The sequence below is a fragment of the Nicotiana sylvestris genome, chromosome 6 (genome assembly GCF_000393655.2).
Source record: "Nicotiana sylvestris chromosome 6, ASM39365v2, whole genome shotgun sequence".
Classification (NCBI taxonomy): Eukaryota; Viridiplantae; Streptophyta; class Magnoliopsida; order Solanales; family Solanaceae; genus Nicotiana; species Nicotiana sylvestris.
Genome location: NC_091062.1, coordinates 113,457,091 through 113,529,179, shown reverse-complemented (window position 1 = coordinate 113,529,179; position 72,089 = coordinate 113,457,091). Strand labels below are relative to the sequence as shown.

The following is a 72,089-nucleotide window of genomic DNA, read 5'->3' as shown; positions in this document are numbered from 1 at the left end:
CCAAGTCCGTACTCATAAAGTAAGGTCCTTACATAAGACTAAAACCTATTTAAAAGGTTTCCCTAGGTAAAACACCATCGTGTACAATTGTAAGATTCAAGTATTTGAGGTCTTAGTTTTCTATCAAGTATTTCGAAGCCTAAGAAACTTAGAGTTGTTATAAAGACACAATAAAACGACCTCAAAATAAACAAAAAGAAATGTGCTAAAGAAAACGAAGAATAAGCTAAGGCATCTTTGCCTAGTCTTCACCAGAGCCTGATTCAGTACCAGAACCCTCGTGCTCATATAACTCTTTAGACTTGGCCTCGAGTCTCTTGTCCTCTTCAATCTCCATCGACAGATCGAACCCCCAGGTGTGAATCTCCTCGAGGGTCTCCCTTTGGTATAACCACTTTATGTACTCGACCTTTGTTATTAAGCAATCCTCAATTATTTCCACATTATTTTTATATTGGGCCAGCATCTCCTCGACCTCAGAGGAATCGGTTGAAGTTGCCTCTAACTTGGACTTCAACGCGGTATACTCCCTGCCGAGGTCGTCCCGCTCCAAAACTATCAAACCTATTTGTGCTCAAAGCATATCTTTTTGCCGAGACCACTTATCGGCCTTATCCTTCATCACCCGGAGTTGGTCCTTGACTGATGCCAGCTCCTCTTTGGTAGCCTCATTTACCGAGGCCAGAAGGTCCATCCTACTTCTCAACATCTCGGCTGAAGCTTTGAGTTCGTTCATCTTGGCACAGAGCTGGTCAATCAGGTCTATCTTCTCTTAGACCTGCGAGGTTGCATTTTTAGCTACTACTCTTAATCTCTCATTTTTAATCACAAATATTCTTACCTTCTCGACTAGTTCGGCATGCTCCCATTTCATGGACGAAGCCTCCTTTTTATCTTTTTCCAGCTCAGCTTGGAGAATAGGGAGATCCTTGTGGGCCTCATCTTATTGCTCGCTGAGAGCCTTGTACATGTCCTTTTGCCGGACTTGCTCCTTGATCTCGAACTCGAGTTGCCTGACTTCTATCCAAGACCGATGGAAGCTTTCATGATGGAGCATCAAAGCCTGAAAAACAAATACATGAGATCGTGAAGATACAATGAAGTTAAATGAGCTACACGAAGGACAAAAAAAAAAGGAAACTTACCTAGTTTAGTGCCTGTTTTGCCTCGTTGAAGAGGCTCAGAGTGCTAACCTCATTCATCTTTGCCTGATCCTCTTAAGTCACCAAGAAGAAAAGATAATTGGACACACTAACCGGTTCAGAAAGCACCCGGGTATCCCTTGGGATCATATACACGATCGCTCTTTTTCGGCCGGGATCCACGCTCGAAACCGAAAACCGCTTCACTAGTATCGGGCTCAAGCTTGGCCCGTCTACTTTCGCGACACATATTTTTTTGGGATCTCCATGTGACCGAACCCGGAGTAATCATCCAAAACGCCAATGTCCAATTCCCCTCAAAGAACAAGTTAAGGGTCTCTTCTACGACCCGTGCCTTCTCGTTTGGTTTCTCCTTTGCAGCGTGAGCCTTGTCGAATACGGACTCTATATGAGATGACAATTCTATGATGTCAATGTCACTGATGGCTTCCATCGGAGCGGGGGTAGCTTCTCGGGAGGCCGTAGCCACTGGTTTTCCTTCTGGCTCCCGAGCCAAAGAGGTGTCGACCTCTCGGCCACTTCCCCCCGATTGACGCCCGCTCTTCTTCATCAATGGCCTCCCCGCAGGTGTCAAACTCCAGGTCATCATCTTCAGGATAGTCTTTGAGCCGGTAGAGAGTGTTGATGACCAATTTTAACCCTCCCTTTTAAAATTAATTTATTTATAATTAATAATTTACAGTAAATATTTTGAAATTATTTTGTATCAATAATTATCTAATTTTTACAAAAATTAGTTAAATATTAGTATTGAAATTCAAACCTAGTATTAGTACTACGTAATTACAAATATACTCATTATACTATTGAAATGATTTTAAAATACATTATAGACGTTTTAAATTAATTTAACAAATTATTTCTCAAATTTTGATTAATTAGATTACTATGTTGATAGTTCAAAACTAGTGTTATAATTTAGAAATAAAATAAAATATTTTACAACTAATTAATTATAATAATTAGAAGTAAATTTGATATTTATAACTTTTATTATATTTTATTGAAAATAATTAAGTTTAATTAAATTAATTTTAAAGGGGTTAGAAAACTAAAAGGCTTCAATTGTAGTTCTTCAATTAAACACAAAGTGACTATTCTTTAAATCAACAACATCCCAATACCCAGACCTAATGCCATCTGACCCTGTCCAAACCTGCCCCTCTCTTTCCACTATGGCAATCCATGACAATCCCTGTGAGCTAATAGCAGTGCGCCACGTCATCCATCTCACTCACTCACAAAAGAATTACACTCAATCCTACCCATCGACCCATACCATCAAAGGACTGGATTTTTTTTTCTCGCTTTTTCCCTTATTTTTAAAACCCCTATCAAATTTTATTTCAGCCGTTTGATTACAAGAATCCAATGACCACCATTTTTTCTCATTAAACCCTTTTATTAATTATAAATCTTCAAATAATCGGAGCCATAGATCAAAAGATCTAACATATCCCCTTCCATCTCTCACTCTTAACCCTAGGAGACCCACCCCAAAGCCACTAACTATAATTCATTTACCACCTTCCCTGCCGCCTCTCTCTCTCTCTCTCTCTTTCCTCTCCCTTTTCTCTCAGACCCATCACACAAATCAATCAAGAGAACCTTGCACAAATTTGTGCAAGGTCTTAGATCACCTAGAATTAAACATGAAACATCAAATCCTCAGATTTCTCTCGTGTTATATAAAATCAAAGCATATGTCGCGCCTCCTTTTTTTCCCTCCGTGGAGAGAGGTCCGGGTTCCGACATTCATGGGGGTAATAACTCATTTCCTTTTGGGAATTGGGTATTTGAAGAGTCGCCACCTAACGGATTATGGTGCGTTAGGGCACCTAGAGCAATTAACTCTTAGACTAGTTTGCATTACCAAAGATTAGGGTAAGGGCTCGAAATGACCTCGAGGGGAAGGTGTTAGGCACCTCTCTCAATCCACAACTGTGGGTCCCGACCAAACTTATACTCATGAATTAGTCCATTAAATAGTTGAATCAAACAATTTACAAGTAAAGCACGTTGGATGTTGTATAACTCAAATAGTAAGACAAAGGTTTTGAACAAGTTGTATACATAAAGGAAAATTTAAAACACAAGGAATTTGGGAAAGGAGGGGTCCTAGGTTGGTTAGCCTACAGGATCACCCCATACAATGTCCGATAAATACTCCTCAATGAGGAGCTATACGTCACATTAGCACATAGTCATCATATCTCATATATACCCTCCCCACCCCCTTAGTGGTTATTAAAGCGAGTGTTGGTCAGCGATCTCTATTGCGTGTTGTTACCCGTCCCTTCTTAATGGTCCTGGAGGAAATTTAGGACCTCTACTTATAGGTAGTTCTAGACAGACCCCTAAGGTTTAAAGGAAAAATACTAAGGCGACAAGCAATAACACATAGGACTCTTAGCAAATAAGAACAGGAAGGAGCAAACAAAAGGCTCAGTTTACCTCTACAAATAAGGCATGGAAACATCACGACTCAAACATATATAAGGGCAACAATATCATAAGACATGATGTCTAGGTGAGTATCAGAACACAGTAGATATGCAGGTTCATTTTGTAACTCAGAAGCAAAGGCCCTAATCAGTTTGCCTACTGATTCTAAGCTTGTTAATCATTAAGAAGTACACACAAAGGGTAAGGGGCAGTTTCCAATTTTATAAGAAATTGGGATTTCATAAGGCTTGCCTAGGTGTAGGATAATGCATAATTATTACCAGAACCATTAGAACAATGAAAGAGTTATTTACTTAAAAGCATATCCTTGACCTTCCGGCACTAGGCAGGCGTCAGCCCCCATACATGGTCTTACGACTTTGCGGAGACCTGTGTTTTTGGTAAACAGTCGCCCGGGCTTGGTCACTGCGACCCCCTTTGTGAGGAGGCACCCCTTCTCCCGAAGTTACGGGGCTATTTTGCCAAGTTCCTTAAAGAGAGTTGTGTCGCGCCCCTAGGTATTCTCTACCTACCCATCTGTGTCGGTTTCGGGTACAGGTACCCTCTTGCTCAAAGTCGTTCGAGCTTTTCCTGGGAGTATGGCATGGGTTACTTCAGCGCCGTAGCGCCTGGTATTCGAACATTGGCTCGAGGCATTTTCTCTACCCCTTCTTACCCTGACAAAGCAGGGACACCTTACGTTCTTGAACCGATAACCATCTTTTAGCCGTCCTAAGTGTTATAAAATGCAGGGATTATTACCAGTTTATTTTAAACAGGATAATCAAATGTGAAGCTATTTTTACATCTTCCATGATCAGTGGTTTACACTAGGTGTGATTGAGCAAGTATGAATGAGATCCTAAAGCATAGTATCTAAGATGCATGTATAAAGTTTATGATGGTTTATATGCAGAATTCCTAAATCAAGATTTCTAAATGCAGAAAAAGGTTACAACATTATAGAGCATGCTGTCAAGTGTGCAAGAGTAGCAATCTTTATTTTAATGCCCCTTTATCCTAAAGCAGGATTTCTGAGTGATAAGAATGTCAAAAATGAGATGCTGAAATAGTATATATGAGACCTAAGAGCATGGTTTCTATTTCACAAACAGGGAATATAGACCTAAATCATGGTTTCTACCCTTTTGATATCTATAACATGCATAGCTACCCACCCATTTTCACTATCCAAACCTCAATGTTCGTTTACAAATTATTACAGGCCAATATCGAATGAATTACATAAGTAGATAAGAAAAATAAGAAGTTACTCTATAGAGAGCCTACAAATAGGCCCAGATTTCCAAATTTCCAATGCCAGATTGCCTCATAGCCTCTCATATAATCCGAGTGTGTCAGAGTTCCTTAAGGACCTCAAGGGATCCCGGGCAGTGCTCACACCTAGATTTCATAGTCATAGTTGAGTAAGTATAGTGTGAAAGGGCCAACTCTAATGTATCAAAGTTCAGAGGGATCTCATTGGGATCCCTAAGCAGTCACACATTAGAGAGGCAGAACTTAAATCCTAAGAGTAGATGTGAGAGTGCTTAAAAAGATTTAAGCAGGGAAACAATTTGAAAAAAGGGACTTATTTGAAATAGTTTTTTAAAAGACATCAGAGACAGTTTGAAAAGAGAGTGGAGTAGTAAACAACAGTCCAAACACAGCACCCCCAAAACAGGTTCATACACAGCCAGAGATCATAGAACCAAAGCAGGTTCAGCAGTCACAAGCAGGGGGTCAAGTGATTAGGGGACATATAAGTCACATAGGTAAACACATAATTATAGGAGCACTTAAGTACAGAATCAACAACATGCTAGAGGATTAAGGAACCTCAGAATTAATACAGAATCAGGTCACTTAAAGATAGACAACTACTTTGCATAGAACATTAGTAAGGGAGAGTCATATTGGGGTAAACTAGAAGGAGGATAACACTTCATAAACATGCTAAGTCTAAGGGAGGGGACACATTTAGGAGCATACTAATGAAGCAATGAAGTAAATATATTAGTTGCAAGTTGAACAATTGAACCATAAGTAAAAACAGACTAGAAACATGAGGAATTGAAGTAATAAAAGAAACATATTGGTTTTGGAACATGAATTTAAATCAGGACATACCAGTAAAGTGACAACAAACAAAAAGTGAAGAATAGGATAACACAATAGTTAGACTTGGCTTGCAGCCGGCTAACTTAGAACAGTAGTAAGTAATCACAAAAGAGGGTAGGGAGCTTTTAGTGTGAGACAGAGAGTTTTGAACCAAATGTGTATATGTCTCTGCTAATGAAAGACCAAGGTATTTATAGTTTGAAAGCAAGTAGCAAATAAGGTAAAAATCAAAGTTCATTAGTAATTATGCGGACTCAGAATCAATCAGCCTAAAATCAAAGGTAAGTACTCCCTTCAATTGAGGAGTTAACTTCAAATGGTAATAAACATGTGACAAATAAGGAAGGAAATCATACAAGGCTGAGCATAACAAATAAGGAAATATTTTCAGCATAGTACAAGTACACAACATGTAATAAAATCTAAGTTCAACATATTTCAATCAAGGAAAATACTTAAGGAATCAATTAATAGCATAATTGACCATAAAATAAGGTCAAAAAATATTTTACAAGGTTTAAAAAATCGATAGAGAGTATCGTGCGAAATTAGTGAAGGATCAATCACAAAGACTCAAGGATTCAAAAGTAGGAAATAACACTGATTTAGCACAACTTTATGAGAACAAGCACATAGTAAGCAAAGTCAGAACTCTAAGAAGCCGAGTAGGGCAAAAATCATATAAAAATTAGGGATTCATGTAGAGCATAGTCTGAATTAAACATGATACAGGTAGAAGAAGTTAAGAATTAGAAACATTGATGAACAAAATAGGGTAAAATCGCATAATAGGTAGGAATAATCATAATCAGGATCACTAACAAGCAAACATAGGGTTAAAATCACAGAATCACAGGAACATACAAATTAGTTGAACACATTATCAAAACGAACTCAGAATCACAGGCCAAACCCAAAAAACTTAAGGCTTTAACATAATAACTCAGTTAAAAGGGGAAAACTAAAATAAACGTTTAAACATGGTGAAAATCATAGAAAAAGTCTAAAAGCAGAAGGAAAAGCCGTTTTGAAAAGGGGTGAAGAAACCCTAGCTTGAAGACGAAGAGTCATTTTAGAAGAAATCAGAGTAATCCTTAAGAAAACAGTAAAGATAACTCGAATAGACTCAGATCTTGTTACAGATCTTAGAAATCAAGAGTCAAAATCAAGGTTTCAGAGAGAGAACCCAGAGATGGAGAGATTCCAGCTTAGAAGCCATAGATCTAGCTGGAAAATAGAAAGATCTTACTCGGACTGGCCAAATGTAGCCTGAGAACGGTGAGCACAGACCCTAGGTATGAGTTGAACAACCACCGGTCCATTAAGGGCCTTCGAGATGACAAGAATCCGGCGTGTGGGGGGACCATGGAGGCTAGGGGTGGTGGTGGAACCACCATTGTTACCAGCGATCCAACAGCCGGTGAGAGGAGCTAGGTTTAGCAGAGAGGATTTTGAGAGAGGTGAGAGATGTAACGGCGGAGAGAATGAGAGCAAATAAGAGGATGGGAATAAGGGTTTGGGGGTAGTCAGTTTAGGTTAATTATGGTAAGGACGGATCTGGTCCGTTGATCAAAATTGATCAACGGTCCAGATTAAACGGAAATTGGGTCGGGTAGAATAGTGGTTTGGGCTTTGGGGTATTGGGCTGATTTAATTAGGTTAGAATTGAAATGCAATAGGCTATTAGTTAAATACCCAATTAAATTAATTAAAATAATTTTTAAAATAGCTAATAATTACAAAAAATGAATTGCATGCATAAAAAATAATTTTAAAAGATTATTTAGTATTTTAAAAATACAAATGACTAAGTTTTTGGTAAGAATAGTACAAAATTATATGCCTGGGCTATAATTGCAATGTTATTGCAATTATAGCCAAAAGATGCCAATTTGGCTAATTATGAAATTATTTGGTCTTATTTGGACCATAAACAACAAACTAATTCAAGAAATACTTTCGAAATCATTTGTAATACCATTTTGTAATTATTTATTAGAAATACAATACTGGATAAATTAATAAAAATACAGGAAAATTGTGGAAAAATACCAATTGCTATTAATGCATGATTTTGAATGTATATATGCAATCTTAAAATATTTTGGGGAAAAATTGGGTATCAACAGCATGCATGTAGCTTCTTCAGAATCTCATGATGAATATTCTATACCCAGAGGTCAAACATAGTGACCTCTGGGTCTCCGAGCTTCACCCACTAATTTTGCTTCCAACGGCCAACTTGCCTTGCTTGCATTACCATTCCGCCGTCATCTTCCACTATCTACGCTTGAATCTGAAACCCTATGCCATTAAATAGCACTATAAATAGGGGCTTTAATATTCTCACCTCACAAGACCGAACATCTAGAATATATAACTAATACATCTAACTTTTTCTTCTGAAAATTGAAGATACAGTAGATTTTTGCTTAAGCTTTTCGAGTTTTCACTCAATCGCCGTTTCTCTCTTTTTTTGGTTCTGAGTTCGTCACCGCTAAAAAGTTGAAGCTTTGTTTCCTAAACGGCTAATACGAACACTCGTTTGATTTGCTGCTCATAAGGTGGTCAGTATACCTCCATTTCTTCTCCTCTGACTATTATATTTATCATGAATCTAGTGTTTTTTCCTATTGACTGCCTTCGCTTGTGAGGTTTGTCATTAGCTCTAAATTATTTGTTCCTAATCATAATGATTTATTACTAATTTGTGGTCGACTGTTATGATCTTATGTGTCTCGAGTCAGATTGATTGAGTTATTATATGACTTCGATTACTAATATCTTGAATCAAATGCCTGCATAATTAAGTGCCTTAATATGTCTTTATAGCTTCCTATACTTGTTCGGATTTCGGTTTTTCTCTAATGTCTTGTTATAATCTTCAGCTGCATTTTGAGTCCTGTTAATGTCCTGTTACAAATTTCATGCTCATCATATTACATTTTAAGTTATGTTAATGTCTTGTTGCAACTTTCATAATCTTCATGTTGCATTTTGAGTTTCATTCCACTTAATGCTCTGTTATAACCTTCATGCTCATCATGCTGTATTCTGAATTCTATTCCACTTGATGTTCTATTATAAGTCCTCATGACTCATCATGTTATCTTCTTCCGAGTTCTGTACTTAGTTCTGTTATGGTAATCATGCTTAACATGCAACAACCTTCTAGGTTCTGCTATCCTACTTAGGCTTTTCTGTTCATCATGCCATATTTTTTAGTTCTATCATGCTATAATCAGGGTTGTTACTGTAGTCTTCATGCTTGACATGCCATGTTCTTTTAGGTTCTATCATGTTAAATGTAGGTTGTTGAATAACTTTAGCTAGGGTACATATGAAATACATAGGATAAACTTGCCTCACTAGGTTAAGGTTTATGAAAACTGAGTGTATAGAAAAAATGCTTTTTCATAAATATTTATTAGTCCTTAAGTATCTTTATAATCCTCACTATGAATACTTTACATATATGTCTAACTGTTAGTTTGTGAGTAGTTCTACTGGGATGGATTCCCCTTTAAATATTAGTAGCATCTATCATGATCAGTCTATCTCCTAGGAGTTACACTATAGTTGTGTCTTGTTGATTATTTCTGTAATTTGAATATGACTCCATCATGATTGACTATTCAACTAATCCTGTGTAGCTGATTTGAGTATGTTAAGTGTGATGTCTCCCCTATCCTTAACCCTCTAATGATACTGACAACCTGATTCTTCAATGTTTGTGACTCATCTTGTCTTGTGAAGTAATAATTTTAATTGAAATCGCAGTATGTGTGGGAGTTTGGTATGGACTTTGCTTACGTCACATTTTGAACATTATTTTAAACTTATACCCAGTCTTTTCTTTATTTTTTTGTTAGTCTGGATTGAATCTAATGTAAGGGAACTGTTATTTGGTTGAATGCAATAGCATGCTTGTGTCACTAGTTGAATCTGTATTTATGACCTTAAGGGATTCAAGTAATGTCATTAGCCTAAGTGCATGTTCATCTGTGATCAATTTTAAGACATTAGTTTATGTATCCTAAAACAGTTATAATTCCAAACTATGTGCCTTATTTGTCTATGATATGTGTGATATTTGTTGTCTAATTTTCAGCAATAAGCAAAATAACTATTCTTGTTGTCATATGTGCCTAGATGTCTGTTTTTCAAAACCTGTTCATAAGTGTGCTTCACTTATTTAATGCAGAAGTATATAGACTATTCTATGTGTCTATTTCGATGTTGTTCTATTAAGGAAAGTAGTCTCCCGTGGTAGGAAATGTCATAGTGGTTGATTTGCATTGAGAAGGCCTCATTGGTATTCAAACCTATAGGGAAGATTTAGTCGTTAGTGGTTAAAGGTATTTGGGAATAAAGTTTAACTCTAGGTTGTGCTGCTTGATCGGGTCCAAGCCTGCACTACTATTGAGTAGAGAGGATGATCGATGCAGTTTTAACCCAATTAGGTCGGGATCGAATCCACAGGGAATTAATAATTGGAATTAGGTTTATATCCAAGTCTAGATGCGGTTTCGCTTTTAATTACACTTTCACACATGTTTGGTTTGATTTCTACTTCTAACTCTATTCTATTGATTTCAATAATTGAATCTAAGTACAATATTTTTGTTGTTGATTTTTAAGGGTTTAAAGAGACTAGGGTAGTGACTTTCACATAGGTCGATATCTAACAGGTAACAAAAATATAGGGCAATCGTTGTGATTAATTGGGGTTGTAATATAGCTATCACACCCGGGTACTCACTCTATACCTCTCGGTAGTTTGAGTGATTTTGCCCAATTTGGTTTTCTCAATTCCAAATGGGTATTCATTCAATTCACGTGATTTTAGCTCAAGTCGGGTATTACTATCTCTAGGTTTAACCCTTTAACTTGGGCTATCAATTTCTTGAGTTCATTCCAATTCCTTATTACCTAGCTTTCCTAGACTTAGTACCTCTTTCTCAAGTAGAGACTAAGTCATAAAGGCATGAATCAGTGTTTGCAACCACCAATTCCATAGTTTTAGCAAGTACTAGGCTAAATATCACTAACCCATACACATTCAAGCCCTAAAATTTAAGACCCATCAAATACCCACACTAGGGTTGGGTCACAACCCTAGCTATGAGTTTAGCTACTCATGAAAATAATTGAAATCAAAGATGAAATAAAGATAAAATTCATAATACTAGATTAAAAGATGAAAATCTAATATTGAGAGATAATTCTAGTACAAAATTGCCCAAAATGGAATTTACAGTCGTCTCACGTGCTCAGATAAAACATAACTTAACCTAAAAATGTCAAAAAGATCTATTTATACTAAGCTGAAATTTTCGAACAAAAGTACCCCTGCAGAGGTTTCACGACCGCGTAATTCTTATCGCGGCCACACTCTTGGTTGTGCGACCGCGTAATACTGATTGTGGTCCACATTTTTAACTTCTGGATCTGGGTTGAGGTTTGTTTCACGGGCCGCATAATTTCCATCGCGGCCGCATAATTCTACCGCGGACCGCACTTCTTGTTTTTGCTTGAAATGTGAACTCTTTGAACCTCAGCAACCGCGGTTTGCATAATTCCAATCGTGGCCGCGAGGAGACTTTCGCAGCCGTACATTTCTGGCGTGGACCTTGCTTAACATTTGGACTGAAAATACACTCTCTGAATCTCCCTTTTGCGGACCGCATATTTGTGATCGCGGCTGCATTGTGACTTCTGCGGCCGCACAATATTTGTGCGGTCCACGTTTCAGGTCTCTTGGCTCAGTTTTTGTTTTTGTTCCAGTTTTGACTCCTTAATGAGTTTATTATGCCTCCTTTGGCTCATTTTGATCAGTTCCTACAAGCAAGCGTATTACATTAGTTTTCGGGAATGCCTTTACGCATTTTTGGCCTAAAACGCAAGTAAAAGAGAGCAAATCATAGGTTAAAATCCCTACTTATCAACTCCCCCAAACTTAAGCGTTTGCTTGTCCTCAAGAAAATAAGTTAATTCCTACCTCCACTAAAACAAAATAGAAGGACATTTCAGCTGCCCTAATGTGAATCAATCATGCATCAGTTGGGACTAACAATTACCCTCAATACAAATAAATTATCAACAATACAAAACCTTTTTGTACCATAGTTCTAATGCGACGCTAGAGCATCAAGAGATGACTTAATTCATCAAGGAAGCTCGCTCTATTACGTAGGTCATTGTGGAACCCAAACTCTTCTTCCTCTACTCTCCATAAGCAAATCTCACTTTAGATTGTAGCACTCAAAACAAGGATTGTGGAGAAGTACGCTCATATCTCTCAAGGGAATGTCACAAGTCCGGCTCTAAGTACTATAAGCTTGCCCCTTAGGTAAATCACCACTAATGTAAGCTCACTCAACTCGAAATCATATAGGGCTTTTGCAGGAATGTAATGAAAGCTTTTGGATCAAGGTAGGATTTATCGGCATATGAAGCTTTCATCTTTCCTTAAGCACTCCGTTTTCTCATTTTGGATCATACTTTCTTGACTCTTTGAGTCATTTTCTTCTTTCTTAGGGGAACTAGAGAGACACACTGTCACTCTTTCTTACTCATGATAATTATTTTTCTCCTTTTCTAATCATTCCATGCCTTTCATCATTGCTTTGTTTGAATCCCTTCACTTTTCTATCTTATTCACTTTCTTTTTGACACATTTTTTTTGGCTATTCTTTATTTTATTTTGCCTTCTCTTTTATTCATTTTTTTTGTTCTTTGTACCTTTTATCACTTTCACATTCCTCATCTCTCCCCCAAACTTATGCTTTTGCTACTTGTCTATCAAGAATGCCAAGGAAAGATCGGGTGTCAAGAAAGGGTCATCATAGAACGGCTAAAGGCTTGTAACGTGGTTATTGAACTAAAAAGGGCTTTGGCTCAAAGGGATTGACTAGGGATATCATATTAGTAGGCTACGGAAGCTTTCAAGTTTCAAATTGGATTAAGGAGAGCCTACAATCATTTCTCAAGTCGAGCTACACTTAGAATTTCGCCTAGACAAACATTCAAGGCAAGTTCTAGACTTGTTAGCACGGAACTTGGACTTGTAATTCAATACCTCACCTCACAAGCTATTGGATCTTTAAAGAGAACAGAGTCGAGGGCCCACAACAACCTTATCTAAGATTGAACATCACAAATGGCTCAAAGAAACCACTCGATGATTGTTTTAGTCAACATAAGAGTCTAAAGGTCACAACTACAACTATTCTTTGCCAATCAACTTGTTTCTAACAATAAGGTCAAAGGTAAATGTGTTAGACCCAAGTGAAGCCTGCCTGACACACTTTTATTCATTACTACTACATATCAAAGCAAAAAGAAAACGGACTCAATCCCTTAAGAAGGTTGTCACGCCATCCATCGTTGGAAAGAGCCACCCGGTTCACACAACATCCACCTTTGGAAAGAACCATGACATTAAGAAAATCAAGGCTTATTGTTCACATAAAACGTAAAAAGAAGCTAACAACTTAAAAAAACTACTAAAGGAAATAAGAAGCTATGAAGTAAAATTACGAAAGAAGTTATGAAGTAAACTACAAAAATCAAACTGAATATATACAAACTTGAAGTAAAGCAAATATATACATAAATGAAAATGAATATATATATCAAATGGTAAAAATATATACATACAAAATGTAAAAGTAACGCATACCAAAAGTAAAAATAACGAATATATACATACCAAAAGTGAAAACAAAAAGAAATAAAGATAAGGAAAAATAGTATCATAGTGATTACCTACCAATGTCATCAAATCATCACCAAATCAAAATGGACCACCCTACAAATAAAAGATAGCATTGTCCTCAATGCTAATATCAAAATAAGATCAGGAAATGGATTAGAGAGTAAAGAAAAATCTCTATGTGGTCTCTATCTGCATCAGGTCAGGCATATGAGTGGAGTCCTCGGACAACATAGCATCTTCATCTCCCTTCGGGTCCTCTACCTGGATCTCCAAATCCTCTGACTAGGGGACCACAGGGTTGCAGAGCATCTGGATCATCTCCTCATCAATATGCGTAGTGGCAGCCGGATCCTCAAACAAGCCAACTGCTGGTGATGGTGCCGCATGCTCTGCTTCTTGTGCTGCTGTGGCTTGCTCCTCCATGAGCAAGTTTAGTGGGATGTCTCCAGCAGATGTATACTTCTCTACCTCCATCTTCAGCAGCTCTACTGACTCCTTTGAGGACTGAATCTTCTTCATCTTCTTCACTTGCTTACCCAGATCCTTGATAACCTTTCCATGTGTATCCAAAGTCTGTAGGATCTTCATCTTCTTCTTGTTCTTGCAAGCAAGCATATTACATTAGTTTCCGGGAATACCTTAACGCATTTTTGGCCTAAAACGCAAGTAAAGGAGAGAAAATCATAAGTTAAAATCTCTACTTATCATTTCTCTCCTCGACACATGCATTTCCCTAGGCCTTGAGGCCCTTGGGAACTTTGAAGTGTCGGGGGATTCAAAGGGGGCATCGGCCTTGAGTAGAACTCTCTCCTTAGCCATTAATTCATTGACACTAATTACTCTATTTGGATTTTATGTTAAATGGAAATGAAAGGTATTCAATGTGAATCATTCACTATACACAATCTTCATATTAGTTGACCAATAAAGAATACAACCTTCCCCATAGAAGAACAAGAACCCTTACCCATGATCTCACCGGTTAGTTGACCAATAAATAATACAACCTTTAGTAATTAAATAGGTACCCTAGTATACTTTTTAATATTAGGTGGCATGTCACAACCCAAACCGATGGGCCGCGACGGGCAACCGGTACCTTACTCAATCGGGTACCAACATAATGTATCTTTTCATGTCATACTATCATAGATAACTGAGCCGGAAGGCTTCTATGAGATAAGTAGAATACAGCATGTGATACCAATTTATACATAAGACGACAGGCTTTATAAGACCAAAATAACCACTCGTATACTAAACATAGGACGACAAGGCCATACAATCTTTTACATACATGACATCTGTCTACAAGCCTCTAAGAATACATAATTTTCATAAAGGTCGGGACAGAGTCCCAACATATGAAACAATACACGTCTAAATCATACTAACCAAACAAGCAACTCCAAAGCAAATGGAGCACACCAACATCTTCCGCTGAGCTGATCGCCTACTTGGAGGACTCTCGACCTGTCTATCGAGACCTATAGGCATGAAACGTAGCATCCCCAAGAAAAAGGGATGTCAGTATGAATAATGTACTGAGTATGTAAGGCACATAAATAAATACATAACAGATATGGAAGAAATATAGAGTAAATGACTCAACCTATAAGTCTAGATAACTCTGCAAATCATGAAATAATTATAGTGTCATGCATATGCATATTAATGTCATGTCGTGCATATGTACATGTTTCATAACATCATCAGGCCTCTGAGGGCATCTCATCATATCATCTCGGCCACTATGGGCAAAATCATCAACGTATACCAGTTGATCAGGTGGTGGTGTGTATATAATGCCATAACCTTTCCCATATCCCATATACATACATATATATATATATATATATATATGTGTGTGTGTGTGTGTGTGTGTATGTGTATATAATGCCATCTGGTCATGGGTTAATGTGCATGTATAAATGCATGAAATGCATATGAAATACGTTAACAAGATTTTCTCGGAATGCCATAAAACTCAATATGCCTTTTGGATAAACTTTATCAAGTACGTACTTTTCTGAGACCCATGAACCGACGATAGAATAATAAGACTTATGGAAGAATAAGAATATACACATCTCTAGTATTTTTACGAATAGAGTAATTTATACGAATAGAGTAATTTATAAAAGTTGCCCATTGCTCGTTTCGCTTGCGTCGTATAGATCTTGCCAAAAAGAAAGAAGGGATAGCCTTAACATACCTGGAGTAGGGAAAACTCTGTATAATATTCTTGGAAAAGATTGCACCGTATTCCTTTAGAACCGCAAAATTTTACGTAGCTACGGTTCTAAGAATTCTCGTTGGAATTGTTTGGTTGCAAGAATTTCGTTTAAAGCTTTTTTTTTGGATTGCATTTAGCTTCTGTTCGTGAAGGATTTTGAAGAACGTTTGGTTGCAAGAATTTAGTTCTTTTCATAAGAACATTTTTTATTTTCTGTGATGACCCGGCCGGTCGTTTTAAGAATCTACGCCCCGATCCCCCATTAACTGCTTTTCCCAAGTTTATTTCTGCTATTTTGATTTGCCGGGATGTTCGATTTTGAGTTTCGGAGAGTTTTGGGACACTTATTCCCTAAATGAGAGCTTAAGTGTTGGAAAGTTGACCGTAGTTTGAACAGTATGAAGATGGTCTCGGAATGGAAATCTGATGATTTCGTTAGCTCCGTTGGGTGATTTCAGGCTTAGGGCGTGTTCAGATTGTGTTTTGGAGGTCCATATCAAATTTAGGCTTGAAATGCTTAAAGTTGAATTTTTGAAGTTTCCGGTCCGATAGTGAGATTTTGATCCGAGGGATGGAATGGAATTCTAGAAGTTGGAGTAGCTCCGTAGTGTTGAATGTGACGTGTGTGCAAAATTTCAGGTCATTCGGACGAGGTTTGATAGACTTTTTGATCAAAAGCGTATTTTTAGAGTTTTTGGAATTCTTAGTCTTGAATCCGATGAAAAATAGGTGTTTTGATGTTGGTTTGAGAGTTCCGAAGGTTGGAACAAGTTTGAATGATGTTTCAGGATTGGTTGTCAGGGTTTGTTGAGGTCCCGGTGGCCTCGGGTATGTTTCGGATGCTCAGCGGGTCATTTTGGAACTTAGAGAAATTGCAGATTTTTGTTTCAGCTGTTGCAGGTATTTTACTCTTCGCGTTCGCGAAGAGTCAGTTGAGGAAGGTGGAATTTAAGCCTTCGCGTTTGCGAAAAAGGCTCCACATTCGTGAAGGGGTAAGTGTTTGTGCATAACGTTTGCATGGGTGGTGTCGCGTTCGCATAGAAGAAAACGAGCGGCTGAGCTTCAGTGGATTTAATTCATCACGTTCGCGTTAGGTGGAACGCGATCGTGAAGTTCTGTCTGAGTAAAACATCGCGTTCGTGAGGGGTTGGTCGTGATCGCGTAAGAGGAAAAATGGTCAAAGTTATTTTGTGCTTCGCGAACGCGAGGCTTTGAACGCGTTCGCGAAGAAGGAATTACCTGGGCAGATATAAGATTTCAAAATCGAGGGTTATGCCATCTTTATCAAAACTTAAGCTTGGGAGCTCGGATTTGAGAGAGATTTTGAGGGATTTTCATATCGATTGGGTAACGATTCTTAACTCTTCTTTGCTTGTAGCCCATTAATCTAAACATGTTCATCCTTTAATTTCGGAATTTATATAAAAATTGGGGGAAAGTTCTTAGACCAAGAATTTTAGTTTTTATTGGGGATTTGACATTGGTTTGAGATAATTTTTATATGGATAGACTCGTGAGGGTGTGAGAATTCTGGAAATGTAAATTTTACCTGATTCCGAGACGTGGGCCCGAGGGGCATTTTGGTCATTTTACCTAATTTCGCATATTAGCTTAGAATTTAATTGTAGAATCAATTACTTGAAGTGTTATTTACATTATGAAATTGAATTGAATTGATTTGGGCCATTTGGAGTCGAGTACTCGTGGCAAGAACGTGGTCTCGGGTTGATTTTGAGCTGGTTCGAGGTAAGTGGCTTGTCTAACCTTGTGTGGGGGACCTTCCCCTTAGGATTTGGTATATTTGGTAATTGAAATGCCTTGTACATGAGGTGACGAGTGCGTACTTGTGCTAATTGTTGTAAATCCGGTTTTCTTTAAGTAATTACTAGTATGTTTCCTTTCCTGTTTTTATTACTTGCACTATTAAGCTTGTTGTTAGCTTAGGAAAGCATGTCTAAGTGACTTAATTGCTTTACTTGCTCAAACTGTTTTTACCTGAATTTTGTGCAGAATGCTAGACTAGAATTACCTGTTTGCCTTAATATGAAACTGACGTTTGCTAAATATATTTCTATGTTGCTGCTGTGTATTTACATTTGGGACTACGGATGTTGGATTCCGGTAGATCCCCCTTGCCTGTTTATTTGGGACTACGGATGTGGGATTCCGGTAGATCCCCCTTGCCTATTTATTTGGGACTACGGATGTGGGATTCCGGTAGATCCCCCTTGTTTGTTTATTTGGGACTGCAGATGTGGGATTCCGATAGATCCCCCTGCACAGTTATATGGAACTATGGGTTTGCACCCGGTAGATTCCCCCAGTACTAGGTATTTACATTTGGGGACTACAGAACAGGATTCCAGTAGATCCCCAGCGCATTATGAGTTGGACTACGGGACGACACCCGGGAGATCCACTGGACATTTACATTTGAGGGCTACAGGATGGTATCCTGGTAGATCCCCGGTTGATATCTCTGTGTTGAGCTGTGTTCCTTTGGTGAGTATTTTGCCTTTGTTCTAGTTGTTGTTGCTCTTTCTATTCTATGTTATTTCTTACTGTTGCACTTAATTATATTGTCTTGTTCTACACTGTTATATTTTGTATTTTATTTAACCTTAGTAGGGCCCTGACCTTCCTCGTCACTAGCTGACCAAGGTTAGGCTTGGAACTTACTGAGTACCACTCTGGTGTACTCATGCCCCTTTCTGCGCATGTTTTTCATGTGCAGATCCAGGTACTTTTACTTGGTCTTATTATTCTTGAGGCGAGGCGCTTCTGTAGAGACTTTGAGGTATATTTGCCGCGTCCGCAGACCGAGGAGTCCCTTTCTATCTTTCTGTAATAGTATAGCCCTTCAGTACTTCCCTTTTGTTAGACATTTCTGGAGTTAGAGCTTCTTATGTATCTCTTAGCTTGTGATTCATGGGTTTCCGGGTCTTGGAAGTATGTATTGGTTTGAGAGTTAAATATTGTATATGCCGAACGACACTTTTAAACACTATTTTAGCATTCTTTATTCCGTTTTAATTTGTCTTTATTCCACACTTGGTTTATCTTCCGCAATTTAGGCTTACCTAGTCGTAGAGGACTAGGTGCCGTCACAATGGTTCACGGAGTGCGAACCGGGGTCGTGACATTTTCTTTGTCCAAAAGGAAATGAACCAAAGACTTGTAGTATTGACTTTACACGTTAAAGTTTAGCTTTGGTTCTTAATATACTTTGAATTATGAAGAAAATATATTTAAGAACCAAGCTTGTAGTATAGACTATACATGTTAAAGTCTTGATATCCTACCTAGCCACCTAAGCCAACATGATCCTTAGTCATTTGCTTAGTTAACTTTCTTGCTGCCACGTTTTGGAAGGAGGGAATTTTAGTCTTATCTCTTAACTTAAAAATAACAAGGTAATGTCCTGTTACCCGATAATTAACCAATTACCCGAATAACTAAAAATTATCTCAAATTACCTAAAATTACTACTCATTTAATATACTTTATACATTATACTATCACGGCAATATGGTACCTTGTATGGTACTAGTCCATAAATATCGGTTATTTTAGCCCGGGTCGTATTTTATTCCGAAATGCCAAACTTCGACGAAACTCATTTTTTCCGATTTGCTTACCCTCTCACCTTCACGAATTTACTTATCCCTTGTTTGAAATAGCGTGATACTTATAATCCCACAATAAATCTCATTCACGAAGTCACGTCGATTAATTTACGCTGAAACTTCAGCGTACGAAAATGCGGGACATAACATTTCATTTCCGATCTTATAATCAATTTGCTTGTGGCGTACCTCCATGTATGAAAACATGGGGTGTAACATCATTCTCTCCCCTCTTGGAATATTCTTCCTTGAATATTGATTGATGCATTTATCATTCTCCTAACCCATAGGTCTTGCGAATACTTTAGTACTCGTTTTGCCATCTAGGCGACTGTTTTGTGAATGAATCCCAAAGGCCAGGGCATTCGCCCCTTAATCCTCTTTCTCACACCATGAATTGTAGTCGGAATCCTTCTAATCTCGTAACTATTGCTACCTTCTATCATGTAGCCTTTACGACTCTAACGTTGTATGTGCGTCTGACTCTTCTCTTCTCTTTCCTCCAACTCTTAGCCAATCTCTAGGCCTCATTTTGTGAACATATACCAAATTACGTCAAGCTATCCCTTTGGCGTCATTAGCTTTACTACCTCTAAGTAGGTCATACTATACCATAACTCTTACTTCGATTTATTGTTACTGAGGTCTGCGACCAAACTCCAGGTTACTCTCGTTGCTTATCCTATATGCATAAAGCCAAGTCTTTTAACATTTCTTCATTACAATTTATCTTAAGGCTGATGGCCAAAACTCATCTCGTACTTTGTATCATTCATTTTCGATTCACCTCAATCTTGATCTATAATCTTCCATTGATAACTTGAAATTTCTTACGTAATACATTACCACTAGGTGTGATGATCTGTCCAGTCATCTCATGAGTTACCACTTCGTTTTCCCTATTTCTGCTTCTTTATGCTTCGTTATCTGTGTTTTGTGGTATCGGGTTGGTCGGATCGAATCCGGAATAATTTTGGTAAGGTTTGAGACACTTAGTCTCTTTAGAGTGAGTTTAAGTTGGAAAAGTCAACCAGATATTGACTTATGTGTTAGAGGGCTCAGATGTGAGTTCTGATGGGTCGGTTAGCTTTGGGAGGTGATTTATGGCTTAGGAGCACAATCAGAATGAATTTTGGAGGTCCGTAGTAGATTTAGGCTTGAATTGGCGAAGTTGATATTTTGGCGATTATTCGGTTGACAGGCGAGATTTTGATAAAGGGGTCGGAATGGAATTCCAAGAGTTGCAGTAGCTTTGTTATGTCATTTGGGATGTGTGTGCAAAATTTTAGGTCATTCTAATGTGGTTTGGTTGGATTTTTTATCAAAAGCGTATTTCGGAAAATTGCAGAAATTTAGGCTTGAATCCGATGTGTTTTGGGTGATTTGATGTTATTTGAGGTGTTTTGATGATTGGAACAAATTTAAATAAGGTTTTAGGATATGTTGGTGCCTTTGGTTGAGGTCCCGAGGGCCTCGGGTGAGTTCCGGGTGGTCAATCGGATCATTTGAAGTTGGAAAAAATTGCAGAAAATATTGTTTAGCTGTTGCAGGGATTTTACCCTTCGCGTTCGCGAGTGGAGCCTCGCATTCGCAAAGAGGCAGTTGAGGAAGGCAAGAATTAAGCCTTCGCGTTCGCGAGAAGGGCTTCGCATTCGCGGAGGGCTGGCAAGTGGTGCATCGCGTTCGCGATCGCGTAAAGGAAATTGGGTCAGATGGGTTCGAGGTCCAGTGTTCATTGCATTCGCGTATGAGTGAGTGCATTCGCGAAGCTTAAGGTGGACGAAGCATCGCGTTCGTGAGGGTCATTACATGTTCGCTTAGAGGAAAAGTTGGTCAATGCGAGTTTGTGCTTCGCGAACGCGTGGGTTTGACCGCGTTCGCGAAGAAGGAAATATAGGCCTGGGCAGAATGTTTTTAAGTCGTCTTGTTTGCGATTTTGGGGCTTATTTCACCCATAGCTGCTCGTTTTTGGAGATTTTTGAAGCAAATTGAAGAGGGATTCAAGGGGAATCATTGGGAGGTAAGATTCTCGGACTAAAAATTCGATTATTATGTGAATTCCACCTAGAAAATCATGAAAGCTAAGCCTAAAATTGAAGAAGTAGGGCTTGAGAAATTGACTTTTGATTGGGGATTTTGAGTCGGAATTGAGAACTTTTGATATGTATGAACTCGTGGGGAGATAAAGAATCTAATGATGTGAAAATTTCTGAGTTTCGAGAAGTGGGTCCGGGGCTCGGGTTTCGCTAATTTCAGGATTTGTGCCCTTTATTGATTGTTTTTGCTTAGGCTTTGTTACCTTAGCATATTTTGACATCCTTGTTCTGATTTTGGATAGATTCGACGCGCGTGGAGGCCGATTCGAGTGCCAAAGGCGTCGCAAGCTAGAGATTTAGCCGGTTCGAGGTGAGTAATGATTGTAAATGATGTTCTGAGGGTTTGAAACCCTGGATTGCATATCGTAGTGCTATATTGAGATGAGACACACGCTTAATGGCGAGCGTGAGGTCGTGCACTATTGGGGATTGTGACTCAGTCCGTCCCGATTGATGATTTTACCACGTATTTGATTGAAAACTATTTGCTATCATCATTATTTGGGTTGAATGCCATATTTAGGCCTAGAGCCAACTATTTGAACCCTTCGGGGCTATTTATTGATTTTTCCTCACTGTTTCGACTTATTACTTGAGCTCAGTCATGTTATTTCCCACTGTTTTCATACTCATCCATGTTTACTCAGTTTTAAGACTTAAATAATATTTTAAATGATGTTTGGACTGAGAAATACCGTTTTACTATTGCCCGAGAGGCTTGTGATGATTTTTGAATGAGTAAGGCCGAGGGCCTATATTGTGAGGAAACACTGTTACTGATTTAAGGCCGAGGGCTTGAGATATATATACGCCACGATGTGGCTTGATTGATATGAGGCCGAGGGCCTAGATTTGATACCACGAGATGGCTTGTTATTGCACTTGGGCTGTAAGGGGCCCCTCCAGGAATCTGTACACCCCCAGTGAGCGCGGGTACCCATTGTGATATGAGATTGAGCCCGGGGGGCTGGTATTGTTCTGAGATTGAGCCCAAGGGGCTAGTACTGTTCTGTGATGTTGCCGAGGGGCGGATTTTGCTGATATTGTGCCCGAGGGGCGAACTTCTAATTGTTTACTTTATCTTAATTATCTATCAATTACCTGTTTACTGGTTGAAAGAGGATTTTACTTGATTTTACTAGTTTTACTATTTTTAAGTGATTTTACTACTTCATTATAGAATGCCTTGTGCCTTACATGTGTTCTTACTTTCAACCGTTATTTACATTTGTTACTCACTGAGTTGGAGTACTCACTTTACTCCCTGCACTCCTGTGTATAGATTCAGGCGTTGCTGGTTCCGCTACGGAGTGCTGATTTCCTCCAGCTCCAGGTGGGCCTTTCGAAGATTATGAGGTAGTTGTTGCCATCTGCAGCCCCATGTCTCTACTCCTCTAGCACTTTTGTTCCTTTTCAAACATTTGTAGTAGTTCATGACTTTAGCAGACTTGTATTATGGCTCATAGATGCTCGTGACTTGTGACACCCCGGTTAGGGTTGTGTTGGAAGGGGGAATTTTAGTCTTATCTCCTAATTTATTAAATAACTAGGTAATGTCCCGTTACCCGATAATTAACTAATTACCCGAATAATTAAGAATTATCTCAAATTACCTAAAAATACTACTCATTTTTAATATACTTTATACATTATACTATCCCGGCCATATGGTACCTTATATGGTACTAGTCCATAAATATTGGTTATTTTAGCTCGGGTTGTATTTTATTCCGAAATGCCAAACTTCGATGAAACTCATTTTTTCGATTTGCTTACCCTCTCACATTCACGAATTTACTTATCCCTTGTTTGAAATAGCGTGATACTTATAATACCATAATAAATCTCATTCACGAAGTCATGCCGATTAATTTACGATGAAACTTCAGTGTACGAAAATAAGGGACGTAACATTTCATTTCCGAACTTCTATCAATTTACTTGTGGCATACCTCCACGTATGAAAACATAGGTTGTAACATGTCGACTCTCTTTCATCAACAACATAGAAACCACAAGTTGAATCTTGTTTTGACTAGTGCAAAATAGGGTGCAACAGAGGGAATCGGGGTCCGGTACCCTGGCCCGAGTACTCTTCTTGTTGGCTTCGGCATCGGGGGAACCCTAAAGGCTTCCTCTTTATTCTCTTTTTCTCCTCCTTCTTCATAGCAACCTCAGGCTATTCCGAAGTGGATGGTTTATCGGGTAAGGACGAAGCCTTGTCCTCATCCAATGCTCGGAGCTTAGTGGTCTTGGGAAAACCTATGAAAGAAAGTGTTAGTTTGAGTGCCCGCAGAGAAGTTTCAGTGTGATCAAGCAACGTGGAAGAGTCTCAGGCCTATCACCTTCTCATTGGCACTGTTGGGATTATTGGTCTTCCTACAGAGAAAGGGTCAGATTAATATCAACTTATTATCCGTGGTTCTGGCAACCTTCCGTGGCAACCTTCAAGCTACTTTGGTGTCGATGGTGCTAGCTAAGATGCTGAGGGATTTGTTCGCATATGCATGAGGGTGTGATTTCTTTAAGGTTTGTAACTTGCTGCTTCAGATCTAGTCTACAGAACATTTCTTCCAGCGAGAAGCCACCATTGACTACTTTGTAGGCATTAGCAACATGACCCGCATCCACAACAAGAGGATGAGACATTGGGTCTCCCCACATGGACAAGAAGAGTGGAGGGAAATGCTAACCAATCTAAGTGGAGAATGGGTCAACTAGAAGATATCATGGTTAGGTGGAAGAGCAATCCTAAGGACTCCTCAGAAATACTTCATTGAGCTGATCGGACTTGAGGGCATCCAATCATACTCACCCCTGCGGGTTCTCAAATATTTCGGGATGGTCTAGGATGTGCCTCTATGGACAAGGATATCGCTATACAACAAATAGATTCCGATCCCTAGGATAAGAAGCCTCCAATAAGAGTGGAACGACCTGGTCACAATGTCGATGGGCCAAAACTCGTGGTGCACTCTAGAGTATTAAGTCTGGATCAACGAGGAAGATGAGCTAGACCGACCAAGCAGAGAGTGTATAGCCTAGGTGGAGGGCGCAGTAGTTGCTTTGCAAATCTAACATGAGATTCTGCCACATTACCATGTGACTACCTCAATGTAGCGTCAAGTGGTCCAGAATCCATCAATCACATGTTGCCACCTGATGAAGATGATGACCGGGTAGTAGAGTACATCCAAATAGAGTCTAGTACAAAGCTAGAAGAAGATCTAGAGGAAGGGTCGGAGTTCAATGATGGCGAGGAGGAGTTTGAAGAAGACCCGGAGGAAGTCCAGAAGAAGAAGAGAAGATGGGAAACGATTCCGGGGATAGATACTAGAAGTTGTTTGATTTCCCCTTCTTTCCCACTTTGCACCCTTATCCCCAATTTTCTTTTTAATTTCCTAAAGGGAAAGTTATTCAAGCCCATGCAGTTCTATGAATATTAGAAACAATGATGTAATATTTGTTCTTGCCTATCTCTGTCCAAAATTATCAATGAATACAAACTTACCTTGGATCTAAAAGTGTCAAGTCTAATTGTTTGTCAAACATATGCGATTTATGCCTACCTCCGGCAATGAGAGGTCCCACGAGTTCTAGTGAAATTCGCTAGCTTTAATGGATGAATTAATTGTTTGTATGATTCTCTTCTTGTATAAATGAAGAAACCGACTCCTGTTTCTTTTCTTTTTCTTCTTCTTATTTTTCTTTAACTTTATTATTATCCCCCAAAAGAAAGTTGGTTTGTGTCAATCCGAAACTGGTGAAACTACCGTCTAATCTAAGATCAAAAGGAAATAGGTCTGCTACAGAAAACATGATTGAACATGATCTGGTCATTGTCATCATGAAGCTTGACATTATCTTCAACAGCCAACTACAACCTCTTACTGAGCTTTACTGCCCTGCTACTTCTAGATAGAATAGTAGATCATGCTGAGCCCCTAGCCTTAATCTCCTCATACCCACATTGCTTGAGGGTAATAGCATCCAATACATCATTGTGATTTTCATACTTAAGCTCAGGCAAGGCAATGTTGAGCTTGTCAAATAGCTCAGTCAATATGAAGCCATAAGGCATAGCATGCTTAGGCTTGGAAGTGTTTGTAGCTCTATCCATATGCTGAATCATCAGGCTAGGGAGATTTTTTGATAGGTCTACTAGTCTCAAGCAGTTCCATTACAGCCATGTCCAACAGGATAACTTCATACCTTCTCTCAAACTTCTGAAGAATGTAGAAATTAACAAAGTAAAATAGCAGCTTTTGGAAGGGGGCCATATCAGTCTTGTACACCTTCTAGGGAGCATCCATTTCAAACTTTTGGGAGAACTTCCTTGTGACCACAATTCCAGTATCAACATCATTGTCTATGGCTAGCCACTTTTTCTTCAAGTAGTTGTCAAATCCTAAAGAAGAAACATTCAAAAGCACCCCCAGCTCCTCAACATCAAACTCTATTTCAAACCCCCTTACATTACTCTTGACTACCTTTCCATAAAATTGGAAGTCTGCATAGAACTCCACCACACCAAAAGCATCCCCAGATCCTCAACATCAAACTCTATTTCACACCCCCTTACATTACTTTTGACTAGCTTTCCATAAATTTGGAAGTTTGCATAGAACTCCACCACAACAGGAACACATACACGGGGGAAAGTTTTGACAAACATGTGCTTCCATCCCTGTAGCTCAAGTTTTTCAACCAGTTGAGTCATCCCTTTTTCATTAGTGTTTGCAAGAATCTTCCCACTAAGCATTTTTCTATTCCTGAACTCTATGAGTCTATCAACCACAGCTGGCACATTATTTCTCTTCTTTCCTCTACTAGCCCTTGCAGATGGGGTAGCAGTTTTTGTAGCTCTGGTAACCTTTCTCTTTTGTGTAGAGGACTTTTCTGGCAAAGCAGACTCAGACTCATCTTCTCCATCCAACTTAACCATGGATTCTGTAATTCAAACTTTCTTCCTTGTCTTTTTGGCACCTCTAGACTCCTTAATGATATTTTCATCAACGACCTTTCTTTTACTCCTTGTAAGAGGAGTCCTAGCTAGAGGAGTCACTTCTTTCCTAGTTGGAACTTCAAACTTTGTTGCTTTCATAGGATTCTTCCTGGGTTTCTTCCCTGCCTTAGATTAGGGCAAGTCATCTTCATCACTATTCACCTCTTCATCTCCAGTGAAAGGAGTTAACAAAGACCCAGGTTCTTCAGTCCTTTTCTCTCCACCTACTTCTTCTAAAGGGGCTATAACAGTGTTCCCAGTGGTTATAGAGACTTTAGATTCCTCACTCATATTCTCATTCTCTTCCGCACTTTCTTCATCCACTTCTTCACTCTAAATTGCCTTTTATTGATCCTCACCTTCACTCTCAAAGTTATCCTCTTATTCACTAGTCTTTTCTTCTTTTGCAGAATCATCCACCTATTTACCTATTCTATCTTCTATCTCACTCTCCTTCTCTTTACCAGAATCTCCTGCGTTCTCACTCTTTTCTTCCTCATTAGGTACATATTGAGATGTATGTTCCTCATGACTGACCATAACTCCTCCTTCCATTTCACCCCCACTATCATCCTCATCGTACGTCCAAGTGAATGAAAAACTATCAGATGCCTCCTTTTGCATTGGTTTTTTACTCCTTTCCCCCTCAACCACATGCACCATAGTAGTGGTTTCTACCTTATTATCCAGATTTCCTACACTCTTTTTTATAGTGAGTTCCTCTTCTTGTGGTTTATCACTTGTGGGTGGAAGAATGTCTAAGGGTGCAACATTTATAGCGAATACTAGAACATCTAATTTTGAAGGAGGGGATTGTACCTGACTTGCAATGACTTGCATTGATTCCCCCTAAACCATAGCTTCCTTAACTACTATATCTACTTGAGTAGTAGCATCAGGCGCTACTTTGATATTCGTGAGAGATTTTCTTTGAGTTCCCTTGACCTTGGTTGACTTAGAGGTATTTTTTGTAGTAGTCATAGATGCATGGGTAGTTGGTTTTGGAAGTGAGGGTGCAGTGGAGGTGGGGATGGTGAGAGCAGAAGGAACAGAGGATGGTAATGTAGGTACAGTGGAGGATATCGATGGAGGAGCAGGTCTTGGTGCGGGTTCACTTGATGGTTTGACACTTTTATTTGATTTGGGCTTCATGTTCTTGGATTTTGCTTTAGTCTTGGATTATGATTTGTCTTTTGAAGGGGCTTGGTTAGATTTAGGCATAGTGATCAGAGAAGAGAATCGACGAAAAGATGAGAGTATTGGTTCTTGATATTGGTTCTTGATTCTTACTTAGGGTTTGAAAGAAACAATAAGGTATGAGAAGTTGATCATAAGGGTCTTTGAAAAACGTTACTCCTTATTTGACTGGAAGAGAGAAGGTGATCGAATTTGAGTTCTAACAGGACTCTTATAATGGTTACTTTGACTATTAGGATTTCAAGAGTAATTAAACTCTAATTGCTCTAGGATTTCCCCTTACTCTTTGACTAGAAGAAAACTAGAAGTGATGCTAACAGGATTAGAAGTTTGAGCATATCTATAATTTAGGATATTAAATTTTAATGAATTAAGACAAGATGGAACATACCTGAGCCGAAGAACCAACTTCTTAGTGACTCCTTTCTTGTTTCTGCAATAAAGTTAGTATCATGCAACATAGTTATCAGCCAGATTTTTCTAACCAGGTGTGTGTGCTTAATACAAGCACGAGTCTAAATCAAACACATTGTACTTTACTATCTACATCTAATTATACCTTTCTAGCCAATCGTCAGGGTTCAACTAGTTGGAAGTATTGATTAGACCTAGTTCTAGTTTGTTTTCCTTTTCAGCATTGTTTCTAAGAAAGTGGTGTCTAATATCATGTGCTTGGTTCTCTTATGCTGACATAGATTTTTTGCAATGTTTATAGCACTAGTGTTAACATAGAAATAGGAAATCAACCAACAAAAATACCATAATCCCTTAGTTGTTGTCTTATCCATCCTATCTGAGCACAACAGGATGCTACTGCTACATATTCAGCCTCAGCTGTGGATAAGGCCACTGAGTCTTACTTCTTTGTTCCCCAAGACACTAGACAAGAACCTAGAAAATGAGTTGTTCCTGAAGTGAATTTCCTGTCAACATGAAAACCTGTATAGTCAACATCAGCATAACCAACTGGATCAAAGTTATACCCTCTGGGATACCATAGGCATAGGTCAGGGGTCCCCTTGAGATATCTTAGTATCCTCTTGACAACCTTCAGGTGAGATTTCTTGGGATTTGCCTGAAATCTTGCACACAGTCCCACACTGAATACAATATCAGGCCTGCTTGCTTTGAGGTACAACAGTAACCCAATCATCCCACTAAATAGTTTATGTTCAACACTTTTCCCTTCTTCATCAAGGTCCAACTTTGTTGCAATGGAAATGGGAGTGTCAATGGACTTAGAGGAGTTCATGTTGAATTTTTTCAGCAGTTTCTTGATGTATTTCTGCTGATGTATCATAGTTCTAGTAGGTGTTTGCTTGATTTGCAACCCCAAGAAGAAGTTCAGTTCACTATGCTCATTTCAAACTAATTCCCCATCATCTCAGCAAATTCCTTGCACATTGATTTATTAGTAGCCCCAAATATAATGTCAACCACATCACTTGCACAATAAGAATATTTTTGTCTTTGCTCCTTAGAAACAGAATATTGTCCCCCTTTCCTATTACAAAGATATTGGTTAAGAGGAATTTGAGAGTATTTCATACCAAGCTCTTGGAGCCTGTTTCAATCCATACATGGCTCTATCTAACTTGAATACATAGTCAGGAAATTCTTCACTTTCAAACCCAGAAAGTTGTTCGACAAACACTTCCTCTTTTAGATAACCATTCAAGAATGCACTCTTTAAATCCACATGATACAAGGTGAACTCCATGTGTGCAGCAAAGGCTATTAGCATTCTTATAGCCTCCATTATGGCTACATGTGCAAACGTCTCAGCATAGTCACTACCCTCCTCTTGATTGTATTCCTGAACCACCAGTCTAGCCTTGTTTCTTGTGATATTTCCTTGTTCATCCAGCTTATTTCTAAACACATATCAGATATCTATGATAGTTCTGTTCTTGGGTCTTTGTACCAAGTTTCAGGCATTGCTTCTTTCAAACTGATTTAGCTCCTCTCACATGGCTATAATCCAATTTGGATCCTTTAGAGCTTCTTTGATTGTCTTAGGTTCAACCAGTGAGAGAAATGTTGTGAATGCACATAGATTTCTCATAGATGACCTGGTTTGCACTCATGCATTTGGATTAAAGATGATGTTCACAAGAGGATGTGAACTTTGATGTTTCCATGGCCTGATCTGCATACCTAGAGAAGATTCACCCAAGGAGTGACCCAAAAGAACAAGTTCAGTAGGTATAGTTTCACCAGTTTGGTTAGCAGTCATAGCAGTTCTTTCTTTTTCTTGTTCCTCGTGATCACTCTCAAGTTCCTTGTGGTCTTTGGATCCATCTTCAGATTGAGGTACAGATTCCTTAAGAGCTTCATCACTAGTGAGTCCTATGTTAGAGGCTTTATTTTGTGGACCTTTCTCAGCCAAATTGTTAGATTCATCAAAAATAACATGAATATTTTCTTCTACACACATAGTTCTTTTATTAAAAACTTTATAGGCCTTACTATGTAGAGAGTAATCCAAGAAAATCCCCTCATCAATTCTGTCATCAAACTTACCTAGAGCTTTTTTGCCATTATTATGCACAAAGTACTTGCACCCAAATGCTCTCAGGTGAGTGATGTTGGGCTTTCTCCCTCAAAGTAACTCATAGGAGTTTTCTCAAGAATAGGTCTGACCATGCATCTGTTCAGCAAGTAGCAGACAGTGTTGATTGCCTCAGCCCAGAAACTCTTAGGCAATCCACTAGCAATCAGCATGATCCTCCCCATGTCTTCTAGGGATCTATTCTTTCTTTCTACAACCCCATTTTGTTGTGGAGTTCTAGGTGCAAAGAAATTATGATCAATACCATGTGAGTGACAAAACTCAAGGAATTTTTGAATTCTCAAACTCAGTTACATGGTCTGTTCTTATACTTAATACATTACAACCTAGTTTCTGTTGAATCATTCTAACAAATACACAGAAAACATCAAAGGTTTCATCTTTAGATCCCAAAAACATAGTCCATATATAGCTGGAGAAGTCATCTACAATGACAAAAACATACCTCTTACCTCTTCTGCTCCTCACTCTCATTGGTCCATATAGGTCCATATGAAGGAGTTCCAAAGGTTTGGAGGTGTTGAAAACCCTTTTAGATTAAGGTGACCTTATATGTTTTCCACTAACACATGCATCACAAACCTTGTCTGAGGAGAACTCAACTTTTGGTAGACCAAGGACCAGGTTCTTTGCTGCCAACTTGTTGAGTTGGGAAAGACTGGCATGACCTAGTCTTCTATGCCATAGTAGTGGGTAATTTTCCACTACACTTAAGCATGTATGCTCAGTATGGGGAATAAACATAATATATATCTTGTAAACATTATTATGTCTCTAACCTTTTAACACAACTTCATCAGTATCAAGTTTAGTGACAATGCAGATTTTGGAATTAAATTTTACTTCATTTCCTTTGTCACACATTTGGGAGATGCTAAGAAGATTGTGTTTAAGGCCTACCACATAATACACATCTTCTATAGCGTGAGAGAGTTACTTACCAACTTTGCCATTACCTGTTATTTGGCCCTTTTTTCCATTTCCAAAGGACACACCCCCTCATTGGAAAGCTATCAGTGAGAGGAAGTTTTGTTTTCTCCAATCATATATCTTGAGCATCCACTGACTAGATACCAGTCTTGATTATCCCCTCTCACTTTAGACTACACCAGAAATCACAAGTTAGTCTTGGGAACCCAGACAAGCTTGGATCCCTTTTTATTTGAAAAAGGATGAATCAGATCTCTTCTTGTGCAGTAGGGAAGAGGATTAGAAGCTATTCTCTTATTAACTTTAATCCACTTAGTATGGACAAAAGTCTTGGCTTTTGTATCTTCCTCCTTCTTCACAATTTTAGCAATATCAAAGGTGTTTCTAAACTGTGCATGAATTAAGACAGGACAAATATCTCTAAAGTGCCCTACCTTTCCATAATGAGTGCACATTTTATTATCAGAAATTCCTACATACTTTGGATCAAACTTGGAAACATGTTTTCTGTAGCCAATTCCTGATTTGCTAGAGCTGCAGTTTCCATTCAACCATTTCAGGGCATCTGAAGATCTATGCCATTTGCTTAGTCTAGATAGTTCATAATTAACCTTTTCTAGATTTTCTTGTAGGGCTTTATTTCTATATTCAACACCACAAAGATTATCTTTAGCCCTTTTTAATTCCTTTTCAAGTTTATCCTGCTGATCACTCATTTTTCCTTACCATGTATATCAGGAGACTTCTTATTCTTAGAAGTAAGTTCAAGAACCTAGTTCTTAAGGCCTTTGACCTGTCCCTCTAGATTAGCTTTGTTAGATTCAAACTCTTTGAGATCAAGTTTGCCACATCAAAGATTGCTTATTAACTGATCATTTCCAGCACTCATTTTGTCTATTTCACTCATCATGGTCATAATTATGGCCATCAATTATTTTTAAACATAACATGAATGTTTTCTTTTAAGACAGAGATATTTACCTGGTTTGTTTCATCTTAAGTTTCTGAATCAATCATGGACATCATTCCTATTACTTCTTCTTCTGTTTGGGTTTCTTCAATCGCTATCAGTGACACTTCAATGTTTTAATATCCAAAGTTAGCTTCTAGGGTCCTCCATATATTATGAGCAGAGATGCAAGAAGACACTTTGTAGATAATATTTCTAGGCAAGCTTCTGAAAGCATGTCCTTTGCTTTTGCATTTTTTTGGACTAGGTGACGATCTTCATCATCGTATTCCTCTTCTCTCTTGTTGCACTTGTTACCTTCACCAGCCATTTTCATCTAGAGAATTGGTCCATGACTAACAATTACCCATAGGTCAAAATCAGTAGCCTGATGGAACCTTTCCATATATATCTTTCATTCATCATAGTGGTGTCCATCAAATAGATGAGTCTTCCAATATGCATTCCAAGTTGTACTGCAAGCTCTGTCTCAACTGCCTGATGTTCATCAATTACAGCATAGAGACTTATAGTCTTATCCTCCTTTTCTTCCTCTTTATCACTTCCATTTTCCTCATATGCTGCCAAGAAGGCATGCTTCAGCTTCAGTGAATCATTTACCTAGGATTTTTCCTTTGTTGGAACCCTTTTCTCTTATCTTCTCCCATTTCTCCCTTTTAGCTCATTCTTTCCTAAACTCAATTTCCCACATTGCGTAGTCCTTGACCATATGATCTAGCTTGCTACACTTGTAGCACTCATCATAGTTAGCTTTGTCAATCTGCTTAGGCTTACCAATGGTCTTTGTCTAAGATGAACTTTTGGAGTTCTTCATGAAGCTCTTGAACTTAGCAAACATTGCTATGTCAGGATCATCATTGTCAGATTCGTCTTCTTCAGAAGCTTTAAGGAACAAGGCCTTCTTGCTCTTGGGTTCTTCCTTGCACAGTTCTATCTTCCTCATTTCATGAGTTTTTAAGTTCCCAACTAACTCATCAAGTGAAATTTTGTCCATCTGCTTGGCTTCCTGTAACGCTGTGACATTTAATTCCCATGAAGCTGGAAGGATCCTTAGAACTTTGCTTACCAACTCTTCTAAGGTAAACTCATTTCCAAGTGATTTCAAAACATTAGTTATTATGGTAAACCTAGTCATCATCTTCTGGATGGGCTCAGACCCCTTCATGGAGAAGAGCTCATAGTTTCTCATAAGTAGTTCTATCCTTGATCTCTTCACTTGTTTGTTCCTTCATGAGCAGTTTGGATTGTATCCCATATCTCCTTTACATTAGAGCACGCAGAAATTCTGTTGTACTCATCAGGACCAAGTCCGCAGATAAGGATTTTCTTAGCCTTTGTATTCTTCTCCATCATTCTGAAATCTGCTGCCACAAATTCAGAGGGGTCCTTAGGAACTGTTTCATTTTGTGTATTTTGTTTAGTCGGAGTCAATGGACCTTGATTCATTATGGTCCATAGTTCATACTCTTTAGTTGTTAGGAAGTATTCCATTCTTGCTTTCCACCAACTGTAATATTTTCTATTCAACAAGGGTGGTCTGGTTGTTAATTGTCCTTTATTAATTCCAGGTGGAGCACTCTTCTTGCTTCTAAGATCTCTCTATGTGTTAGCCGTGTATGTGAGAGAACTCGCTTTGATACCAATTATTAGTTTGAGTGCCCATTTGAATTACTAAAGAACTTTCTTCTTTACCGTGTTCCTTAAATGTGAAGTAAAATAATCAGTAAAGCAAACACATCGATTTTTACGTGGAAAATTACCTGGCTCAAAAGATGCAAAAACCACGAACTACTGCATAGCGTTTTCAACTTCAACTCCACTAGAACAATGAGACAAAATGTATCAATTACAAGACTGCAATTTAATACTCTCCAATACTCCTACTACGACTATTTAATTTACAAGTTATTCTAACATGTAAAGCAAACACTCACTCCAACTCACTAATTATTTGTAACACTCTGATTACAACTCGATTTCCTAAAGCATATTTATTAGACTGACTCGAGAAGAACACAACACTGGTACTTCGACTAAAGTGAACAAAATGAAGTTCTTTAGTTTATGTGTGAAAGGATAATCTCAGAAGTCCAAAATAGATAGTATTTAAATGTCTGGACTTCAAGATCTTCTAGGAATCCTATGCATAGTCAACTTCTCGTTTGATAGCACTCCTACTGTTCCAATGACTCAACAAGTTTTGGGACTTTTGTCTCTTATTTATTCATATCTTCTTGGGCAACAACCCTTATCACATGTAGCAGCCTTCTTCCACCAAACTCAGACCGGGGTAACTTTGAGATAAAGTTACTGTCTTGCACAGATGTACAATCATCAATTAGAGGAGATGGTCCTGTTCCCTGAGGAGCTGGTTCATAGAACAGTTAAGAAGCTTTGTTGAGGACCTAGTTCTTCGAACATTGCATCTAAGATTTTTTTGTTGATCATCAAAATCTCAATACTCAACAGAAAGAAAGGGACTTAGTAAAAATAACAGTTGAATATGTAAGTAAGTTTGGTCGGGGAAAGCACTTACTATGGGAACGGTCCTCCTACTTGCCTTTCAAAGTTTGGGCCATTCGCTCTCAATGTAAAACATTTGTGTGCAGATCCCCTCGACCCACTCTTTGAAGCGGGGAAGAGTGTTGGGGTCTCGGGCAATCGGTGTATGATGGTAGAACCAGACAATAAAGAAGAAGAACAAAAAATCCAAAGAAACTCTAAATACTCAAAAAAGAGGACTTACGGGCTAGGTTCCACTTTTCAGGGAACAACAAGAACTCGGAGGGATTGAGATCCTCAGTTTTCACTCGAACGTATCTTCCCTGCCATCCTCGATCCTGATCTTCGTTGCTGTTTGAGAATGGATCTTTCTTTGCCCGATGAACGAGCTTGATTAATCCCTCTCAAAAAATTTGGGGAATGTAGAGACGAAGCAAATGGTCGATACTAAAACGAAGTGCCTCGGTGTTGTTAACAAAATGGCAGAGGAGGATCACGATCATCCAAAAGGACGGATGAATCTGCTCGAGATAGACCTCGTACCTTCTGCAAAAGTCAAGGACTATGGAATCCACCGGGGCAAGTGTGAAGAGGTATGTGTAAACACTTAGATACCCTTCCACATGTGTTGTGATGTCCTTATCAGGACCAAGGACAACCACTTCTTTTCCCTCCCATTTGTAGTCCTTCCGAACCATATGGAGCGTGTCCTCGATTATAGACTCCATACCTCCTCTCCTCGATCCCCTTGACTGGAAGATTTTTCGACCTTGAAGTCATTTTCTATAGAGTAGCCTCCGAGAATAAAGTTCTTTAGAGGAGGCTCCAGGGCCACGACAGGTGCGCCACCTCAGCATCCATGGTCGGGTTAGAAGTTGAAGGGACGATCTATTGCAACACAAATTTCGAAGTCTTCACCATCTAGTTCTGATCGAAGCCAACCCTGCACTACTATTAAGTAGTGAGAGAGGTCGAAGTAGCTTTTACCCGATTAAGGTCGGGATTGATTTCCACAGGGAGCTAGAAGTTGGAGGCGGGTGTCTATCTAAAGTAGAGTTGTGTATTTGCTCTTAATTGCACTTCTAAACATTTTGGGTTTTGATTTACTTCAAATTTTATAAATCAACAATGCTCAATTAAATTAAAATAAGCTAAGGTTAAACTGTTTCAAGTTGTTCAAATGGGTAAAAGGCACTAGGGTAGTGACTTTTGCCTAGGTGGTCAATTGACGGGTACTTGAGTCTAAGACATGATTGTCACATTTGGGGAGTATGATATAACCATTGCACGATTCTACTCACTTTACACCTCTCGGTAGTTCGAGTGATTTTGCCCGGATTGACTTTCTCAGGACCAATTGGGTATGCAAATTTGCACAAGCAATCAAGGTTCAAGTTGGGTACTACTATCTCTAGATTTAACCCTTTAATTGGGGCTATCAATCTCTTGAGTACGCCCCAATTCCTTGTTGGACCAATTTCAGAGACTTAGACTCTCTTTCTCAAGAAGAGCCAAAGTCAACAAAACACAAACTAGTGTTTGCAACCACTAATTCAACAATTAAACATGAAATTGGTCCAAATATCAAACACCCATAGAAAATGAAGCATCAAAACACAAGACCCATTAATTACCCACACTTGGGTTGAGCCACAACCCTAGCTTATGGGTCTAGCTCCTCATAATTAGAGAAGAAAAAAAGAAATAGACGAAGAAAAACTCATATTAATTAATTGCTAAATTAAACTTAAAGATTGAATGTTGAAATGAAGCTAAAATTACTCAAAATAGCTAAAAATATCGAAGTCACGAGCGCAACCTTCAGTACAAACTATCTGATGACCTAAAAAATGGGAAAAGAAGCTACTTATACTAACCTGAAAAATCTGGACAAAAATACCCTTGTGGGGTTAGTGCAGACCGCACAAAAGCACGTGCAGCCGCACTAGGGCTCTGAACTTGAATAAACGGCTCTCTGAAGTCGGACGCACAGAATCGAGTGCGGCCGCGATGGCTTCTAGTGCGGTCCGCATGAAATGGAGCACGGACCGCGTTGGGCAACAAACTTAGAACTCGCTACTCTCTGAACCTTGTCTCTGCGGACCGCACCAAATCGAGTGCGGCCGCATTGAATGGTGTGCGGCTGCACTGGCCCTGTTTTGCCTGAGCTTTGTCTTGTCTTAATACTTGTGCAAGTTTCACTCTTTTTTTAAGCTGATCTTTGACATCTTGTCACCTTGTTGATCAAACATGCAATCAAGTACAACTTTTGAGCCTTTGGGACTATTTTGTAAACATGTCAAATCAAAACTTAAGCATGAAAGAGTATAAAATATATCAAAATCCCTAGCTATAAACTCCCCCAAACTTAATTGGGACAATCCAAGAAAATTCAGCTGTCCTAAAGTGATATCTAGCCTCAATTGAGACTAACAATTTCCCTCAATACAAATGGATCATTAACAACATTTACCATTTTAAACACCATGGATTAAGTGCGACACAAGAGCATCAAGAGTTGACTCAACACATCAAAGAACTCTTTCTATTAGTTTGGTCATCGTGGAACCCAAACTTACATATCCTCAGCTCTCCCTAAGCAAACCCCACCTTTAGAATAGTGGCACTCAGAACGAGGTTAATGGAAATTCACTCATCTCTCTCAAGGAAAAGTCACAATTCCGGCTCTAAGTACCATATTCTTTCCCCTTATGTGAGTCACCACTAAAGTAAGTTTCATTCAACTCAAGATCATATAGGGCTTTGTGGAGACATAGTGAATGCTTTTGGTTTCGGGTAGGCAATGTTTGGTCTAAGTAGGTTCTATCTTCCCTCAAGCACTTCTTTTGTTTCATTTTGGCACACATTCACTTGACTTTTTGAGTCTTTTCACTTCTTTCTAAGGGGTTAGAGAGACACACTGTCATTCTTTCTTATACATTTCAAATCTTTTCTCCTTTCTCAATTTTCCACACCTTTCATTCTTTACTTTTTTTGAATCCCTTTTTATTCAATTCTACATTGAGCATTCTTTTTGTCTTTTTGCTTTTGTTTCTTTTCCATTGCCTTTCCTTTTCTTCATTTGTACTTTTTTATCAGTTTGTTTCCATCCTCGTCTCTCCCCCCAAATTTATACTTTTGCCATGTGCTAAGGAAAGATCGGGTGCCAAGTGAGGGTAACTTTTAGAACGGGTAAAGGCTTGTATCATGGTTCTTGAAGGAAAAAGGTCTAAGGCTCAAAAGGGTTGACTAGGGATTTTATCCTTGGTAGGCTATGGACATGTTCAAGCTATCATTTGGATCAAGGAGAGCCTATAATCATGTCTCTCAAGTAAATTCACTTAGAATTTCGCCTCAACAAATATTTAGGGCAAGTTCTAGACCAATGGCTCGGGACTTAGACTTGCAATGCAATTTCTCACCACACAAGCTATGGGATCGCTAAAGACATAGAATCGGGGGCCCACGACGACCTTAGATAAGATTTGAGCACACAATGGTCCCGAAAAACCACTTGATGATTATCTGTCAATATAAGAGTCTCAAGGTCACGACTTTCACTATCTTAAACACAACGATTTAGCTTTTACCATGAGATCAAAGGAAAATGTGCTAGGCCCAAGTAAAGCTTTTCTTGAGTCACCCTTACCACTAACTACTAAAAGCAAAAAGAAAAATGGACTCAAACCCTTAAGAAGGTTGTCACGCCATCCATCATTTGGAAGAGCCACCCGGTTCACACAAACTCCACCTTTGGAAAGAACCGTGACATTAAGAAAACCAAAGGCTTATTGCAAACGTTCAAAACAAGCAGCTACGAACATAAATAAGAAGCTACGGAAAAGAAAAATGCGAAAAGTAAAATGAATATTTACAAGAGGGGATTTAATCGAATGTACAATAGAGGGGATGAATATATACAATGTAACATAAACTTTATATACAGGCCCAAAGTAAAAAGTACGAAAAATGTAAGGAAGTGCTAAAATTATATACATACCAAAGATGAAAAATCAAGAAAGCATAAAAACTATCAAATATATACAATCATCCAACAAGTCAATGTAGGGCCTACCCCTTCAAATGAAAGCTGACATTGTCCTTAATGCCAACTAAACCAAATAAACACCAAAAATAATAGGGAAAAGGATATAGAGACTCCTTATGGCCCGTCTGTCTGCATGGGATCTTGAGTGGTCCCTGGGTCCTCAATATGCTCAGGAACCTCAGACTGGTTCCCTATGGCCTGCTGCTGGGACCTGGGCCTGGACCTGGACAGGCTCCTAGGCTACATCTTGTGGCTGACTGGAGGAAGTCTCTGGTGGGCTTGCCAACTAGATGACTGCATTATCTGCTCGGGGAATCATCCTCTTCTTCTTGGGAGGCCTATTGGACTGCTCTAGCTGGGGCTGAGCTGCTGACACAGGGACTTGTAGCAATAAATCCAAAGGCAGATGATCTCCCTTCAACCTGTCAATCTCAACCCTCAACTCCTTCACAGACTCCTTGGAAGCCCGCGACTTCCTCATCTTCTTGGCCTCCCTAAAAAGCTCCTTAAGATCTCTCCCATGAGAGTCCACATCGTCCGTAAGAACTTTCTGAGTGTCGAGGATTTTCTTCTGGTTGTCCAGAATATCCTTGAGGGCATCCTCAATAGACTGAGGGACTTATGGAAGCGGGGGTGCTGACTAAGTTGCTACTATAGTAGTGAGGACAAACAACTTAGAGGAAGCTGTCTGCATCCAGTTGTTGATGCTGAGAAGAGCCTGGCTTAGACAGTGTACAGTCACTGGGTGGGCCGGGGTGGAGGGTGTTTCTGGTGCTGCAGAAGTGGATGGACCAGGGGGCATGTCCGCTGAGGTGGACGAAGGCTGAGTAGGAGCTACTACTACTACTACTGGCTCTTCAGGTTGGCCAGTTGCAGCTTGATTTTAGGGATGTCATCACCCTGCATGTTGTACCATGAGAACGGGGCCTTTGCTTTCATTTTGATATCAAATGGCTGCTTTTCTACCTTTAGGTCCGTGAAGTACATGGTTAAGAAGCTGGGGAAGCGGTAGTTTCTGTCACCTTCACTAACTACCTGTGTAATCACCTGAGACATCACCTTCCCGATGTTAATCGGGTACCCTACCATGATTGATGCTACCAACACTGCCTGGTAAAGAGGGAGGGATTTGTCATGAGTAGTGGGGTCCAATCTGCTGCACACGAATGTTTCCCACCCCTTGGCCTCGAAATTCAAACTTCTTCTCAAAATTTTCACTCCTGCATTCAACCAATCGGAGGTGGTACCTGGGATTGCCAGATACTGTGCCAACCAAGGACGGACCTCCTCACCTAATTCCATCTTTGCCAAATACAGCAACTCATCCTACTCATCAAAGCCCAGGTAGTCATATACTGTTTTCCCATGAAACAACACTTTCAAATTGCGCACCTTGGTCACTTTGGTGCCCTTCTTGATGTGGTCAACATTGGTGTAGAATTCCTTGACCAGGTGCTCGTTTGCATTCTCACAGTTGTTTAAGAAATACTCCTAGCCCATCTCTCTCTAAATTGCCTTTTCGCATTGGGGTTGTGAGGCACAAGGTCTTTATCTACAAAACTTCTCTCCGGAATTAATTCCCTCATAGGCCACCATTCTCTGAATTTATGGTAGGCCACCTCGCTCACAAAACGGTCTTGCCACACCTCCGGATTTGTATTTCGTTCTACCCCGCCAACCTGAGGCTCGCCCCCTTCTCCTACTACCTCTTCTTCTCCTGCTACACCCTCTATGGATAATGAAGATGTGGGAGAGGTGGAGTATTCATCCCCACTGCCTTCAGTTGAGCCCTCAAACGACCCAGAAGATACATTTACATATGCTTGGACAGTGGGGGAAGGTGGAGGAGTGTCTCTTAATTTGTTTCTCTCCGGCCAGTCAGGGATGTACTCTGGGATTGAGTCTGAAGATATATCCCAAGAGGGCTCGTATTCACTCCCAGACTGGTCAATGGCCCTATCAACAGCTTTAATGATCTTCCTCATATTTTTAATGTTTTGCCGGGCTCGGGGAGTCAATCTTAGCATCTTCTGTTTCCCTCCTCGAGAGGATTTTCCTCTACCAGCTTATTTAGAATCCTTGCCTCTTTGTTTCACTATTGTATACAAACATCAGTCATTAAGCTTGTTAGTATCCAGAAAGACAGTGCAGTTCACAGTTACAGGAAATAAAATGTTGCAGACAGTATCAAATGTTGCAAAGTGCGGACCGCACAAAATGTAGTGTGGCCACACTAAGGCCAATACGGACGACACAAAATGCTAATGCGGTCTATATAGAGGTGGAGTTCAGACTACCCACTCTTTGAACAATTGCTCCGCGAACCGCACAAAATGGCAATGCGGTCCGCATTGAGGCACCTCGGACCGCACAAAATGCAATGTGGCCACGGTCCTCAATGATAAGGCTTCAGGTCTTTCAGCAATGCGGTCCGCACAAAATGTCATTGCGGACCGCACAAGGGCACTGCAGACTGCACAATATCCACTGCGGTCCGCACTGAGTGCCCAATTGCATCACTAACTTAGGGTTCAAGAAATTTTGATTTTAAGTTCATTTTTTACACCTAAGAAATGTCCCTAAGTGTTTTCCCAGTGGTTTTAACTACCTAATTCTAACTTTAATCAAGAAATTAACTACCCTAAGCTACCAAATTAAAAGAAATACGGGAAGAAAAAGAGAGAAGCTAAGGAAACAAAAATTACAAGACAATACTCAAATCAAACAATCAAAAAGAAGTAGAAGTTACCAGATGTGAGAGTTACTGATGATTAATCGAGGATATGCAGATGAATTTGTGCAAGATTAGTGATGAACAGTGATTTTTTTAGGGTTCTGGGAGTTAAAAGATCAAAAAGTGTAAAAGGAGGGCCTCAAGCTCTATTTATAGAAAAGGACCTGGGGCCCAGCTAACCAACCCAATGCAGACTGGACAAAATGCAATACGGTCCGCACCACATAGTGTAATACATAGTTTGATAAGGCAACCACTATTGTCCACACAAAATGTAATGCGTCCGCAGTAGTCCACCGCGGACCGCATAAAATGTAATGCGGCCACAGTGGCAAACTTCAGAGAGCTGGTATTTTTATCCTTCATCAATCCAGTCCGCACTGATTTTGTGCCCCCCGCACTGAGTTCTTTGCGGCCGCACACAATGTAGTGTGGTCCGCATTGAAAACTTCAGAGACTTGAACAATTTTTTCTACCATGTCCTGCACTGCATCAACACAAACCTGTAACATCTCACAATAGTCAATCCAAAAATAAATCCTATCCTACAAAGAAAATCAAAGAAAAACAAGAAGAAAAGCACATGGGTTGCCTCCCAAGAAGCACCTGATTTAACGTTGCGGCACGACGCAGGTTACCATCAAATCATTTGAGATGAAGAAGTGCCACCATGTGGCTGTCATCAATTTTTCCCAAGTAGTGCTTGACCCTAAGCCCAATCACTCTGACAACTTCCCTATTTTTGTTCTTTAAATCAAGTGCACCAAACAGGGTCACACATACCACTTTAAAAGGTCCATTCCATTTTGACTTAAGCTTTCCCGGAAACAGACGTAATCGAGAGTTAAACAAGAGAAGCAAATCACCCACTTTGAACTCCTTGCTACGAGCATATTTATCATGAAGGTACTTCATCTTGTCCTTGTACAAGGAAGAACTAGAGTAGGCATGGAATAGGAATTCATCATGTTCATTAAGCTGATCCACACGAGGATTGGCTTCAATATCCCATTCAAGATTTAGCTTCCTCAAAGACCACATGGCCTTGTGCTCTAACTCAACCGGTAGATGGCAAGCTTTCCCAAACACCAACCGATACGGAGACATACCAATCGAAGTCTTGTAATAGTCCTATAAGCCTATAGAGCGTCATCCAACTTCTTTGACAAATCAGTCCAATTAGCATTGACCATCTTTGACAATATACTTTTGATTTCCCTATTGAAGACTTCAGCTTGACCACTTTCTTGAGGATGATATGGAGTAGAAACCTTGTGATTGACACCATACTTCGCAAGCAAAGTGTCAAAAGCTCTATTGCAAAAATGAGACCCCCATCACTTATGATTGCATGAGGAGTACCAAACCTTGTAAAAATGCTCTTTTTGAGAAATGCAACAACACTCCAGGCCTCATTGTTGGGCAAAGCCACGGCTTCAACCCACTTTGAAACATAGTCCACCACCACAAGAATGTATGCGTTCCCACACGAGCTAACAAACAGGCCCATGAAATCAATGCCCCATATATCAAAAATATCAGCCTCAAGGATGGTATTGAGAGGAATCTCATCTTTCCTCTTTGACATTCGTCACACCTCTGCACAAGTTCACTTACATCTTTGTATAAAGTTGGCCAATAAAACCGACAACTAAGAACTTTGAAAGTTGTGCTCGCCCCACCATGATAGCCACCATAGAGAGAGGAATGACAAGCCTCCAAGATACTCAATTGCTCTTACTTCGGGACACACCTTTGGATCACACCATCCATGAAAATCTTGAACAAGTACGGCTCATCCCAATAGAAATTCAAACTATCCCGCTTGAGCTTCTTCCTTTGGTTAGAAGAGAGCTCACACGGGATTATACCAGTCACAAGGAAATTAACAACATCCGCAAACCATGGCATATCATTCATCGACACTGAAAGGTGTTGTTCGTCAGGAAATGAATCATTGATCTCTAGGCCATCACGAGGCCTCCCCTCCTCCTCCAAGCGGGACAAGTGATCCGCCACTTGGTTTTCACTACCCTTTCGGTCCACAATCACCAAATCAAACTCTTGAAGTAACAAGACTCATCGCATCAGCCTAGCTTTGGAATCCTTCTTCGTCATCAAGTACCGGAGTGCGGCATGGTCAGTATGAATAATAACTTTAGCACCCATGAGATACGACCGGAATTTTTCCATTGCGAACACAATAGCCAAAAGTTCTTTCTCGATCACCGTGTAGTTCACTTGAGCATCATTCATTATCTTGCTCGCATAGTACACGGGATGAAACATTTTGTTCACTCTTTGACCCAAGACTGCCCCAACCACAACATCGCTCATATCACACATGAGCTCAAAGGGCAAGCTCTGATTAGGTGCGGTAATAATAGGAGTGGTGGTCAACTTATGCTTGAGAAGTTCAAAGGCTTGCATACATTTTTCATCAAACATGAACTTGGCATCTTTTTCCAACAACTTACACACGGTATTCACCATCTTTGAAAAGTATTTGATAAATCTCCGTTAGAACCACGCATGCCCAAGAAAACTTCAAACTCCCTTGATAGATGTAGTGGGAGGGAGCCTTGAAATCACATCAATTTTTGCTTTGTCTACCTCAATATCATGCTTTGAAATTTTATGCCCATGAACTATGCCCTCTTCCACCATAAAGTGACATTTCTCCCAATTGAGAACAAGATTGGTTTATTCACAACAGGCCAAAACTCTGTCAAGATTCTTCAAGCATTCATCAAATGAGTCTCCCACAACACTAATGTCGTCCATGAACACCTCCAAAATGTCTTCCACCATATCAGTAAAAATGGCCATCATACACCGCTGAAATGTAGCCGGTGCATTACACAATCCAAAAGGCATCCTAGAGAAAGAAAAGGTGCCATATGGACAAGTGAATGTGGTCTTCTCCTGATCTTCCGGAGCAATCAAGATTTGGTTGTACCCAGAATACCCATCCAAGAAATAGTAGAATGCACGCCCAGCAAGTTGGTCTAACATCTGATCAAGAAAAGGCAAGGGAAAGTGATATTTGCGGGTCAAATTATTCAACTTGCGGTAATCCATGCATACCTTCCAACCGGTGATGCTTCTGGTAGGAATCAACTCATTTTGTGAATTTGCAACGACGGTCATGCCACCCTTCTTCGGTACACACTACACCGTTGAAGTCCAAGAGCTATCAGAGATGGGGTACACAACCCCGGTATCCAACCACTTGATCACCTCCTTTTTCACAACTTCTTGCATTGCCTCGTTCAACTTCCTTTGATGCTCAAAGGAGGGTTTTGCATCATCTTCCAGAATAATTTTGTGCATACAAAATGCGGGGCTTATCCCCTGAATATCAGCTAAAGTCCATCCAATTGCCTTTTTCCGCTTCTGAAGCACCGCCAATGTGGCATCAACCTGCATGTTAGTAAGATAAGAGGAAAGAATAACTGGCAAAGTAGAATTTGAGCCTAAGAACTCATACCTAAGGTATGGAGGCAGTGGTATCAACTTCTACACTGGAGGCCCCTCAATTGAAGGTTTTGTTGGTGGAGTCTTCCTATTTTCAAGATCCAAAGATAATTTCCTAGGCTCATAAGAGAAAGAGCCCATTCCATGTAAAACGTTCACACACTCCATTCGGCCCTCATTATCATTGACATCAAGATTCAACAATACGGCCTCCAATGGGTCCTCCATATTAATCATTCCACTGGTGTCATCAACTATCACTACTGTGACGAGGTCCACAAAAGAGCACACCTCGGTACTATTGGGCTACTTCATTGATTTGCAAACATGAAAGACCGTTTTTTCATCACCCACCCGGAAGGTGAGTTCCCCTGCTTCCACATCAACTAAGGCCTTCCCCGTAGCAAGGAAAGGTCTTCCCAAAATGATAGGAACTTCATAATCCACCTCACAATCCAAGATCACAAAGTCAGTTGGCAAGATAAATTTGTCCACCCAGACAAGAACATCATCAATAATACCCAATGGTCTCTTCATCGTTCTATCCACCATTTGTAATCTCATGGAAATCGGCCTAGGTTTCCCAATACCCAAAGTTTTGAAAACCGAGTAGGGCATCAAATTGATACTAGCCCCTAAGTCACATAGAGCCTTGGCAAAATCCGCACTCCCAATTGTGCAAGGAATGGTGAAAGCACCGGGATCTTCAAGCTTCAGGGCCATTGAATGCACTATTGCACTAACTTGGTGAGTCATTTTTATAGTTTCACAATCTATAGACCGCTTCTTTGTCACCAAGCCCTTCATGAATTTAGCATAGCCCGACATTTGTTCAAGAGCCTCCACCAAAGGCACATTAATGGATAATCTCTTCATCATGTCAATGAACTTTTTAAACTGATTCTCATTTTTCTGCTTTGCGAGCCTTTGAGGATAAGGTGGAGGTGGCCTTGGCAAAGGAGCCTTGGCTTTAGGCACAACCGACTCCGGCATGTCTATTATGTGTTCCCTAGATGGGTTCGCATCATTTTAAGTTTCCACCTTGATATCTTGAATATCAATCCTCACTTCTTCATTCACATTGTCATCAATCACATTTTCAACCACCAAAAGAACTTCATCTTCTTGCAACTCAACATCATCACTCAAAATTTGCTTTTGTTTGGAGGCATTCACATCACCGCCTCATCCAATCCTTGTAGTTACCGCCATAACATGATTGTTCCCACCCTTCGGGTTTACTACCATATCACTTAGTAGGGTACCCTTAGGGCGAGTGTTCAAGGACTGTGAGATTTGGCCCAACTGAACCTCCAAATACCGAATCGAGGTATTGTGGGAAGACAACTGAGCATCGGAATCCGCACTCTTTTTCATCATATGTTCGAACATCATTTCAATTCTCCCCATATCATTGCTAGAAGGACTGGGACCTTGAGATGGAAAGGGGGGTAGATTGTTCGATTGTTGGTACATTGGGGGCCTTTGAAAGCCTTGCCCCTGATTTCCTTGGTTTCCATTATTCCATCCACCTTGATTGTTGTTGACACCCCAATTGTTATTACCATTCCAATTTTCTTGATTGTTTTGATTGTTCTTCTGATTGCCCCAGCTGGAGTTTTGGTTGTTGTTCCCCCAATTACCATTTCCTTATTTTTGTTGATTGCCCCAATTTCCATGGGGTCTCCATTGTTGTTGGTTGGAAGAATTGCTCCTTTGGCCTTGATAATTATTCACGTATTGCACCTCTTCGCTTTGTCCATCAAAACCATCATCTTGAAATCCACCACAATTATTATCAAATTGCTCCGAATTCCCTTGGTTCTGTTGACCTCTTTGTCTTCTTCTGTTGACAAGCATGTTAACACCCTCCATGGCATTCACTTGGCGAGGATTTTGAACTTGTTACAATAGTGCCTTTTCTAGTTAGTTCATCATAGTTGTCAACTCGGCTATAGCCTGCCCATGATCATGTAATTCCTTGTGCAAATGAGTAATCGTGGGGTAACCCTGGGGAACATTGGCTCTACTTTGCCATGCAGAAGAGTGTCAGCCATCTCGTTAAGAATGTCACAAGCCTCATCATAAGACAGCTTCATAAAGTTGTCCCCAGTAAGTTGGTTCACTATGCATTGGTTTGTTGTATTAATGCCCCGATAGAAGGTTTGTTCGATTATCGCCTCAGTCATATCATTGTTGGGTCATTACTTCACCATTGTTCTATAACGCTCCCAAATCTCATGCAAAGGTTCTGTGGGCTCTTGGTTGAACGCCAAGATATCATCTCTCAATGCAACCATATACCCCTATAAGAAATATTTCTCAATGAACTTATCCGCCAACTCATCCCAAGTAGTGATGGAATGGTTGGGAAGTCACTCAAGCCAATCAAGTGCTTTCCCTTTAAGTGAAAATGGGAAGAGTCTCAACGGAGAGCATCCTCGGACAGGTTAGTTTGCTTGCTCCCCCAACATGTATCCACGAACCCCTTGAGATGTTTGTAAGCATTTTAATTTGTAGCACTCGTGAAATACCCACACTGCTCTAGCAAAGGCAGTATCACATTGGTTATTTGAAACCTGCCCGCCCGGATTCGGGGTGGCACAATAGCACTTGCATAGACCTGGTTCGGAAGCACTCTAGGAGCCACTCTTGGAGGTGGCGGGGGAGAGTCTGGAATATTATCCTTGTCCTGGTGTCCTCTCCTTTGTCCGTGAGGCACAATAGGGACCTCATCTTCAACATTATCATCTACTTTCTCCCCCGGCGGAAGATCTCCAAGAGGTGCATTGTTTAAGTTCGCTGCTATTTTGTACCTGAAGTTGTGACACAAACAAATTAGTAACAAAGAAGGAAAGAAGAACAATACACAAATCTATCTAGATAGATAGCAAAAACCGTTAACTCCCCGGCAACGGCGCCAAAAAGGTGATCGAAGCCAACCTTGCACTACTATTAAGTAGCGAGAGAGGTCGAAGCAGCTTTTACCCGATTAAGGTCCGGATCAATTTCCATAGGGAGCTAGAAGTTAGAGTCGGGTGTCTATCTAAAGTGGAGTTGTGTATTTGCTCTTAGTTGCACTTTTAAACATTTTGTATTTTGATTTACTTATAATTTTATAAATCTACAATGCTCAATTAAATTAAAATAAGCTAAGGTTAATCTATTGCAAGTTGTTCAAATGGGTAAAAGGCACTAGGGTAGTGACTTTTGCCTAGGTGGTCAATTGACGGGTACTTGACTCTAAGACATGATTGTCACATTTGGGGAGTATGATATAACCATTGCACGATTTTACTCACTCTACACCTCTCGGTAATTCGAGTGATTTTGCCCAGATTGACTTTCTCAGGACCAATTAGGTATGCAAATTTGCACAAGCAATCAATGTTCAAGTCGGGTATTACTATCTCTAGATTTAACCCTTTAATTGGGGCTATCAATCTCTTGAGTACACCCTAATTCCTTGTTGGATCAATTTCAGAGACTTAGACTCTCTTTCTCAAGAAGAGCCAAAGTAAACTAAACATAAACTAGTGTTTGCAACCACTAATTCAGCAATTAAACATGAAATTAGTCCAAATATCAAACACCCACAGACAATCAAGCATCAAAACACAAGACCCATTAATTACCCACACTAGGGTTGAGCCACAACCCTAGCTTATGGGTCTAGATACTCATAATTGGAGAAAAAAACAAAGAAATAGATGAAGAAAAACTTATATTAATTAATTGCTAAATTAAACTTGAAGATTCAATATTGAAATGAAGCTAAAATTAGTCAAAATAGCTAAAAATATCGAAGTCACGAACGCAGCCTTTAGTACAAACAATCTGATGACCTAAAAAATGGGAAAAGAAGCTATTTATACTAAGTTGAAAAATATGTACAAAAGTACCCCTGCGAGGTTAGTGCGGATCACATAAAATCACGTGCGGCCGCACTACGACTCTGAACTTGAATAAACGACTCTCTGAAGTCGGGCAATGCAGACCGCACAGAATCGATTATGGCCGTGATGGCTTCTAGTGCGGTCCGCATGAAATGGAGCGCGGACCACATTGGGCTTCAAACTTGGAACTGGCTACTCTCTGAACCTTGGCTCTGCGGACCGCACTAAATCGAGTGCAGCCGCATTGATCCCAGTGCGGACTGCACAAAACCTCGTGCGGCCGCATTACCTTTTTGCCTGAATAGTAGCCTCTCTGAACCTCACTTGTGCGGGCCGCACAGAATGGTGTGCGGCCGCACTAGCCCGGTTTTGCCTGAGCTTTGTCTTGTCTTGATACCTATGCAAGTTTCACTCGTTTTTTGAGCTAATCTTTGACACCTTGTCACCTTGTTGATTAAACCTGCAATCAAGCACAACTTGTGAGCCTTTGGGACTATTTTGTACACATTTCTAATCAAAACTTAAGAATGAGGAGTATAAAATTTATCAAAATCCCTAGTTATCAAGTTCTGGGAAATATGAATATATGAAGGCTAGTATGAAGATTTGAAAATGAAGATGAAGATTTGAAGGCCAAACTTAAAGGTTCAAGGATGAAGTATAAAGATTTGAAGATGGATAGTTAAAGATATGAAGAACAATGTATGAAGATTTGAAGGGGTTAAGAGCAAATCAAAAGTTCGGGGGTCAACTAAGGAGTTCTGGAATAGAAAAGTAAAAAAGTGAAAAAAATAGGACCGAAGCTTTTATAGAGAAGAGGTAATTAAAGCTTGACATTTCGCATTCGAGGACGGTCAACCAACGACTGACACGTGTCCGAAGTCAAAACGATGCGACTGATGGGATGTTTCACTGACCCATCGACCCAGTTATCGTGTACGAAAGATGGAACTCGGTCAATGAATCGCTGTGATAAATCTGCTTTCTGAAAAGTGAGGGGACTATCTGTGTACGGGTAATATCGGGGGCAATGTTATCCTCGATTCCTCAATAAGGAAACGAGAGGGAAGCACGGTCAACTACAAGTAAGACTGAAGGATCCCTCGTGTCAGAACGCGGGAAGGATGAACGATACATCTGGGACCGGGAACGTCAGAACAACGGATCCAGACTAAGTAAAGTTTCGAGACCACGGGAAAAGGAGAAACGGTTGGGCAGGACAAGTGGGGAGTCGCAATATTCGCCCTCAACCGGATATTACGGCGTAAATCCCATATGGTAACACCTGTAGATCAGACATTTATGAGAAAAAGAAGATTTTACCTTATTTAGACTTGTATTAGGATAGAAATTCCCTACTATATAAAGGGAAGAATTTTTTTATTTTAACACACTGTTGACATGCATATCAAAGCAACAAAAGTTTATTTTTGTCTTCTAGCTATTATTCAAAGTATTCTCCAGCTATTCTCTTCTTTAATTGCAACTGAGCCCATATCGAGGGTCCGATCGAGGCCGTGTTTCAGTGTTCAACTTAAGAACAGGCTTGAATGTCATATTACGAATGGTTTGATCGTTCATTCTCTCTTTAATTTAATTACTTGTTGTTCTTAGATTATTCATATTGATTTAAATCACATATCCTTTAAACTACGTACAAATATTATTGTTACTCATTTTTAAGGGTAAACAAATATAAACAACAAATGCAAGTACGTTCCTCTAACGCCATCGAAGCTTATAAGAGTGCCCTAACCTTTGCCATGCTCCTAAAACTACTATTTTGGCTGGGCCGGTTGCCAATACATTAAAGCAAACAACGGAATAATAGAGTACTTATATAGAACAACAATAGTGGAGCAAGAAATAGTGAGAATATGCAAAGGGAAACGTCCATAGTCGATTAGCATTTGGCAGTTAGCAGGGGACCCCAACCGAAAGAGGGAGAGTTTCTGCCTTTCTGGTGAAGTGACCGAGTCAGAAGACAGATATTCTACCTCATTTATTTATCTCTCTTTTGATTTCAATGGGAACTCTTTATTATTAGCATAACAATTCTATTTGTTGGAGAAAGGGTGTTTCTGTACGTACAACCCTGGGAGGAATTGAAGGGGGCGACAAATTTCTAGAAATACGTGTGGTGCTGCAGTTAGATATTCTAGTGGCAGATATTATTTTCATGTATTTACACCAAATCATATTAATTTTTGGTTAAATGATAAATTAAAGTGAATATATATATTAATAATTTAGTGAAAATTAAATTTGTAAAGACATATATTATATATTTATTAGATTGATGTGCGAGTGAGTATTTATCCCCGATTAGCTACACGACATTGCAAGAGACACCAGCCACCTCCTGTCCTCCTATTTGTCTGTATACTACCGTTTCCATGTACAGAAGAACAATTTCAATTACTTTGTAAATTCAAACACAAGTTACTCGTCCCGTTCTAATTTATATGACATAATTTAACTGGATGTTTTTTTCAAATATGTGACTTAAATATAATATAATATTTATGTGACTATAAAAAATTATCATATGTCATTATAGGTAAATTAAGATAAATTATTCATAAATTCAGAAAACTATTTTTCTTTGGACGAATTAAATAGAAAATACAATCATATAAACTGACACGGAGGGAACAACTATTGTTGTACAATGACAATTAGCTACTGCTGAATGCCACATTACTTTATAATCAGAATCAAAATTAACTCGAGTATACTACTGTTGTACAATATACTCATATTTACATTTACACATTAGGAAGATCAAGGCTTAAACTATGAATTCTCAAAATTTATCACTAATATCTCTTGCATATAGTTCCTTAAAAAAAAAAAAAAGTAATAATGTCAAGAATCTCAATGCGGCTACTTTACTTGGGATTTATAAAATCACACATGTATGCATCCAGCAATATTACAGTACCATAGAAATAACACTTTCTCTGTTTTATCTTATTTACATGATTAAACTTTATCACCATGGCCTTCACAAATAAAAGTAGTTAACTAAATAAACTTATTAGTCGATTTGGATTGTAGTATATAGTTCAATATTGGGCCCAGGGTGCACCCACCTAATTCTCCCACTCAAATGCAATAATCAATAAAATATCCTCCAGCTAGGACTTCACGGGACGACATCGTACCAAGGGGAGCAGCTCAGATGCTCTCTATCTCTTTCTCTTTTATTTTTGGATTTTTATATCGCTTTTTCTCTTTCTCAGTAACCAAGGGTCCAAAACCCAATAATGCCATAATCATTTTTACCTTATGAATGGCTGTAAAGGCAACCCACTTTTTCTCCCTTAAACTCAATCAATCCTTTTTGGAGATCTATGATTTCATTCTCTTCTCTTTTTTTATTTATTTACGTTGTTATATACTAATAATACGACAACTTTCAGCGTCACTATTAAAAGCCATCAAAAGGAGCATAACTCAAAAGCGGAATCTTTGAATTTAAATTGAAAATACAAACAAACAAATGCATGTACAACACGGTAGCTGTAATTCTCATAGTACTGTTATTCCCTTTCCTCACCCCAGTGTAAGTTTGAATCTATCTTATTTGTAGTGATCGAGTAAAAAATTTTATGCTACTCCATATACTATCGTATTTTAATAGCAAATAGCACCAACTTACTTTCCAGCTTACTAATGTTATTATGTAATTTTTATGAAACATTACTTGTAGTTATCTCTAAATTTAGTACAAACAGATGCATGTTAAACTGTACCTAGAAACAAAGGCTAGCTTTTCACACTTAGGTTATACCCTTTACTCACCCTAATGTAAATATAAATTTACATAAACTAATAATTTAAAGAATTTTTACATTAGTGATGTAATTCATGTCTATTTCTATAGTTTTGAATTATTTCAGGCGACTTAATAGTATAAAAAAAAACCTTTTACATTGTCAATACGTATATAGAAGTTAAACTAAATTTTTTTTAACAGAATTTTGTATGTTGATGGGGGGTGGGGGGAGGGGAAAGTGGTCCACTTGAGTCTATGTCTAACCGACTATAGAGAGAAAAGCCGTGTGAGATAAGGAATAAAATAGAAGGAGAGAAAGAGAAAGAGAGAGAAGCTAAGCTGCCATAATATTGTATGGTAGTTTTGTAGTTAAAGATTCAAACACAAAGTGAATAGTAGAGAACCTCTGTAACAACAAAAGAAGAAGAAGAAGAAGAAATTAGTAGTCTTTCTGTGAATGGAAGGAATCATGCAGTTGTAACCATTGTTTTGTCTGGTTTTACCTTTTGTTTACCTCACACTGTAGTATAATCTTGGGATTTAGCTGTTTTCAGCAAATCTTTGGTTTTTTCTGAAGCTGAGCTGTTCTTTTGGTTCTTTCTTAGTTAAAATCCTCCTTCTCCTTCTTCTCCACTATCTTCACTCCAAACTTCAGCTGCAGAAATGATGTCTGATGATGGACTTTCTTTCATTCAAGATCCAAACCCTAATTCAAATCCTTCTGCCAAGAGAAAAAGAAACCTCCCTGGAAAACCAGGTAATTCATTTAGCAAGCTTTATTTCAAGACTTACCTTTTCTTGCTTTCCTCATAATTGGTTTTCTTTTAATTTTATGTTGAACAGATCCAGACGCAGAAGTGATAGCGCTATCACCTAAGTCACTGATGGCGACGAATCGATTCATATGTGAAATCTGCAATAAGGGTTTTCAAAGGGACCAGAATTTGCAGCTCCACAGAAGAGGTCACAACTTACCATGGAAGCTCAAGCAAAGAAACAAAAATGAAGTGATCAAAAAGAAAGTTTACATTTGTCCAGAAAAGACATGCATCCACCATGATCCATCAAGAGCTCTAGGGGATTTAACAGGTATTAAAAAACACTATTCAAGAAAACATGGTGAGAAGAAATGGAAGTGTGAGAAATGTTCAAAGAAATATGCAGTTCAATCTGATTGGAAAGCTCATACTAAGATTTGTGGTACAAGAGAATATAAATGTGACTGTGGAACTCTCTTCTCCAGGTAACTAATTAATCAAACATCTTTATCATTTCTAGTTGAAATTTATTGCATCAAGTACAATAGAGAATATGAATGTCCTATGATTACTCACTTGTGGAAGTAAATGAAGTAAATCTATGTCCTGAATTTTAATGCAACTAATAAACCAAGATTGTTTTTTGGTTTCTTGAAAATTGAACAGAAAGGACAGCTTTATAACACACAGAGCCTTCTGTGATGCTTTAGCAGAAGAAAGTGCAAGATTTACATCAGTTCCAAGTACAGCAACTCTTAACTTCAGAAATGAATTGCTCAGTGGGGGAATGATTAGTGGAAATCCCCAATTTGGTAATTCTTTATTTAGGCCTGAATTTATGGGACTTGGATTGGACCCTGCAATTAATCATCAGCTCAATAATGTTGATGGACAAAAACCAAGGATGCCACTTTGGTTGGAAAATAATATTAATCCAAATTCAGGTAATAACGCCAATGATTTTTTAGTAGCATCATCAAGCTCTACTAGCAACTTGCCTCATCAATTGGTCCAAATGGCGCCCCCTCATAATAATCAACAGTGGTTCGTTAATGGTGGCGGTGGTCGTGATGATTCTGGTTTTGGGTCTTCCTCGTCCCTTCCTTCGCGAGTTTTAAGGGAGGAAGAAGATAACAAAAGAAATTTGTGTGAGACAATAAGTTCAATGTACTACAACAGTCATCAGCAAGAAACAACAACACCACCATCTCATATGTCGGCAACTGCACTTTTGCAAAAAGCAGCCCAAATGGGATCAACGAGGAGCAATTCGGCCCTCTTTGGCAGTGGATTTGGGCTGATGGGGTCATCTTTTTCAAAAAGCAATGGACAATTTGCAGCTGATCAGAATTTGAATGGATTAATGATGAATTCACCTCCATCAGCTGTTTCAACTTTGACGACTACCAATAATAATCAAGCTGGAAATAGGCTGTTGTTAGGCGGGGATCTTATGAACTCGAGTTCATTAGAGGGTAATTCAAGTGCAAAGAATTCAGATCCTTTCTTGATGCTGAATAACAAAGGAAAGCAAATAAATCTGAGTGGAAATGAAGCTATTGAAGGAAGCTTAACAAGAGATTTTCTTGGTGTAGGAGGGAATGAAAACAGGCCCTTTTTGTCCAAAACTGAGCTGGCCAAGTTTGGGAATACTTCTAGTTCAGCCATGGGATTAAGCCAGTACAACGGAAGTCATTTAGACGAATAAAGGTGGGTTATTTTTTTCCACTCGACTTATGTATATATATGCAAAAAAGTTAAAAGGTATACTCTAAGCTTGTTCACTCTGAACTCACTTGCTCAAAATTCTGGAGTCATATACTAGAAAAAAGGTCCAAACTTGTGGGGGAGCTAGCTCTTAGTTCAAGAATTTTCACTATAATGGAATGATACAAGGTTAAGAATCTAAAGGCCAAATTAAGCTTCAATCTTCAAGAGAGAGAAAGAGGAAGGAAGGTGCAGCAATATTGAGAGATCTTGTGAATTGTCAGAGAAATGGGGTCCACTGAATGTTGGAAGAGAGTTGATAAAGCGACTTGACAATCACAAGTCAGGCTTTTCCTCCGTTGTGTTACTTACTGTTCGTAGAAAGATTACTGTCTTTTTACATTTATTTTCCTTTTGAGTGTTCAATTGATTTCTGCAAAAACTGCGACTCTCCGTTGGCTGCCACATTTTGAATCTTTTGGAATAATTTCGTTGGTATTTTAGTTTTGGATTTAAGTATTTAACTCATATACTCACAGTGCAAAAAAAATAAATAATTATACTATCATTGGGTTTTAATATGTTATTGCAGGTTATCTTTCTTATTCTTCAGATGGATTTAAGTTATATATATTAATAGTGTAAATTTTTTTTACACCATTAGTGAATCTTAACTTGTGATAGTAGATTAGTTACTCATTTTATCAGAACCTTGATTAATGTTTATGAAGAGATTTATGTGTAATTACCTAATAAGTAACATGATTTTGTATAAACATTTTATCTAATTGTTTTTCCTATCATGTTGACATGTCTTGACCTTCATTGAACCAAATTTTTAAGAATACGATGAAAAGGGTTACCAATAGTTTGGCGGCCGTCATAATTTGGTCTCATTACTTGACTCTCTCACAAGTATCACAAGATTCTGTTCTTTGACATGTCTTTTCTCCTCGACTCTACCTATTTGATTTCTCCACAGGATTAGCATCAATGTTCCGTTCTACTTAGCTAGATGTACCAAATATTTAGTGGGGTTTCTTGAATTCATGTTTAAATAAGTTTTGTAGTAAAATTATGATCAGTATATTTTTTGCGATTTATATATGATCAAAGTGAATTTTGTATTATTATAATATCGATGGGCATTGCCTCTTTTCTTTGTCAGGATTTCTTCAGTTTGCCAGATTTTGTTTATGTATAACCATTGCGTTCTTTTACTTATTGACAATCTAATATTTCGGAGCATTTGAATCCTTAATAACAAGTAGTTGTGTGTATTTATCGTGTGCACATTTTGGAAACTACATATTACCAACCTGGAGGTGATTGTATATGTTCCCATAAGCCTTGTCTTGGCTAGAATAAACATTCAGAGCTCATGAGGCATGCTAATTCGAAAGACAGAAATGTTTATTTTGTGTACTATATTCCTAATAATATTATGTTTTATGAACTGACAATTGACAAAGAACACAATCAAATTAAGTTTCACCTCTTACAATAGGTAAATTTTTATAGCAAATCTGATATAATACTTGGAAAATATAGTGATAATATCATAGTATAATTATTGAAATTGTATTGATAGAGTAAAGTATTTTTATACTGAGATATATAATTTAGATTCATAATTACAGAAATTACTAATTTCCTTTGCACTGTCAAATTTAATACATTGCTGCACCTTTTCTCGACTGAGGTACTGCATATATTTTGCTTTGAACTATCATGATTTTAAGTGCTATATTTTACATGCTCTTCAAAAATATTGTTGTACTCGTATGAGATTTTTCAAAAATACATAATTTTTGGAGAATCTGACATGCAATATTTTTAGAGAATGCGAGCAACATAGATCGATTTAAGTCTGAGGAAGGCCAAGGTTAGTCATGTGATAACGGTAAAAATTTAGTCACCTAGGTAAATCAGGTCTCTGAGATCTGATCTCTCATAGAGCTAGAATATATACCTTTTTGAACTTGCTAACTAGTTTGTCTTTTGTTTTGGCAGTAAGCGGAAAGATATATCAAAATCATTCCAGCTCTTTCTCTAGCTCAGTTGATCAGCTTAATGAGCCAAAAGACAGATTTTGAATCTCTAGTTTAATTATCACCAATATACCACTTTTTTTAACTCCTAAATCACGTTTATAGTGTCATCATCATGGCACATTAATGAATCATTTTTCTTAACAATTCAGGAAGCATCTATTTCCGCCTTTTAATTACTATAAATTAAAACTGCCAGAGCTCGCATCCGTAAAAGTTATACTGTTTGAGAAAATATACTCCCTGATGAAAAAAAGAAAAGAAAAGAAGATATTACTCCCATTATCCCAAAAATAATGATAATCGTTTCTATTTAGAGAGTCAAATAGCCTATCTTTTATTACGTTTTTCGAATACATGCAAGAATATGTAATTTATCGATATTATTTTTTTTTAAATTAACACCAAAAATCAGCTAAAACTTATACTGAGAACAGTAACAGCCATCATTATTTAAGAAGGGAGCTAGTAGCATTGTTTGAACTTTGTCTCACTTGGTGGACGAAGTTAATTTCTTTTTCCTTGGGATAATCAAATTGTTAAGCGCGATTTTTGTTCTCTGCACTGCTTTGTTCAGGTAATTAAGGAGAACGTATGTGCATGGAGTTGGAATCATGCATGGAGATATATAGTTAAGTTGGAAAGAGAATCGATGGAGAAGAATGAAAGAGTAGACCATAAAGGTCGTAACCCCTACTTAGTACGTACAAGTATGACAATTGTTTATCCAACTGCTTCAAGGTTCGAGCTAATTGGTTTGTATAAGGTAGTCAAAGCTGCCTGTATTTGTATTAGGTAGCATCGATACTCACTTTCATTCTCCTAGATTAGGGGAACAATGTTCTTCTTGTTTTTAATTTCTTTTTCCCTCTTTGACTCCTTACTTTCTTTCACTATTTTGGACAAAATTTTCTTTTTCTCTTTTTTTTTCTGTGTGTGTGTGTGGGGGGGGGGGGGGGTAGATAGGCATTGGGTGGGAGACGACAATCGGAGGGAATAAGACTACTCCACTTTTTTCCTGAATACAAGAGGGAAAAAGGCTATATTGTTCAATGGGATTACATATATTCATAAGTTGACAATCGGAGATGTATTAACGACCTCAGAAATTTAAATGTAGTAAGAGGTTTGCTCGCATTTCATTGTCAAATAGGTTTGCTCAATAACTTTTCTAATTTTACTTTCTATAATTTGTTTCCTGCCTTTCTGATTGGGCCGGGAGAAATAACTAACTGAATTTCCTTAAAAGCCCAATGAAATTTGAAGTGGGTTAGGTGTTATATCTACGTTTATTTTAATAATGTAAAATAACACATCTTTTATATGCAGAAAGCCAGAAACACTTCTAAAGCAATGGAAAGGAAGTCTCGAAGATTAGAGACGAAAAAGGAAAGAGTAGCGGAAATCCGAAAGAAAAATCAATCAAGGATTTGGCAGTAGATTAATGGAGGATAATATAGGAAGGACCTAAATTAAATGAAGCCAAGATTACGAAACTATGCACTGAAGATTCCTCCATCAAAGGAAGACAATTAAAAACCGGGGTCAAAGGATCTGATTTGATTTATCAAATAACGGAAATATCTGCTTAGCAAAGGAAAAGTCCAATCAAGACCACAAGTCAAGGCAAATCAACAGAAGCAATCTTATTCTTGGAAAGAATCATTCTACGATTCCTTTCAAGGATCAACTCCCTTGGATTTACAATCTCTCAAGATTCACGTCAATCAAGAGACAAGAAGACCTCACGTAGTATATATGTACCTTGGTACTAGTCTTGAAGAGTGTTTACCGTGAAAATGATAATAACAATTAAATTTGTTGATGGGACTCTAAAAATACGTGATCTATTTTTATGCTAGTTTATTAAGAAGTTGATGCAGAGTATATGAGAATCAGAGATGAAATAAAGTTAGGGAGAGGACTATAACCAAACCGTTGGGTCAGCTATTCATGGCCTCGAGCCGGTCGATTTGGGGCCTCGAAGTCGATTCCAGAGCTCGGACTCGAGCTATCGTGGGTGATCGAGGTAGGGCTAACAGTTATGAAATAATCAACGAAGGCTCTTTATGGCCAATTATAAGCAATAAATGATGAACGAATATGAAGACAGTAAATGAAAGCAATAATATCAAGAGAGCGTATGAGAGAGCAAAGAGAATGTTTTTCTATATTTCTTATGGAGCGGATGGAGCAACAGACGAGCCCTTACAAAATGTCAAAGATTCCCTTTATATAAGAGGGAAACTCCAACATAGTACAAAAGCATTAATTACAAAAGTGGGGGGATGTGACAACTAGATGGCACCTAGCTATGCCAATATTAGATGCATGCCTAGGGAGCTCTCCATTCCTATCATGATCGCGGAAAACATTGTCGTTAGGCCGGGCATCAACGAACCTCGAGAGAGGGAGATCGACCACAGCCTCGCATCCTTGAGGTCTCGAGGTGATCCCCCGAAATGCCTTAATGACGAGAAATTGGACCCTCCAATTTTGCCTTATACAAATAGTCTCCGCGTTTCTTAGAACGAAGTGATATGAAACGATTTTGAGCCTCCGTTCCGAGGACATCATTGCCGTGACGTCAACCTATCAGAGCATTAAATTTCATGTCCCAAAAAATATGCAAGGGTCGCCGTCAAATGCGACTATCGAGAGATTCACGAACCGCTATTGGCTCGTCCCTTCCGCTACCTATGTTGTTCCTATAAATACATAAACCTTTTGATAATCCTTATTTTCCAAACATCTTCAAATTCGCGGATCCAGACCCATCTTCTTTTACATTCTCCCTTTTCACTTTCTTAGAGAAAATTTTACCGTCGTAATGGCCAGAACTTCCAGGACGGTTCCTCGGCCGAACGAAGTCACCTCTTCACCTCGGTCGTCTAAGGAGAAAATGAAGGTGATACCCACTCTGGGACAATGTACTCCCCCCGATCTTGACATGTCGAAAGATTATGCGATCGATATTTCCCCTGCTACACTAGGCCAATGGGAACACGTGTCCCGGTACGTTGGTGTCGTGACCGATACGGGGACGGTAAAAAAGGACTACCGATGGAAGAAGGCAGTGGAGGTGGAGATTCCTGACCCTGATGAGAACATAACGGATTCAAAAGACGATTTCCTCCACGTATATACTTATCCCTTTACTTTGAGTTCGGCTGAGCCTTCTGGATCCCTTTCTCCGGAGATAGATCCGGTCATTCTTGACTTTTGCGACAAATATTAGGTGACGCTTGGTCAAATCTATCCCTATTTTTTGAGGATAGTCTTGATGCTCCGTTATTTTACTGATAAGGTTGGGGACGAGACCTTTACCCTGAATCATTTGATCAGGATGTACAACCCCCGGTTTTATTGAGGCTTGATTAGGCTTCGTCATCGATCCAAGAAATCGTTTTTCTCGAGCACCGACGAGGAGAAAGATCAGGGGTGGATGAGTAGGTTCGTCCGGGTTAAAACCTCGGACATCATTCCGTCCAAGAGGATGCCTTTCCCGGAGAGATGGAACATCCAGCGTAAGTATTTTTTCCTTCAGACATGTTTTGAGATCTTCTTTCCTTTCTTCCAAAAAGATAACCTCTTTTTATTTTCTGCAGCCGCCGCTTGGTATTCTGAAGCGGTCTCGGATCTACCGGGGTGGATTGAGTAGTTGGACAAAAAGTTTCCGTATCTTTCCCGATCTTGGATCGACCTGGCCAAGACGCGGTGGGTGGCCAAGAATCATGGTAAAGTTTCTCCTGCCGCCTACGTTTCAACCCTATGTTTTTTTTATTTGTACCTCCTTGTGCTAACAAGTTGTGGCCACTATGCTCATGCAGGCCTTGGCAAGAATATGCTGATGAGACCACCCCCTGGAGGCGCGACGGAGGTTTCGAAGCCCGCTGATAGAAATAAAAGGAAAGGCAAGGAGGCTATCGACCCTCCTGTGGTAGAGAAACCTAAGCCGCATAAACCTAAAATCGCTATTGGGACTTCAACATCTGTTTTCGAGGCGACCCTCGGTACTGATGACGAAAACAGTGATGACAGTGGGTATCGCATGGAGGAGAGGCCGAGGTTGGTCGCGAAATCCCCACAGATACCCCGACCAGAGGCTGCCGATTCGGGAATGGTTGACTCAGGTCATCCCCATGGACCGAAGGTAATCGAGGAGGGCATCAGTATGGCCTCGGATCCTATGACCGGGTTCGATGCAGTCTTTGTTGGGGGGACCATTGTCGTTGGCCCTGAAGGGTCGGGACCTGGAGCTTTTCAGGAGCAGGAACTGCACCTCGGGGACATTGAAGATATAGGCAATTTCATTTTTGGCTCCCATTTTTCGTCAAGGGAGCTAAGGGATGTCAAATCTCAAGGGGGAGGCACGCTTGGCTATATTCTTGACGACGTTAGCAAGAACATTAATCTTGATACTCCCGGCTTCGTCAAGGCGGCCGAGAGGTTCATGCAGTAGGTGATAGCTTCTTTAAGTATATTTCTTTTAGCCACGGACACCCTTCTTCATTCTTCTAACTCTTCTGTTTTGCTGTAGTGCAAGGAGATGTACGATCATGCCCTCTTCAGGCTTAACGAGGAGATTTTATGCCGTGAGAAGGAGCTTGAGAAGCTATCCTCGAGACTGCGAGAATCCGAGGCTCGTTCTGTCCAGAAGGGGAAAGAGTCAGGTGATCTCCGGGCTACTTTGGGGGGAGCACTCCGAGAAAAAGTTGCCCTTGTCGAGAAGGTATTTTGTTATGCATGAGTCTTTCCCTTGTTCCCGAAATTTGATACTGACCGGTTTACCTTTCTTTTTGTAGGTCGAGCAAAATGATTCGCAAATTGGGTGATTGAATGTGGAGATCTTCCGGCTAAGGAAACAAAATGAGGCAGTGACCTTGGAGTTGGCGTCAACCTGTGATCTTCTCAAGGATGCTCGAAATGAGATAGCTGAGTTAGTTGTGGCCAAGTCCGAGAAGAAACATAGCTACTTACCTGAAGGACGCACCCACAGCACATCAAACGACCCGTGACGTATCGATGAAGGCTGAGCAGAAACTAGCTCAGGCGATCGAACATGCCAGGGCGGAGGTGAGGAGAAAAACATTGGAGGAGATCAAGGTCGGGGCATCGATCTGTCACATGGAATTGAGGAGGCCCGGGAGCTGGAGAGAAAGTTGGCACTATTGATCGTCCCAAACGAGGATCCCGGAGATGGTTCGGGCAGTGGTGAGAAAGAGTAGGCCTTGTGTCACTTTTGCCCTCCCTATCTGTGCATGTAACCCCCGTGGAGTGATTCTTGTAAAGACGTCCCTTGTAAATATATTTTGTTAATGAAAATAAAGGGTTTTTCTTCACTCTATCTTTTCGTTCTTTTTACCTCACTACTCGAGCAGAGTTATCCTTCGACTCTAGGCGTTAGCTCTTCGAAAATCGTATTCAGAGCGGCCGGGACCCCTAAATTGGGTCCTGTCCCGAAGTTAGTTTGGCAGCTTCTTTAGGGCCGGTACTGGTGATAGCTATGAGCCCTTGAGGCCTCGCTTCCTTTCGAATTTCACGAGATAGTAGCATCCGAACAATCTGGTGAAGGGACCCGGGGTGGTCCCGTAAGTATATTTCCCTAGAAAAATGGTGACGTTAACGCGGCCAGAATTATTTGGCCCTCTAGGTAGGTGACCAGCCGCTGCCTTGCCCCTATATATTCGCCTCTCAAGTGGAGATTCTGCTGCTTTTAGTAACCACAGGACCTGGCACTCTGTGCTTGTTCTCTCGTTATTCCTACTCAAAATCTTTACTCAAATTAATATCTCCCCCTTCTCATTTTACCATAGACATGACTGATACGTTTACCTCCGCTCACCAAAGAGAGGGGAGTTATGCTTACATTCCGAATTCGGCCGGTGGTACACCGGCGGTGCCCGATGAACGGGCCTCGAGGTGCCTTTCTTCGTGAAAAGACTTTATGTTGGGGAAAACCCCAGCTATTTCAGGACGTCAGGATCATGCATCGAGGTTTATCTCATCAGTGAGAGAGGAAAACCTCAAGATGATCAGAAAAGATTGCGGATGGGGGGAAGGCATGGTATTGCAAGTGCCTTCCTCCGAGGAGAGCATCATGACCTATGTCGATGGGTTTTTGAGCGTGTACACGCATACTTTTGCATCGGGTCCCCCCGACCGGGTTGTGCTTGAGTTCTGTTGGAGATATCAGGTTACCTTGGCACAGACTCACCCATTCCTTTGGAAAATAGTGCAGACGATAAGATATTTTGCCGATAACGCCGGGATTGAGTTTACCCCCAGTCATCTCGTGAGGTTATATCGGCCACTGCGCTATCAAGGTTTGATCATTCTACAGCGTTGATCCACCCGTGCTCCTATCGTTAACATCGTAGAGGACGAGGACTATGAATGGATGAACCGATTCGTTCGAGTTCGAACGATCGATATCATTCCCGGAGAGTTTCTGTCCTTTCCTGAGAAATGGAAGTTCACACGTAAGTGTCGCACCTGTTTTTTCATTGTTTTGACTAGGGGCGGGCTTCGTAATGACATTTTTCTGTTTCATTTTTGTAGCGACTCCCTAGTTGCCGAACGAGGTCCCTGATCTAGCAGAGTGGTCTTGTAAGCTGGCAGCCTGCTCGACTTATGATAGGCACAGGTGGCAAGACCTATCCAAAGGGAGTTAGGAGGCAAAGCATCATGGTAGGCTCCTGGTGACTTGTTTCCCCAAAATGGTGTTTTTCTTTTCAAGGTACTTACTTATCCGCCGCAGGTACCAGAGATTTTTCTGAAATGAGACTGTGCTCTTTAGGAGAGGAGGAGAGACTACCGACCTCGGGGTTGAGGGTCGATGATAAACGAAAAGAATCTCCAGGGTGCGAGGAGGTTCGCAGCGGGGCGAGTCCTTCTCAGCGAATCAAGAAAGGCAACCCGACCGATCATTCTGTTTTGGGGACTTCCATTCTCGAAAGAACATTCCCCGTTTCTGTTGATGGCGTTTCGAGGGATACTAAGTCATTGAACATTGTGTTGTCTTTTAGTGATGCTCAGCGGCTCGGCTTTATGGTAAATTTGGTAGCTGGCATGGGTCTATTCTGGCCTCGTGCTTTTCCTTTCTTATTGAATTTTCTTTCGCAGGCCTTTGACAGGCTCAAATCCGAGCTACTTCGTTATAGGGCTTGGTTGCGGATAACTTTAGATAGGGAGAAATCCCTTCAGCTTCTTTGTGAGGAAAAAGAAAGCGAGCTGGTATCCTTACGGTGCGAGGCAAGTCGAAGCCAGAGCCGTAAGAGCTTCCTCGAGATACAAGTATCTTGTGTTTCATGTTGACGTATGCTCCTTCTTTCGTTTCCAGAGGTTAACATTTCGACATTTCAGTTGGAGAAAAAAACGGAGGAGCTGGAGCGGCTCTGGGGCGAAGTTGGCAGGGTCAAACGTGAGTTTGATGAGGTGCAAGCTCATGCAGATGCCCAAGTTGCGGCCAAAGAGAGTGCTTTGGATAAAGCTTACACCTTGAAGATGCAAATCCGGACCACTCATGTGAGTAATTTTGCCCAGGCAAACATGATCGCGAGGCTCAAGTCTGAGCTTTCGAAGGCGAAGGCTGAGGTAGTGAATGCCCGGAACGAGGCTGTGATGAGTAGCACTAGGGCGGATCAGAGAGCAGCAGCCTATTTGAAGAGTGCTGCCACTGCCAGAGCTGGGCTAAGGAGAACTCTTGGTGGTGCGAGCAGTAGTAAAGAGTACGCAAAGTGCAAATCTCGGAGGGAAACTCTCGAGGAAGTTCACACTAGGGGTTTCGATCTTTTGGAGGAGATCGATCAAGCCAAGGTGGAAGAGTATGATGCCAAGTTCCTTCTATCCAATGCCGAAGATGGTGAGGATGAGGCTACCGGGCCATAGTCCCTAAGGGGGACCTTTTCTTTTCTTCTTGTCCTTGTGTATATAGCTTTCATAGTATGTTGTAAACGGAGCTTGTATTCTATTACCTGTGTGTATAAGGGGGAACCTCGCAGTTTTGTATCTTCTGGGTTTCTGTTTGCCAAGATTTTAGCCAGATAAATCCGATCTCTTGAGTTAGTAGGAGTCTTTAGAGTTGATGATACGGCCATGGGGCTCATTAGGCTGGCCCGGGGGGCTCTTATGCTCTTGGTCGATGCTACCTTTAGTATAAGCTGGCGCTTGACCTCTTATGATTTTGTTCAACCATTTTGGGTTTAGTCTCCAAGTCAGATTTTGACTCTAGCTCATTTGACCCTCAGGCTTTTACGTTCGCGTGGGCTGGCGAGAAAGGCTCTTACGCCTTGGACCGAAATGTCCTTTTAGTGTAAGTTGGCGACAATGGCTCTCACACTTTTCCATTAGGCATATATAGTTAACTATTTTGGGTCCAGTCTCCAAATCGGGTTACGACTCGAGCTCATTTTGACCCTCAAGTTTTCAGATTTCAGGCTGGTGATACTGGCTCTTACGCTTTCGGTCAATGCGACCTATTATGTGTGTGGCCATGAGGCTCATTAGGTTGGCGACAAAGGCTCTTACGTACTTGGTTGATGCGACCTTTTATGTAGGTTTTATTTTCCTTTCGTTAAGGACTTTTGAAGTAATTTTTGCATGACTCGTCGTCGGTTCAGGAAGAACCTCAATTTCGAGTAACTTGCAGCGATGTTCGAGCACCTTAGGAGGTTTGGCTTAGAGGATGAGTAGCTCAAAGCCTGTGATTTGGAGCCGACATGGTCGAAGCTCATTTTCCTATATCGAGGGTAGGCTGTTAATCGGTTCTTTCTGAAGTAGATTCGGAGTAATTGAAGGCCTGTGTAGGCTGGCGACAATGGCTCTTACGCCTTGTAGCGACGGTCGAGCGTCCCCGAGTCGCATTAGTTCGGCTGGTACAGCCGTGTGACCAGAGTCACTTATGTTTGGCCAGAGCCTTTGAGTCCCGAGTGAAGTAGTTTCGGCATCTATATCGAGGGTATGCCTTTTTAAGGGTCTTACATGTTCGATATATAGCCGAAATTTTAGGATCATGTCTATGCCTTTGTGAGGTATTACAAGTTTTACATGCCAATGAGGTCTTACAGTTTTACATTCCATTGAGGTCTTATAGGTTTTATATGCAGTTGAGGTCTTAAAGTTTTTCATGCCATTTAGGTTTTACAGGTTTTACATGCCATTAAAGTATTACAGTTTTACATGTTGTTGAGGTCTTATAGTTTTACATGTCGTTGAGGTCTTACAGGTTTTACATGCCATTGAGGTCTTATAGTTTTACATGCCGTTGAGGGCTTACAGGATCGAGTCTGCCTACTTGGGGTCATACGACCTCGGGTTTTGATAAGTCGGTGGTGATGACGCTTGACGGCAGTCCCTGAGTCATCGAGGGTTTCTCGACTCGGGAGCCATTATTTGAAAACTCTGTATTTCCTCATCGAGGACTTATGGTTTGGAGATCTCGACCCTAGGTTCGTGTAATTTTGGAGATATCGGTGCCAATCCCCAAGTGTTCGGGGGGCATTTGGCCATGGAGAGGTTTCGTGATTTTCATGTTGCCTCGTTGAGGGCTTATGAGTTTGGAGTTCTGACCCTGAGGTCATACGGGTATCGAATTGTTGACTCTAGTCTCTAAGTATTCAGGACATCTTTGATGGAGGAATCGTTTTAGCAAAAATGCTGAGTTTCCTTTGGAGCATGAGGTGCTTTAACAAAAGGCATTCTTTGATTGCTTGGCGCAAGTATACATAGTTTTGTTGTCGAGGGACCGACTATATAGGCACAATTTGTTCGATCATTTGGCCCGATAAATCATTTTACTAATGGGACCATGGGGGGATGCCCTCCAGTATTCGGGGTTAATTACAAAAAGAAACCTAGAATACTTGTCGAGTCTTCCTTAGATAGCATGTGGATGTTGCCTCGTTAAAAACCTTGCCAGTAAAAACCCTTATCGGGATAAAAACTCGATCGAAGGAAAGAGTGCAACGGATGCTTTAAAACCTTAAGGTCTTTAAACCGGGTCAGCGCTTTGATTGCTTCGGTCGGGTGCCTGCATAAGGGTCAGCATGAAATATAATATAAAACAAAAAGAAGATGGTTATTTCGAACCTTGGAGATGGTCTCGCGGCTGCTATTTTTTGTCGATTTATCTCTTAGTCCCTATACTGGAAGGGACTTCCGCATTTCGGCTAGTGGCGGCCATCCTAAAATATCGTGTGGATGACATGTTGCGGCTCATCTCCCTTGAGTAACTGGGCCACTTCCTCCCGCAGTTGTCGGCAATCTTCGGTCCTATGTCTGTGCGTGTTGTGAAATTCTCATAATAAATTGTAGTTTCTTTGCAAAGGATCCGACTGTACAGGTCTGGGCCATCTGGCGTCTTTGATTTTGCTGATGGCGAACACGATGTCTGATACATCGACGTTGAAGTTGTACTCTGATAAGCGTGGCGCCTTTGTTGGCCCCGCATCCCTATTGAATCCGGCTCTGTTGATGAGTCCCCGAGGATTCTGTCCTCGGTCTATCCTTCGATCGTTGCGATGTGGGTTGCGCCTCGGAGCGTTCCTTCTGTCTTCGGTGTATGGTTGGTATTTTTCTTTGTTTGGCTTTGGATCCTTCGCCAAGAGCCTTCTTGGATATACTGAGCCCGAGGGGTCTCCCAGCTAGTCATCCTCGGCCCTGATTTTTGATTGGTATCGGTTATGGACGTCCAACCAGGTCACAGCGGGATATTCGATCAAATTCTGTTTCAACAGTTTTGAAGCCGCCGAGCTTCGTTCGTTCAGACCTTGAGTGAAATCCTGCACTGCCCAGTTGTCGGAGACTAGTGGTAGCTCCAACCATTCCATTTGGAAGCGAGATACGAACCCTCGCATCATTTCGTTCTCTCTCTGCTTGATTTTGAACACGTCAGATTTCCTCATTGCTACTTTGATGGCACCGGCATATGCTTTTATGAAGGTGTCTGCTAGCATGGCAAATGAATCTATGGAGTTGGGAGCTAGGTTGTAATACCACATCATGGCCCCCTTCGAGAGTGTTTACCCGAACTTCTTTAGTAAGACGGACTCGATCTCGTCATCCTTTATATCGTTGCCCTTCATTGCATAAGTGTAGGTAGTAACGTGTTCATTGGGGTCTGAGGTCCCGTCGTACTTTGGGAGTTATGGCATTCTGAACTTCTTTGGAATGGGTTTAGGGGCCGCTTCCTCGGGGAACGACCTTTGTATGAACTTCTTCGAATCCACGCCTTTCAGGACCGGGGGTGCGCCCGGAATTTGGTCAACCCTGGAGTTGTATTTCGACCTTTTTGTCATTGGCTTCTATCATTTTCTCGCCCGATTCGATCCTTATGGTGAGGTCCTCTAACATTTTTGTGATTGCGGGATCGGTCATCGACCCGTTGTTGCTCGATCTCTCCGGCACCTATTCAGCTGGAAGAGCTATCCCCGGTGCTACCGTGCTGGGAGTTTTCTAATGACTTTGCAGCTGAGCAATAGCTAGCTATTGTGCCTACAACATTTCAAAAATAACATGAAGGCCAACCTCACGTTCTTCCCTGGTCGGGGTTTTCTGAGCTTCTTGTGGATCTCCCTAACGCACGTTCCTGTCGGTATGCGAGCTTATAACGACATGTTGGGTGTCGCACTAGGCCGTGTCCCCGGGGTTTCGTTCTGGCCATTCCAAAGGTTTTGTGGTGGCACACCAACACCCGGAACATCCACGCCGTTCTCTTTATGGTCCTCGATATTGTTGTTTTCGCCTCCATTCACTAAGTTAGACATATTGACCTGAAATCGAAGATCTTGGACAAGACAAAACGTGAAAGATAACTTGCGTTGCGTGACGAAACCAGCAAGAAAATAATGACTATTATTTTTAGCCCCTCGGTGGGTGCCAAACTGTTTATCGTAAAATAGTAATAACAATTAAATTTATTGATGAGACTCTAAAAATACGTGATCTATTTTTATGCTAGTTTATTAAGCAGTTGATGCTGAGTATATGAGACTCAGAGATGAAATAAAGTTAGGGAGAGGACTATAACCAACCCGTTGGGTCAGCTATTCAGGGCCTTGAGCTGGTAGATTTGGGCCTCGAAGTCTATTCCAGGGCTCAGACTCGAGCTATCGTGGGTCTAACAGTTATGAAATAATCAACGAAGGCTCTTTATGGCCAATGGTAAGCAATAAATGATGAACGAATATGAAGACAGTAAATGAAAGCAATAATATCAAGAGAGTGTATGAGAGAGCAAAGAGAATATTTTAATATATTTCTTAGGGAGCGGATAGAGCAACAGTCGAGCCCCTACAAAATGTCAAAGATTCCCTTTATATAGGAGGTGAACTCCAACATAGTACAAAAGCATTAATTACAAAAGTGGGGGGGGGGGATGGGACAACTAGATGGCACCTAACTCTACCAATATTAGCTGCATGCCTAGGGAGCTCTCCAGTCCCATCATGACTGCAGATAACATTGTCGTTAGGCTGGGTGTCAACGAACCTCGAGGGAGGGAGATCGACCACAGCCTCGCAGCCTCGAGGTCTCGAGGTGATCCCCCGAAATGCTTTAATGACGAGATATTAGACCCTCCGATTTCACCTTATACAGAGAGATATACTTTGATCACACCAACTTCGTACTCTTTTTTCTACTCTAAACAAGCATCGTAATCTTAGCAAAGTTTACTGTGTAATCAACAGAGAAGAAAGAGAGAAAAACATTAGTGAGGCATTGTATTGAAAATATTACGAGCGTACTTTAATTCTAAAGTGAGTTGATGTTCGGAGATAACATCAACACAATTATACGACATTATTCAAGGAGTTTTAAAAAGAGAACACCCTTGCAACTCAAGGGGACAAGAGTATGATTCACATTGAATTCCAGTATAAAAACCTAGGTGTCTTTAATTCATGCATTTTACTTCTACTTTCAGTTATATTTTATTTTTATTTTTATTCGACTAATTGGTAAACTAGTCAACTACTTAGGATACAAAAAGGAAAATCGACAATTTACCCCCTCTTGCACTTTCAATTGGTATCAGAGTAGGTCTCACATATTTATCTTTTGCTTAACAACTAGTGAGAAAAGATCATGTCAAACTAAGTAACTGTTGGAGCACTCTTTCAAGAAGGGACATCGCAAGTAAGGCCACCATATTTCAATGGTCAACACTTCTCTCATTAGAAGGTGCGCATGGAAATATATGCAACATCCTATGACAACCATCTGCTGATCCTGAAGATATAAATGACTACTCTAACGGGCAATTGGTTGTTGTTCAAGTTAAAGCTAAGGCATGATACTTTCTATATAATGCTATTAGTGGAGAAGAATATGAGAAAATTTCAAGCTGTGATACCGCCAAGGAAATATAGGACAAACTGGAAGTTACCTACGAAGGAACTAGCAAAGTGAAAGAAACACGGAGAAACCTGTTAGTTCACGACTATGAACTCTTCCAGATGAAAGAAGGTAAATCCATTGAAGAAATATTTGCATGATTCAACAAAATCATTGGCAATCTGAAAGCCTTTGGTAGACCTTACTCAAGTGGTGAGCAAGTTCGAAAAATCCTAAGAAGTTTGCCTACCACATCGCAGACAAAAGTAGTTACGCTTGAATCTCATGATTTAGACAAACTATCATATGATGAACTACGTGGAGATCTCATAAAATTTGAGAAAACACATCTCAAGATAACTCGTCAGGAAGAGAAAAAGAAAACAGTTGCCTTCAAAACTACAACTGAAGGGCCTGAGAACGATATTGATAATGACGCACAAGCTCTTGAAGAAGAAATTGTCATGGTTTTGAGAAATATGAATGTATTGGTGAGATGATACAAAAACACAAAAAAAAGAGAAGGATGTCATCTTGAAGAACCAGACAATACAATGAACAAGGAAAAAATAATGGAAAATATTTTAAATGTGGAAGGTATGGCCATGTTCAAGTTGAATGCCCGGATCTTAAAAGAAAAGTCTCCAGAGGGTTCAATAAAAATAAATCATTTGTAAGCTGGAGCGATGAAGATAGTTCAGAACATGAAGAAATAGCAAACTTGTGTTTCATGACTATTTTGGAAAATAATATGAACGAATATTCTGATTGCTGGACTGATGAATATATATCAGACCCTGACTGCAAAGAAGATAATGAAAATTGCTTCATAGTATGAGGTGAAACATGTGAGGTAAGTCCCTATAACTATGATAGATGTAACGAATTGTAGGATATTCCTGATCTTACCCTAAAAGAGTCTCAAAAAATGCTAAATTAATTAAAGAGACTCAATAAGGAAAAGAAGGATTGAGAACTCAATCTTGAAGTTTGTGAAATCGAAAGAGACGTTCTTCAAGATGAGGTTCAGGAATCGCAATTGCAACTTAATGGCATGCATAAATCTACCAGTCAAAGTTCTATCAAGTCTAACCAAGCAACTTACAAGTCAACTGAAAAAGGCTTGTTTGAACTGAGTCCACAAGTATTGACATCGGTGGTAGATCAAAAACTAGATCAACCCCTGTGTGCCATTACTATAACAACGCTGGACAAAAATATTTTTTCTGTAGATTTCATAAATCTAATATTTCAAGATCGATTTAGAAATACAAAAACAGTCCTGATCCTAGTAGAACTAACCGATAAGGACCCAAGCAATCTTGGCTAAATAAAAGAAGGTGATAATTTTATTTTGCAGGAACACCACATAAAGAGTCATAAAGGGAAATGGTATTTAGACGGTGCGTGTACCAGTCACAGGACGGGTGACAAAAATATGTTCAAATAAGTCACAAAAATAAATGCAGAAAATGTCAAATTTGATGATGATTCAAAAGGAAAGATCGTTGGTAGCATCACAGTTCCATTCAGTAAATTGTGATATTACAGAAGTATATCTTATGGTGGACTCAACTATAATCTCTTGAGCATAAATCAACTATGTGATTCTGAATATAAAGTTAAATTCAAGAAAATAGGGTGTGCCATTGAAGATGAGTTAGGTAAAGTCATTCTGCCAGGAAAAAGGTATGGAAATGTATATATTTTAGATGGCAT

The 72,089-nt window shown here is 39.9% G+C and overlaps 3 protein-coding genes across 3 annotated transcripts; 1 reads left to right on the top strand and 2 right to left on the bottom strand.

Annotated features, from left to right (window-relative positions):
- Positions 1-27,888: 27,888 nt before the first annotated feature.
- Positions 27,889-28,909, bottom strand: LOC138871124 (secreted RxLR effector protein 161-like). Its single transcript, XM_070148979.1, has 3 exons — positions 28,470-28,909; positions 28,001-28,042; positions 27,889-27,949 (listed from the first exon to the last, which is right to left on the bottom strand). Exons 1-3 carry the CDS (start codon positions 28,907-28,909, stop codon positions 27,889-27,891), a joined length of 543 nt encoding a protein of 180 aa, XP_070005080.1.
- A 13,101-nt stretch (positions 28,910-42,010) lies between these two features.
- LOC138871123 (uncharacterized) lies at positions 42,011-42,472 on the bottom strand. The gene has a single exon (XM_070148978.1). It carries the CDS (start codon positions 42,470-42,472, stop codon positions 42,011-42,013), a length of 462 nt encoding a protein of 153 aa, XP_070005079.1.
- A 10,333-nt stretch (positions 42,473-52,805) lies between these two features.
- LOC104237114 (zinc finger protein BALDIBIS-like) lies at positions 52,806-55,487 on the top strand. Its single transcript, XM_009791199.2, has 3 exons — positions 52,806-53,276; positions 53,363-53,762; positions 53,944-55,487. The coding sequence occupies exons 1-3, from the start codon at positions 53,183-53,185 to the stop codon at positions 54,983-54,985; spliced, it is 1,536 nt and encodes a 511-aa protein (XP_009789501.1). The 5' UTR covers positions 52,806-53,182; the 3' UTR covers positions 54,986-55,487.
- The last annotated feature ends 16,602 nt before the right edge of the window (positions 55,488-72,089 follow it).

Bases quoted from the DNA above. Each gene is read 5' to 3' on its own strand.
- LOC138871124 (XM_070148979.1), bottom strand. From the start codon at position 28,909: ATGATACATCAGCAGAAATACATCAAGAAACTGCTGAAAAAATTCAAC. The intron at 28,043-28,469 runs GTAAGACTCAGT...ACTTTATTGCAG, and splicing joins GTGTCTTGGGGAACAAAGAA to AAACAAGAAAGGAGTCACTA. The intron at 27,950-28,000 runs GTATGTTCCATC...CCTAAATTATAG, and splicing joins AAGTTGGTTCTTCGGCTCAG to ATATGCTCAAACTTCTAATC.
- LOC138871123 (XM_070148978.1), bottom strand. From the start codon at position 42,472: ATGTCTCCGTATCGGTTGGTGTTTGGGAAAGCTTGCCATCTACCGGTT.
- LOC104237114 (XM_009791199.2), top strand. From the start codon at position 53,183: ATGATGTCTGATGATGGACTTTCTTTCATTCAAGATCCAAACCCTAAT. The intron at 53,277-53,362 runs GTAATTCATTTA...TATGTTGAACAG, and splicing joins AAACCTCCCTGGAAAACCAG to ATCCAGACGCAGAAGTGATA. The intron at 53,763-53,943 runs GTAACTAATTAA...AAAATTGAACAG, and splicing joins TGTGGAACTCTCTTCTCCAG to AAAGGACAGCTTTATAACAC.